We start from the raw sequence: 72,089 nt of genomic DNA, 5'->3' as shown, positions 1-72,089 counted from the left end.
TTATAACTTTTGAAAAAGCACTGCTTTGGAGAAAGTTTTCCAAGGTAGCCACTATTTTACTTACATGCACAAATTAAGTATTCATTTATTAAGCTACCCTCTTATTAATGAAGTTGTTGCCAATACAAGTTGAACAGAGAACTATTCAATTGTCTGACTAAACTCAATGGTATTGAATAGAATTATCTACATCTAAATGAGAGCAGCTAAATTTATTTGAGTACAAGTAAAGTCATACAAATCAGGTAGAAAAAATATACTTTAAATTTATAAAATTCCCAGCAATAGCATTACATGGCTACATCAGTTCATTTCCCACTTTATAAGAAAAACTATTTCACAAACTGTTTAATTTCTTCAAACTCCCATATTAAATCACCCAAATGCCTATCCCAACATGCTCAGGTCATGTCACTGCATTTTTATTGATTAAAATAAAAGTAATTGATCAAATTTTCTCATTTTCCTAAATTTACAACTAAAATCCTATATGAGCTGTTCATGTATTTTCAGTTTGTTTTCCATTTTAATGAAAGAACTTTCTCTTCTTATATCAAAGTTTACTCCCTTGGTGTGTGCTCTGCATTTCATCCTCTGTAATCTTCTCTGGAATGTTTTCTTCCACATTATCAATTAATTCTATTCCATTGAAACACTCCCATTAAGCACATATAAGAACAACAACAAAATCCTTAAACCAGTAAAAGTCTTAAAGCTAACACTGTGATCCTCTACTCCTCTCTTTGGAAAAGTAAAAAAGCCCATGTCTCCGTTTTTTCCTTTTTCATTCACTTCCTATCCATTCTTCTTTTCCTTTCTTTATTCTGAAAAAAAACTGAGACTTTTTTTTTTCCTCTTACCAATGTAAGTTCTATAAGTGCAGGGCTTAAAATGTATCTTGTATGCAGTATCCTCTTCAAGATATAGAGAAGTGCCAGGCATACAGTAAATTCATGCAATATATGTCGATCTAATACATGAATAAGTGCATGCCCTGAGATTATTTTAACCAAAATTAGTAGCTACAGAGAAAAAAATCGTGGTTGCCAGAGGGGAGAGGGGTATGCTGATGAAAGCAATAGATTAAGGAGATAAGAGTTACAAACTATATAATGTATAGGAAAATAGTTAATAATACCGTAGGAGTATATTGGTGATAGATGGTGACTAGTCATTATGATGATCATTTCAAAATATATAAAAACATTGAATAACTATATTTTATACCTGATTCTAACATAATGTTGCATGGTAATTATAATTCAATAAAAATAAAAATGTAACTGAAATGAATTCTATATATCCATTAGGTACTTTGTTTATTTTTCATGCTAATTTTCATTTTTTGTCTCTTTATCAAGATCTTAAATTTTCCTTAATAGTTTTAATTATGTCTGCAGATGTAGGTATATCAAAACCTGTTATATTTGTTTTACTGTTTTCAAGTTTGTGATTTGTATTTAGTTACATATACTGGAAATTAGGTAGTTTTACATTTAAGATACAAAATCTATTTTCTAATTTATCATTTTAAAAATTACTACTAAGTTTTAAAAGTATTCACACAGAAAAATTACACAGAAATCTTTCACTTTTCTATACACTAATAATAAAAGATCAGAAAGAGAAATTAGGGAAACAGTGCCATTTACCACTGCATCAAAAAGAATAAAATACCTAGGAAAAACCTAACTAAAGAGACAAAAGACCTATACTCTTAAAACTGTAAGATTCTGATGAAAGAAATCAAGGATGACAAAAACATATGGAAAAATATGCCATACTCTTGGATGAGAAGAATCAATATTGTCAACATGACTATACTACCCAAGGCAATCTACAGATTCACTGCAAGCCCTATGAAATTAACAATAGTATTTTTCACAGAATAAGAAAAAATTAAATTTGTGTGGACACAAAAGATCCTGAAAGCAATCCTGAGAAAGATAAATGGAGCTGGAGGAATCAGGCTCCCCAACTTCAGACTATACTACAAAGCTACAGTAATCAAAACAATATAGTACTGGCATGAAAACAGAAATATAGATCAATGGAATAGGATAGAAAGCCCAGAAGTAAATCAATGCACTTGTGGTAACTAATCTATGACAAAAGAAGCAAAAATATACATTGGACAAGAAACAGTCTATTCAACAATTGATGCTGGGAAAACTGGAGAGCTACATGTAAAAGAATGAAATAAGAACATTCTCTAACACCATACACAAAAACTCAACATGGATTAAAGTCCTAAATATAAGACTTGGATACTATACAACTCTTACAGAAAATATGGGCAGAACACCCTCTGGCATAAATTACAGCAAAAACTTTTCAGATCCACCCCCTAGAGTAATGAAAATAAAAACGCAATTAAACAAATGGGACCTGAATAAATATAAAAGTTTTTGCACAGCAAAGGAAACTATAAACAAAACAAAAATCCCACAGAATGGGAGAAATATTTGCAAATGAAGCAACTGACAAGGGATTAATCTCCAAAATATACAAACAACTCATGCAGTTCAACATTAAAAAAAAGAACATCCAATGGTAAAATGGCAGAAGATGGGATTAGTGTGAGGTACTCACATAGATATAGACATTCCTCATTTCTCCAAAGAAGATGTACAGATGGCCAAAAATCAAACAAAAACAGCAAATAAATAAATAAATAACCCTGAGAAGTTTTTCAACGTTGTTAATTGTTAGAGAAATGCAAATCAAAACAGCTATGTGGTACCACCTTATGACAGCCAAAATGGCCATCATCAAAAAGTCTACAAAAATGAGTTCCTGTGTGGCTCAATGGAAACGAATTCAACTAGTATCCATGAGGATGTGGGTTTGAACCCTGGCCTTGCTCAGTGGATTAGGATCCAGCATTGCTGTGAGCTGTGGTGTAGGTCGCAGACGTGGCTTGGATCTGGTGTTGCTCTGGCTGTGGTGTAGACCAGCAGCTACAGCTCTGATTGGACCTCTAGCCTGGGACCTTCCATATGCCTCAGATGTGGCCCTAAAAAGCAAGAAAGCAAAGAAAAAAAAGTCTACAAACAATGAATGCTGGAGAGGATGCAGAGAAAAGGGAACCCTCATACACTAAAGGTGGGAATGTAAATGGGTATATCCACTGTGGAAAACAGTGTGGAAGTTCCTCACAATACTAAAAGTGGAACTAACATGTGATCCAGCAATCCCACTTCTGGGCATCTATCTGGAGAACACCATAATTCAAAAAGATACATGCACCCCAATGTTCATTACAGCACCATTTACAGCAGCTAAGGTATAGAAGCAACATAACTGTCCAGTGACAGATGAATCGATAAAGAAGTGGTACATATATACAATAGAATATTAGCCCTAAAACAGAATGAAATAATGCTATTTGCAGCAACATGATAGACCTAGATATTAACATACTAAGTAAAGTTAGGCTGTGAAAGACAGAGTCATATATCACTTGTATGTGGAATCTTTAAAAAAAGGATACAAATGAACTTATTTGAAGAACAGAAAGAGACTCACAGCCTTTGTAAACAAATTTATGGTTACCAGAGGGGACAGGTGGTGGTGGGAAGGATGGACTAGAGATTTGTGATTGGCATGTACACACTGTGCTATATGACCAACGGAGACCTGCTGTATAGCACAGGGGACACTACACAATATTCCCTGATTATCTATATGGGAAAATAATATAAAAAAAATAGATGTGTGTATATGTATAATTGAACCACTCTGTTATATAGCAGAAATTATCACAACATTGTAAATCAACTATATTCCATAAAATTTAAAAAGGAAAAATGGATTAAATTAATTTATATTCTAACATTTTGTATTTGTTTAATTTCCTTATATTAAATTTTCAGTCATCTCTAATTTCAACTGAGCTATTTAGGCATTAGGAATTTAGTAGTTTAATCGAACCAATAGGTGCAAACATGCAATTATCATTCCTTAAACTTTAGGATTTTAGCTGATTGATTGACTATTTAAAAGGAATTTTCTCATATGCTGTGGCCACACACACACAAAAAAGTGATTTTCTCATTTAGAATTGGCTCTGCTTGTAAAATGTAAGGAGAACTACAAAATAAAAGGCATTTTTCCAGACATTGAAAGGAGATAGGTAACATTTTGAGGAAATGTGCCACCTTATAGAGTTAAGCATAGCATAAGAACCTAGGATCTATTTGCTTCTGTAATGCTCCATAATATTAAGGTTATTCTTTCCTTTTATTTTTGAACTCATGGACTTTTCTCTAAAGTTCTAACCCAGTAGCTGCAAGATCATGTTTAATTGAATGAAAGCAAAGGAGAGGACAGAGGGATAATATGATGAAGTAGAAGCTCTTTATATGCCCGTGTATTTGTAAATGACCCCAAAACAGAGTTTTTATAGCCGAGTAGTTAACAGATTTCTCAGATTCATCTACAGTTGACTTATTAATGGCATTTTAATGGCAGTTCATACAATTATTTAATAAGGAATCCACTGTTAGGGTGACAGAGAAAGTAAGCTTCAAAACAACTTGGAATTAGCATGTTCTTAGTCGTTAAAAATTAGATGAAATATAGTGAATTTGAATAAAAGAGCCAGAGAATGTGAAAAGTTCACCCCCTACTTATTTAGGGTTAGTAAACAGAGCAATGCATATTTTCTTATCTGTAATAAGAGAGTCTTACATTTTCTATCCTTGCCAGGAAGTGAATGCCAGCAATAGAATCTTTCTCATGGTAGGCCAATCATATCTGATTTTGTCATTGTCCTCATTGCATACACCTGTTATGAAAATTTAATATACTAAACAACATGCCTCATTTTTCCTGTTACTACCAATTGGATCTCATGCATTTGCATTTAACTCAGAAGGCTGTCACATTTTATTCAGTGATTTAGATTGAGCATAGTTTAATCACACATAGAGACAATTAAAAGAAAATTTTAATCATCTATTTTCTTAGTTTGACCTCATTTCATCATAAGCCTGTGCTCTGTCTTGCATTTCATTCTTACTAAATATTCTATATAGTGTTAACTTTTTTCTATTTAAAAGGATGGAACATTCTTTAGAAATACGTTAATATGATAGCAATAGAGAGGCAGTTACAAGAACGTTGAAATCATTCTCATTTTTTCTTTAGACTGTGCTATTTGTAACAACCCCTTTGACCCCACAAGACTCAACATTTTCCCTCAGGTACATTCCTTTTTTTCCTCACATTTCCAGAAAGCTAAATTGAGACCATTAACATTTGCTTAGAACAGATGCCCCTGAAGTTCTCCTACAAACATACAATTTCCCTCAAAGGCAAAAGTATAGGTATAATAAAGACATTTTTAATGTGGAATTTATTGTTTTCTCTTTTTTCTCCTGATGATACCATTTAAAAAAAATTCTTTCATATCATTACTGAGTTAGATACAATTTATACAATTGTTTTTAACTATGCAGTTATCAAAACTGAAGTTCAATGGAGTTCCCACCGTGGCTCAGTGGTTAACAAATCCAACTAGGAACCATGAGGTTGCGGGTTTGATCCCTGGCCTCGCTCAGTGGGTTAAGGATTTGGCGTTGCTGTGAGCTGTGGTGTAGGCTGGCAACTACAGCTCCAATTAGACCCCTAGCCTGGGAACCTCCATATGCCACAGATGCAGCCCTAGAAAAAGATATAAAACAAAACAAAACAAAAAAACTGAAGTTCAAGACAGTTTAGCTTTCATTAAATTAAACCCATTGGTAGTTTATCCATAGTTTCAAACAGCATTGAGTAAATTATGGTTTGTTTGTTTGTTTGGTGCAAAAGAAGATAAAAATAGTTCAGAGGAAATGTATAAATGAAAATTCATAAAAGATATTAAACTATAGTAGAAACAAAATCATTTAGAGAATGGATATGAGAATAAGATATACCTATTCCTAGTAAATTGCTAAATATTTAAGAGAAGGAAAGAGGGGAAAAAACCCTCTCCCACCCCTCCTTTGCATATTGGCTCTGTTCTAAGGCTCTTCGTCATCACTTGGCCAGGCCATTTTCACCTCTGCCATTGCCTTCACTCTTTGCTTACACTGTGCCTAGAGATCGCTCTGAGATTGAAATTTTAATGTCTTGTCAGATTTTTTTCTGAGTGATTGCCGAGGCATGCATGTGTCTCTAAACTACTCAATATACAGAGACACTTTTAAATGCCCTGATTTCCCAAAGAAATTCTCTGCCCAGATTTTCTTCCTAGGCTCTTTAGTGTTCTTTGCTTCAAGGATGTAATCTTTTGACTGAGGCTGCTGTGGATTGTTCATTTAGCTTCCAGTATTTTGGAGAAATGCAAATCACTCATCTTGTAGGTTCCTGGTTAGGCAAAACAAAGACAAGCACTTCACATAGATCCTTAAAGTAGTCCCCAGGCAGGTTAGAAATGATAAACAGTTCTTTGTAAAAAAACGTCTGCTCTGCTCTCTTCATAATAACTGCAGCACTGGAGTAGGGGTGGAGAATGTGTAGATCAAAACATCACAGAACATGGGATGAATCCCACTTGATCATGGTGTATGATCTTTTTTATATGTTGTTATATTCAGTTGGCTAAAATTTTAAGAATTTTTGCATCTATATTCATCAAAGAAGTTGGCTTATAATTTTCTTTTTTGGTAATATCTTTGGTTTTGGTATTAGTGTGATGGTGGCTTCATAGAATGTCTTTGAGAGTATTCCTTCTTCTTCAGCATTTTAGAAAAGTTTAAGAAGGATGGGTATAAGTTCTTCTTTGTATGTTTGTTAGAATTCCCCTTGAAGCCATCTGGTCCTGGACTTTTGTTTATAGGGAGTGTTTTTATGACATATTCAATTTCATTTCTAGTGATCAGTCTTTCAGTTGATCTATTTCTTCTTGATTCAGTTTTGACGGGCAGTAAGTCTCCAAAAAGTTGTCCATTTCTTCTACATTGTCAAATTTGTTGGCATATAATTTTTGATAATATTCTCTTATGGTTTTTTGGTATTTATGCAGATTTGAGATTTATCCTTTTTCATTTCTTATTTTATTTGGGTTTTTTCTCTCCTCTTCTTGACGAGTCTGGCCAGAGGTTTGTCAATTTTGTTTGCCTTTTCAAAGAACCATCTCCTGGTTTTAGTGATTTTTTTCTCTTATTTTTTGAATCTCTATTTTATTGATTTCTTCTCCAATCTTTATGTTTTCCTTCCTTCTATTGATGTATAACAAATGCTAGAGAAGGTGTGGAAAAAAGGGAACCCTCCTACACCATTGGTGGGAATGTAAATTGCTACAACCACTATGGAAAACAGTATGGAGGTATCTCAGGAAACTAAATATAGAACTACCATATGACCCAGCAATCCCACTCTTGGGCATGTGTCTGGATAAAACTTTTTCTTGAAAAAGACACATGCATCCATATATTCATTGCAGTACTGTTCATAATAGCCAAGACATGGAAACAGCCTAAAAGTCCATCAACAGATGAATGGATTAAGAAGACGTGGTATATATACACAATGGAATACTACTCAGCCATTAAAAATAACAAAATAATGCCATTTGCAGCAACATGGATGGAACTAGAGACTCTCATACTAAGTGAAGTAAGTCAGAAAGAGAAAGACAATTACCATGTGATATCACTTACATCTGGAATCTAATATATGGCACAAATGAAACTTTCCGCAGAAAAGAAAATCATGGACTTAGAAAACAGATTTGTGGTTTGCCCAGGGGGAGGGGGAGGGAGTGTGATGGACTGGGAATCAGGAGTTAATAGATGCAAACTATTGCCTTCGGAATGGATAAACAATGAGATCCAGCTGTATGGCATTGAGAACTATATATAGTCCCTTGTGATGGAGCATGATGGAGGATAATGTGAGAAAAAGAATGTATAATGTATGTGTGACTGGGTCACTTTGCTGTACAGTAGAAAATTTACAGAACACTGTAAACCTACAATAATGGAAAAAATAAAAATCATTTTAAAAATATCATAGAATTTCCTCACTCTTTAATTTGCTTTTCCTTGATTCAACATTTGCTTGGTTGCTATAAACCTTTGACTATTTTTCAGAATTCTCATGAAGTTGATTATGTCCGTTTTTGCTTGCTTGTTTAAAAGTTTCTGCAGAGGGACATGTGGCTTGGAGCTGCCTACTACATTTTCACTAATTTTACTTCCTACTTCTTTATATTTTACTACATTTTAGATTGCATGTTAAACCCTGTAAATGATCTGTTGTGTTGAGCTTTGTTCTGACAGAAGGGTATATTAGTGGAAAATTCTCTTGATCCTTTCAGTTTTTTATTTATTGTTTTCATTTTGTTTTTTGCTTTCTGTGATGATTTGATTTTGATTTTGTCTCCAGCTTTAGGTTATATACCCTAAAGCATAGTGATTCCTAAAGTGCTCTGTCTCTGGAGTTTCAACCAAATGTCTCAGGTACTCAGTGCTTTTACTTCTACTACTTCTAGAATCTCTGTTCAGCTATTTCTTCCCAGGCAGTGCCTCCATGTAAGCCTTTACAGAGTCCTTCTGTACACATTTGGGGCCCCTTTTTTGCACAGGGACTTAGAGAATTTCCCCACATAGTCTTCTGTGTTATTTCCACTTACCTACTATGAATCTTTCCAGTGTTCAATGTCCCTCCCTGAAAATTCTAGCCATTACAGTCACCCAAAACTTATCTCTTTCTCTTCAGCACAGAAAATACTGCTCTCCATTTGGGCACTGTCTCCCTGCATGGTAATCTGGAAAGTGCTTGCAAGTGGAAACCTATAATATTTGTTGCACTCACCTAATATATTGCCCGTCTCTCCATGATTCCGCCCATTGCTGTTATTCAATGCCTGGGAACAGGTGCTTTATAAATGTTGTATATTCTTATAGTCAGACACAAATGACTCTTTTTTAACAGAAAGTAAAAGTCAAAGATATTCATTCTTAAAATGTTTATGTTCTCTAACACGGTAATCTACTAGGATATTATTTATAGGAAATAGCCAGAAAATTTCATGATTTTGTGAGCTCAGGTTCATTCACTACAGTTGTTAATGTTCTAAAATAACTTAAAACAACATGTATTATAAATAAAAATGGCCCTTATTCCTTTAACTTCTTCTATTCAGTTACTTTCACTATAAATAATAGTGTAGAAAATATCCCCATTATATTACATTAAAAGATCAAAAATAGGATATGCAGTATGATCGAAATGTTATGTTATTAAAATGTTTGTGTTGGTGTGTGTATGTGTATTCACATGCATAAAATTTGTTCATATGTACCACCTTTATGTCATAATATATAATCAGATGAGTTCTTCAAGCATCATTCTTCCCTGTTACTTATAAAAATAACTGTCTAAATATATAAAGATATAAACTTTCCTTAGCATTCCAATCAGAGTCTCATTTTGTTTCTTCTTTGCTTCTGATTGTATCTCTTCAACCAAATTGGTCAGTTTTACTGTATACTTAATACTTTGCATGAGTATTTTTGTTACTCATGATTGAATTATCATCTAAAACTAAATCCTCAGAAATCTTGCCTATTCTTTAACTACTGTTTCAAAGCCACCTATATTGTAATCCCCATAACCAGATTTTTTTCTCCTGTTTGCTATACTTTCAAAGTATTTCAGGTATTTTGTTTGTGGCATTTACCACATTCTAACTTGCATTATAGCTGTTTGTATATATATTGTTTTATTTCTTTACTAGTTTGTATAGAAATGTGAGAAAGAAAACAATGTATTATTTTTTCCCAAGGTACCTACAATAATAGGCCACCAAATAAATATGTTTTATATCTGTTTATTTTACATTCTGAACCATCAGATCTATGGTCTCTTGACACCCCTCCTCTTTTTTTTTCCCTCCCTTGCAAATTATTGACCTTACAACACTGAAATCATTTATTATTTTTTCAAGAAATTTTCCTGAAACACCCAATAGTCTAATTTTTAATCATACTTTTATCATATTCTACAGGAATCTTTAACAAATTTATTTCATTTTATTTTTTAGGTTATAACCTCCTTTAGTGAAGGGGTTAAGTCTTATTTGATATAATCTCATAGTATAATCCTGATACATAGGAGATACAATTATTAATGGAAGAGAGAAAGTAGTGAGAAAAGAAAAATTTCTTTTTATACCAAAACTTTATTCTTAAAAATATTCATGAAGAATAAGAAAATAATTTCCCATCTGCATGCAGTTAGAAAAATATAGAGAAAACATGATCAAGAACTAATCCATTACTTTATCCAAACTTTATAAAACTATAAACTTTGGAAATGTAATATCAATCAAAATGGGGAAGGCAGGATCATGGATTTTGATTAAAAATAACATTTGTGCAAAAATGTTAATGTGCATATCTGTATAGTATATGAACCTGAATTTATCTTATATGGGTCATTTAGTTTATTATCTTTTTTGACATTTAGGTACATTTCTGCTGTTCATAACATAAATGTGTTACTTTTAAGGTTTTAACATTTTTATAATATTGAAAATATTCACTAGATTATCTTGAGTCCTATGATTATCAGTAGGATAGATTATAAAATGTTTTTATGAGTAGTGTAGTATAATTTACCATCCAATGATAATAATTTTCATACTTACAGATAACTAGTTCAATCTAAATTATTTTTAAAAGAAAAAATACAATAAAAAGTAGCTTAAATTTTTTTTTAAGTTGACTCTAGTTTAGACCTGTAAAATGTCTGTCTCTCTGTCCATTTAACATTTAATTGCCTGGACTATAGCGTTAAAGGAACAATATTTATAACTGAGAACAGAAAGAGGCTGAAAAGAAGTTAAAGTGATGTCCCTCACAGCTCTGCCACCATGTCTCGCTACTGTAATCTTCCACATATTTCTTAATATCATAAATAGCATTGCACCTGCAACTCATCACTGACTTAATTATCTTTCTGCTCTTATCTAGCCAAGCCAGGAATAAAATAAGAAAAATGACAATCTTTGTTGTTAATATTATTTAAGCAAATTTCCTAGATGACAGTTGCTCCTGAAGGAATGAAGTCATATTGAATTATTGGGGGCAGAGAGTGAAGCATACTATTTTCTACTGTCACATAAAGGATCTGAAAAAAACTTCTTAGATTTGAGCCTCATTTGTGTTCATGCAAATAATTACATCCCTTTTAGGGCTATGATGCTCAGTAGCATGCATATTTATTTCATATCTTTTTTAACCTGATGGTGGTAAGTCAACATAACAAACATTTCTTTTTAAACTTCACCAGTTAAGGAATACCATTTACCTAATACTGTAAGGTAGAGAGGTAGGGATCTAATGAGTGAAGGGAAAAAAGGCGAGGGACAGTCTTGAGAGAAAGTGAACAAGGAAGAAAGCTCAGTTTCCTTTTTCCAGTTATCCTCATAAAATACAACAAACATATTTCTACCTTCATCTATGAATGAGGAGCAAAGATTAAGCTTTGACTTGGCTAGTATGTTTGTTTATGTGTGTGTGTGTCTATATCAGTTGAGGAAAATAAAAACAATAAATCAGTGATTTTTTTAACCTTACTATGAAAAATGGTAAAACTAATGTTAAGTACACTGTAATTAAAACGTTAGAAATATTGAAAATAAAGTGTTTTATTTCTTTGTAAAAAACTGTCACAATACTCACATTCTTCATCTCATCATATAACTTATAATATGGGGTAAGAATTTTTTCTATGCCTTGGGAAATTGTCATACTCCTTTCTAAGTTTGAGTTAGCTCCAAGTATTTAATCCTTTGCATTTTCAATGTCATGAAATATCTTTGAGACTTTCTTTAATGCAAAGTATTTTTGCCAATGCTACTTCCTCTGCCATATTTTCTTCCTTTTTTGTTACAACTATCTTCCTCCTTTATGAGCACCCAATTAAAAAAATTCAGCAAATTAAGTGGAAGGCAATACTGTTTTGATATTTAAAGAATGAACAGATCTCATAACTAATTTATTGCAGGGATTAGAAGGAAAAAATTAAAGCTTACTTGGAGTCAAAAGAATAATAGAAAACGTTATAGCTGAGAAATTGGAACATATATCAAGTTGCTGTGGAAACCAAAATAGAAAGTAAATGTGTAAAACAAAAATTTTAAATAAAATAAATGTACTATAAGACTTTCTTGTGCAAGGCAATGAAGAGAAAAATTGACACTAAGGAAAACCAAGTCAGTAATTTTGATGAAAAATCTGAAATAAATCTCAAAGAATGAAAAGGAAATAGAGGAAATAATGAAAAATTACCTGATATAATTATTGGAATGAGAACAAGAAAGACAAAAGTGAAGACGATTTTCTAGAGCTGAGAAAGTCTGAAATATACAGATTGAAAGTTTACCATGTTATGGAAAAAAGCAGCACAAATAATAAACTCAAGAACATCAGCAAAATTTTAGAAACAAGGAAATTAATTCCATGAATTATGGAAATATATTTTTATCCTATTTAGAAAAAGAAATAAAATAGTAAAGGCATAATAAAGTATCATGTTATTTTCAATGAAACTAAAATTAACCTGTCCTCAGGTGCTCTGCAACGCTAAATGCCAGAATATAGTAAGTAACATAAATATTTGAGGGCAAAGATTATGCCATGATTTTTGACAATTATATTGACTTTCATGTTTGAAAACCAAGAGAATCTCATATATAAAACAAATATGATCATAAATTAATCTTTTTTAATTGCTTGAATTCATAATCTAGTGAATAAATAGATTAAACAAGTCACAAATTCAAAATTGATTATCTGTGATATGAGTATTGAGAAAGTTAGTTCCAAATTTTGTGGTCAATTGTGTTACAATTTGAATGGGTCATTTAGCTGACTAAGCATCATTTAGAGTCTAGTAATACTGTAGTGATATATTTAAGTTATTCACAAGAGTGCTTGAGCTTTGTCTTTCATATATTTAGCATGTGCTATATGACACTGAAAAAACATATAAAATAATGGTGACAATATATAATTTTAGTGTGACATAAATAATACCACTACATAAATAAGAATGGGTGATATGATAAATGCTCTCCTTCCCTATTTCCCTATTGCCAGAGCAAGAAGGTGATGTGCCAGAATGACTTGAACTTAAGGGAGTATCCATATTCTGGACCAGGGCTGGCTCAGTGTGTATGCCTATCTTCTTTTGTTCCATCCCCTCAGTATTGCCCCACAGCATCTCTTAAATATGTCCTATTTGATCAATCTATGCTACACTAATCTGAGGCCTCTTAATATGGACTTCAATAGCCAAACATTCATTAATCCATCTATTCTGGAATAAAAGATCCCACTTCCATTCTATTAAACCTCAATCTTCATACTGATATCAGTATGAACCTTTCAAAATGAAAATTTAATGGTTTATATCTGCTTTGCTTCTCCTTCATCATTTCTGGCAAACTGTAGGCTCCATGAAACAGATAAAGTACATTATAGCAGTTTTCTACTGATGTATGAGAAATTACCACAAGTGTAGTGACTTTAAAAGAAAAACGCAGATGTATTATTTCACGGTTTCTGCCAATCAGGAATCCAGCTCGGCATGGTTCTTCACTTTTCCCCACATTAAAATCAAGGTGCCAGTGGAACATGTCCTCATCTGGGGACAACTAAAGCCATTTTCCAGCTCTCTCAGTTTGTTGACAGAGTTTATTTATACATAATTGCATGACTCAGGTCCCTGTTTTTTTCCCTGTTGCTCAGGCACATCTCTCAGCTCCTAGATGCCACTCTCAAGTTCTTGTCTCCCTATATTGACCCTCTCATAGTTCCACTTGTTCTTGTGTTGATTGAACTCACATGTCCCTTCTCTAAAAGGCCCAATCACTTTTAGAGCTTTTCTGTTATATCATGCTCACTCAGGAAAATCTCCCTTTTTAAAAGCAAACTTGGCTGTGTAACCTAACCTAACCATGGAGATGATATCCATCATATTTACAGGTGCCACCCATACTCAAATGAGATATATACATTGGAGGACAAGAATCTTGATGGTCATTTTAGAATTTTGCCACCAACGTACATAGTATATCTCATCATTTTATTCCCAGCAACAACCACAGTGCCTGGTCTACAGTAGGTTTTTAATGCAGGTGTTCTACCTCAAATCTCATCACTGAGTTCCACCTTGTATACCCATCTGCCAACCTCACTTCTCCATGTGATGGCTTGTAGCCAAGTACAATTATTTTGACCAAAGCAGGATGCTTAATTTATGTCCCTTACTCCTCCAGGGCAGGAAAATGTATTATCATTCAACTGATTCTCAAGCCAAAACTTGGGCCTCCCTTGCATTTCATCTCATATCAATCCATCCACAAATCCATAAGCTTTCCTAAAATACATGCTAAATCTGATAGTTCATTATTTTCCCTTGTCTTCATCCTAGTCCACTCACATTGCTGTCATAACCACCAAATTGGTTTCACTGCTTCCATGCTCTGCCTCTCAACCTCCTTCCAGTATATTCTCTAGGGAGGTCTTTTAAAGTGAGGATGCAATCTTTTCTTTTTCCCCCTATCATCTCCTAGCCTTCTTTCCTATCTTCTCATGATCCAGCCTCAATGAGTTTCACTCTCTCTCAGATACCACATATATTTCTGCTTTTGAACGTATTTTTCTCTGAAATACCTCTTGTATGCTCAGCTTCTTTTACTGAAATTCCGGTTCAAGTGTAACTTTTGCAGAATTGCTTCCCTGACTTCCTAAGCTGAAGTTCTCCACAATTTTGTGATTCTCTATTAAATGACCCATTTAGTTTTTTAATCACCCATTGCTCTATGAAGTTCTCTTGGATATAGATGTGTTTATATATTGATTTTCTAACTTTAGTTATAACAGTGACTGATATATGATAGTTATGCAATCAAATATGATGAGCAAATTGATACTACCATGATAGAATTTAAATAGATTTTAAGGGCCTTCTGCTTATCATTCTTGATAGGCTTGAACTCTATAACATTAGACTAACACATATCGTAACTAACCATGGAGAAAGGGGAGAACAATCCCCTGGAGATGCAGGAAAATGTACCAACTGGTGTAGCATGCAGCCTGGCTGCTTGGTTTCCGTAGAATGGACTAATTCATAAAACAACCTACCCAATTACTGAAAAAAAACAGCATATGCAATTTTTGGTCAGTTTTGGGACTCATGACAACAGTAATTCCTGGAAAGTTCTCCGGTATCTAGACCATCCTGGATAAAGGAAACATATAATATAAGCATAAATGCCATCCTGATATAAGAGCAATAATGTACTTCATATGCAAAGGTTTTGGGAAAGTGACTAGCAATTATTACAGCTGGCCACGTTATACACATTATTTCATGTATAAGGTAGTATTATTTTCCTCATTTTGCTGTAGAGAAAATCAAGTCAGAAAAGGGGTAAAAGACTTGCCCAAGGCCCTACAACTATTACTAGTGGAGCTGGTATTTGAACCCAGGAATTGGAACTCCAGAGTCAGAGAACTTCATAATAGTACACTGTGTATGGAAAGAGTAGGAAGTAAACTTTTTTTTTCCCCCTAGAGAAAGTCCCATTAGTATGATAGCATGCTTAATTGGGAGATGCAGTTAAACCAGAATTTCCCAAAATATGTTCCATAAAACACTAATAACTCTAGAGAGTCTGTGAGGTGGAAATATTCTAAAGTAATATCATTTTAAGAAAACAATATAATTATAATCCCTTTCTTAGGAAATCCTGTTTCCTGTCAGCCTTATGAGAGCTCCTCTAGCACTGAAACACTCCAAAGTATTCAAACAGAACATCCCCACACTATTTTTACAATAGAATAACTTCTCCCTACCCCCTTTTTTACTTTATATTTATTGATATCTCAAGAGATAGAACACACTTTTGGGAGCCCATTTTAAAATGAATTCTTAGGACACTCCAAACATTTGTTAGAACTGACAGCTGAATATCAAAAAAGAGAATGGAGCATTGCACATCCAATTAAAGGCTATCAGGATTAGTTAACTGAAAATGCTTATTCCCCACTTCACTGTTAGGCTATTAATGTACAAAGAAATAGATCTACTTGTGGTATGCTCATATGAAGTAAGTCAGCAACACTTAGGAACACAGATCTCTGTGTGGGTGTGCATATGGGCTGTGAGGAAGGAGAAGCAGGGCAGCTGAAAGGAAAAAAGAAGCTTAGTTACATACATATTTAAAAGTCAAGAGGATATGGTGCTTACTTTTTTTTCTTGGACTCATTACTTCTCTAATCCTTGACTTTGTTACCTTTAATTTTGCTGATTAAAAGGTATTATGTGGGTGGCTTAGGCAGTGATGTGGTATTACTGAACAGCAAGTAGACAGTAGCTACAGTCCTTTGCTGAAATAGGACAATTAAAAATGTAATCAGCTTTAAAAAGTGGAAGGCAAAAAGAAATACCATGAATAGGCATAGATCTAAATAATTGCGAGCTAGCAGACAGTCATGCACATCTCCAGGATTTGGATAAATTTTTTTTTTTAATTTGGAGAAGATTCAGAGTAGTAAAGAGATAATTTTTCTGATAGATCATTGCATACAAAAAGCCTTGACGTATGCATTTTGAAACAGAACACAATGTAAAAGCTGAAAAATAAACCATAAAATACAGTACTGAAAATTTCCATATCACAGCTGCCCAGAGTGCATAACAAGGAGAATATTAGTAATGTCCAGATGCACATAAGTCTACAGGGATGCCTCTTGCCAACAGCAAAATGAAAGGAATGACAATGTCAATCACATCCAATAGACTATGTTAATGTTTTTCAAACAGTTCTTTCACACTCAGAAATAGTGCTCATTAATAATGGATAGTACTGTGTGAAGGAGCAGGAATGTTGCCTACAAAACTGATGGAATTCATTGTTCATTGCTCATCTCTTCTCAACAATGAACTGCCTTTCTGCAGGATGACTTTTTTCTTGTCTTTAAAACTATGCCAGAGAGTTTCAAACCTTTTAGGCTAATTGATCTCTTTCTTTTCTGAGCATTTCAAATGTGGCACTAATGCACTGCCCATTCTTAAGTTTCCCTCTTCATCCCTTCCTGTCCCCATTTCAGATCACCCCTTTTTTAATCATAGTTTTTGACTAATATTGTTGAAATATGTAAGAAAGTTCTCAAGCTTTCAAAACTGTCTTGAAATCCTGATGATAAAAATCAAGATTGGAGTTCCCGTCGTGGCTCAGTGGTTAACAAACCCGACTAGGAACCATGAGGTTGCCCGTTCGATCCCTGGCCTTTCTCAGTGGGTTAAGGATCCAGTGTTGCCGTGAGCTGTGGTGGAGGTCACAAACACGGCTTGGATCAGGCATTGCTGTGGCTCTGGTGTAGGCTAGAAGCTACAGCTCCTATTAGACCCCTAGCCTGGGAACCTCCATATGCCACAGGAGCAGCCCTAGAAAAGGCAAAAAAAAAAAGGCAAAAAAAAAGAAAAAAATCAAGATTGAGGGTTTTGTTTTGTTTTGTTTTAAATTCTGTTGTTTCTCTTCCTCTGATAGTCTGTTCAAGAAGCTGTCAGTGGGGCCTATGGGTTTGCTGATATATTTGGAGGTTTCTAGATTATGTAATCAAATAATAAGTACTTAAAAATCACTGAAATTCAGAAAGGTTACAAATTCCATGGAGATTAATCTCCTAATATACCACTTTCTTCAGGGAAGCACCTAATTATCTCTCTTTGACTAAGAAGCCTTTTGGAGTCAATTTAGTATAATGGTCCCCTTTTTTAAAAAACATTTTTAAGCAAATGCTTTTTTGAAATAGCTTTGAGTATCAGACCAACTGCCTATTACTCTGTTCACATTAAAAGCTACCTTTTAGCAATATATTGGAAAATCCATCTATATAAATAGTCACAGGATACAAATTAGAGCTATAGAAAAATTATATTTATACTGAACTCTAATGATAATGCCCTTTATGTAAAACAGTGAGTGCCAGCTGAAAATGACAATTTATGTTAAGATACATAGCAATGGAAAGATAAATTCTATCTTTGGACATAGATCTAACTGCCAATTATTTGACAAATTCAGGTTTTTCCATCTGTAAAATGTAATCACAGAAGTGATTTCCTGTCAATTGAGATTATTATTATTATTTTCTCATTCTTATCAAGGAATGAAAAGAAGCTCAAGAATTTGGGTTATTCCAAACCCAAATAATTAGGAACAAATATGGATAGGCAAAATAGTTACCAAACATCCTTCCTGGCCAAGGCCAAAGTTGTCAAAATCCAAATCTCCATCACCTGTGACTGTGCTGTATTACATAAAAAAGGGAAATTAAGGATGCAGATGCAATAATGTTTGCTAATCAGCTGCCCTTAAAATAAAAAAAAATATACTGGATTGTCCGATTGGTTCCATGAATTTATAAGAGGCTTAAAAATGGAAGAGAGAAGCAGAAGAATAGGAGTCATGCCTTGTAAGAAGGACTTCACACACCAGTGCTCACTTAGAAGATAAGGAAGGGTCCCAGGAGCCAAGGAATGCAGTGAACCACAGAGGCTGGAAAAGTAAGGAAAGGCTCCTCTAGAGCCTCCAGAAAAGAACTGATTTTTGTTGTTACCTTAATTTCAGCAGAATTGTGTTGTACTTTCAATATACAGAACCATAAAGTAATAAATTTGTGTTGTTTTAAGTCATTAAGTTTTTAGTAATTTGTTACAGCACATGCAAACTAGGATCATATATCTGGATTTTGGGGATGTAGTCATGCCTTTTAAAATGAAACAAATTACAAACCATAAAAGAAGTCTCCTCCAGATTTCCATTCAAAAATTTTGACCTCAGCAAATTGGAATTGAAGGGAGAAAAAGGCAAGAAGGATAGGAAAGTACTTACTTCACTGTTAATTCTGTGACCCAGCCTCCAGTTTTCTGATTCTGGCAGGTGTTTAAAACTTATTCATAGATATTTTCTATGTAATCTTTGATGTCTCCTCTGCTAAGTACTTCTGAGCGGTTCTCCTTATATGTATCAAGGTTCACACAAAGGAAAAGAACCAGCAGGAGATAAATGGATATATGGATTATTACAAGGAGTTGGCTTATCCAATTATGGGATCTGACTAAACAAATCTGAAGATTACAGGGCAGGCAGTCAAGAAGGGAAGATCACCAGTAGATTGAAACCCCATTAATAAGGGCCAATGCCTGTTGCTCACTAAGGCCTCTCTCTTTCTCTCATGGCGGGTTTATGTCCTCTTTTAAAGGGCTACCGACTTATTGAGTCAGGTCTCCCTAAGATAAATTATTAAAGTTAACTGATTAAGAACTGTAATTACATTTGCAAGATCCCTTCAGAGCAACAGCTGAAGGTGCTTCATGTTTGATTTGTGTTTGATGAAACAACTGGGAGAAGCTCTGTGTGTATGTGTACACTGTTACTTTCATTCTTTAAACCACTGCAAGAGAATATATTTTGAACTGTCCTTTAACCCCCACCCAGGCACATACTAGAAAGAGAATTCTTGGGATACAGTTTAGCCTGGAGAAATTGATACACCACAAAGTCATTACCAATGCTTAATTTAGGATAAGTCTCTCCTTTTCATCCTGCAACTTTCAGTCTCCCTTCAGCTTCTATTTCTAAAGGGATATGTAGACTCTTACTATCAAATATGTTTTGCTCCTTCCAGAAAGCAGAGGTAGCAGAAATATCACAAATCTGAAGGATAACAAGTGGTCAGAGATGCTATGGAGTATACTATGCATATTTCCCAATAAATAAACAAAAGAACATTTAATTTTGAATGGGATCTTATATCTTACCTCTCTAAATTTATCCCCTGCATTGCTTCTTGCTTACTGCCCATTTTGTTGCCAAACTGAAAGCACTTGTCTGTCTTATTACCTGAGGAAGTGGCCTTTGCCCATTCCATTCCCCTGGCCCAGGACTCTATCTGCAGAATTTCACAGGGTTTTCTCCGTTGGTTCAATCAGATCTGATCCATTATCACTTTCATGTTGGTCACTCTTTATACCTTTATACTACCTAATTTTTATTCCTAGAACTAATTACTGCCTTAAATTTTATTACATGTTTGCCTACTTTATTATTTTCTGCTCTACTTCTAGAATTAAAACTTCTTGAAAGCAAGAGCTGTCTCTCTTTCGTTCAACATTGTATGTCTAGTGACAAGAACAGTACTTAGCACTGTCAGTAAACTGTGTTTCATTCTAAGGTTTAGCTTAAGTGAAGGAATGATTGAAAGTTCTTAAACATTAATGGGGAAATTCCTAGGAATTTATATATATATTAATATGGAATAAGTAACTTAAAATTTTTCAATGAATAAATATTTCACCAGTGCTCATAAGACAACCAAAGGTAAGTTTTTTTAATATTAAAAAGATAAGCTTCATGGGCAATTATATTTTGAAAGGTTTTTAAATTATAGAAGGATTATTTGCTTATTATTAGGAATTTTCAATATGCTCAATAATAACTCTGACTTGGACAAATTCAGAGAGGCCCTAGCTAGATAAAATTTCCAACATGTCTCACCTATCTGACTGTGAACAAAATGTCTCAGTTTTTATTGTCTTTTAAGTGGGGATAATATTCTACAAACAGATTTTAATGAGGAGTACATGAGGTCCATATCCACTAAATCCTCAGTGAATGTTATCTATGTTTTCATTTCTCTTCTATTGTAATATAGAGAGATTTTTTCCCATAGGAGTTACATATAAGCTCATTAAATAATCAGTATTTAGCACTGGCTGTCTGTAAAACGTGGATAATCACATCTCTCATTGCATTAAACATTTAACTTTAACTGATATACCTAATTTTACTTTATTGAAAAATATTTTTAATGGCACAAACACAAAAACGACTAAATCAAAAGAGATGTCAAACAAAGAAAAGAGTAATGTCATTGCCAAATGACAGGAATATGAAGCTAACTAGATATTTACCCCGAGGCCATACTGCTGTGATACCCCAGGGCTACACCTATTGTTATAGTATAACCCATTGTTATAGTATAAACATCTCATTTCATTCTCAAAAGTTATTGGTTCTGGTAATGAGTTTTATTGTTGACCTGATTGAAATGAACCATATGATGAATGGGAAGAGAGACTGACTTACACATATTTCAGAGATTTAAAAAAAAGACTAAAAATGATATTATTGACAACTGCATATCTGTGTCTTAGAGAACTTCGATGAATAGATATATTCATTTAAAAGCAATGTATTAAAACTGACAACTCAATACACATAAAACTTAATAAATGTTAAAACTATATCTTTAATGTATATGTACTATATAAATAATTTGAATAGCCCTAAAAATCATTAGAGAGCTTCAGTGTGTTAAACATCTTCTCACAAGGAAAACACCTGACTGAGAAGGTAACATCCAAGAATAAATAATCTGATTTCAAAATAATCCTCATGGAAGATCCGATTGCGGCTCAGCAGGTTAAGAACAGGACATAGTGTCTGGGAGGATGTTGGTTTGATCCCTGGCCTCTCTCAGTGGGTTGAGGATCTGCATTGCTGCAAGCTGCGGTGTAGGTCACAGATGCGGCTCCTATCTGGCTTTGCCATGGCTGTGGCATAGGCCAGCAGCCACAGCTCCAATTTGACCCCTAGCCTGGGAACTTCCATATCCTGCAGATGCAGCCCTAAAAAGAAAAGGATTAAAAAAGATAATCCTCACAAAGAGAGTAAAAGAAATACTCTCTCAATCTTCATGAGGCAAACATAATTTTAAAAATAACATTAGATAAAGGTAATACTAAACAAAAAAAGAGAAAGTACTCTTGTTAGGTATAAAATCCTAAACAAAATATTGACAAGGCAAATATAAATATTTTTCATCATTAAAAAATACAAAGATGTGATCTAATGGACACATATAACACAAAACACCCCTAAAAGAGAAGAATACACAATCTAAGCCTTTCCCTTTAAAGTCCACACATTAAACTCTATGAGAGATCTGATTAGATAAATCCAGAGGCTCACCAAATTCAGAAGTTACAGAACTGCATTTATCAAATGATATGTAGTAGATCTTTCTCACATCATTTTTTTCCCTATATTAACCAGTTCACCAAGCAAGAACACTTGGAATCATCATAAACTAGTTCTATCCCTTAGCCAGAGGCTTCCAACTGGTTACTAGGTCCTACTGGTTCTATTGTTGACATGACTCTAAGAGCAGCCTCTTGCTTTCTATCTCCAGTGGTAATACTTCACTAAAACCCTTGTTATTACCATTTAGACTAAATGGTGGTAGCCTTTGATGTCATCATCCCCTTAGTTATTTCACCCAATCTTGAGACTACTATGGATTTCTCTCTTTAATATGTGAGTCTGAACATTGCTGTCTACTTGAAATCTTTTTTTGTTTTTCTATCCCCTTCAGTATAAAAATCTAATGTCAACATAATATATAGTGAGTTTCTGGCCCCTGATATCTATGTGCATTGCCATATTTCTTTATACTATGCTGTATCAATACTAAATTACTTCCAACACCTAAAAAACAACATATTAGTTTCTTTGCTTTTGCAAATGTTTCTTTTGCTTGTAATATTGTTTTTCCCTTCTTAAATGGTTGATCCATATTTTCTTCAAAGAAGGCAGTCACAGGAATCATCTGCTTTGAGATTCTTCCCAACTATTTTTTTTTTTTTTTTACTTTTCTCATAAGTTCCCCCTCCCTCCTTTTTGGTTACTACTGTACTTGTCGCACTATAGTTTTTCCTTTTTCTTTATTTTTTTCCTATATAGACTGCATGTTCCTAGAAAGAAGGGGTCATGGCTTGATCTGTGTGTTCACAGTGCCTAGCATATGCACTCAGTGAAGGTTTGTTGAATAAGTGACAAATGAATATGAAGAGGTAGAATATGAAAGCATATGTATTGGTATACATATGCACACTCAAAATTTTGAATGTGATTCTTCCTGTTTTTTTTTTTTTTTTTGTCTTTTTGCTATTTCTTTGGGCCGCTCCTGCGGCATATGGAGGTTCCCAGGCTAGGGGTCGAATCGGAGCTGTAGCCACCAGCCTACGCCAGAGCCACAGCAATTCTTCCTGTTTTGACTATAAGATAGTTTTTCCTTTTAGTACCCTTATTAGTTTATATTTTGAGAAATGTTTACGTATGTACTTCTCAAGGTAGACAAATTATTAATATGGAAATTCACTGTTGAATGAGGTAAAAGTATATGTTTGGACTTCTTGTGTTCCTTCTCGAGTTACTAAAAAACTTTAATATTAATTTGAACACTTGAAAGAAAAAGAGTAATCAGTAGAAACTTCAATAGTTTTTGGCATGTGGTATGCATTTGCTGAAGCAGAAGCCCGCCATATGCCATACATGATATGCCACCCAACTTTGCCATCATGTCAGTGAATGCATTGTACCCTGCAGCCAAGCCACATGGGTATGACATGCCTTCCACTTTGGCATTTCTATGAACATTTTTCCACTTAATTCTGTCACACATGGTATCCATAATCTGTTAGGAGGAGTTCTGCCCATTTTGTCACCTTTAACATCTGAAAGCTCTTATGATGGTGCCAAATTGATTGTTCTTCTGATTTGAATCAGATGTGAGTCATTCTGTATGAAATTTCTCAAAGGATTTCCAGTAGTCACTTTTCCATAAAAATTGAAACAATAATGGGTAATGATACATACAAGAATTCACGTGGAGTGTAGTTAATTGCATATGCAATTATTTTTTTACTCAACACATTCATGCATTGACCAAATATTTATTAAACTCTCATGAGGTGCCAAGCACTTTACTATAGCTCTATGCTGAGGAAGGGGGAAAAAACGGAGTACTAAACCAGGATTCTCCTCCCAAAGAAGGCTGGGGGAAAATTGATTTTTTTTTTAATTTCATTCGCTTCATGTTATCTTGTTATTTTAAGAAGATTTTTTTCAAATTTTTGCCGACGAAATATTTTTCTTGCCATTTCAAAAAAAAATGTAGCCCCTGAATAAAGTTTTTTTTTTTTTTTTTCAAGACAGAATTCCATATAACAATTTGGAATTATAGAGAAGAATCAGGTAGTTTGCCACATTGATTCTTTCTTTCATGAATGATTTCTCTGTGGCATGCTTTTGCTCTTTGATAGCATTTTACCCAAAGTAGAACTTTCAAAATTAGAGCTAATCCTCTTAAAACCTGCTTTGCTTTATTGACTAAGTTTATATAATATTTTATGTCTTTTGTTATAATTTTAAAACCTTCAAAGTATCTTCATGGGAATAGATTACATTTCAGCAAACCACTTTCTTTGCTCTCCCACAAGAAGCAACACTTTCACCATTATAACAGGTGACTTAGTCACATCTTCCTGATCTATATCTAATTCTAGTTCTCTTGCTACTTCCACCACATTTGCAGTTACTTTCTCCAATGAAGTCTTGGAGTCACCCTCAAAGTCACCCACTGGGGTTGGAATCAGCTTCCTCTAAACTCCTAAGAATGTTGATACTTTGATCTCTTCTCATGAATCATGAATGTTCTTCATGGATTCTAGAATAGTGAGTCCTTTCCAGAAGATTTTTAATTTAATTTTTCTGGGTACCTCAGAGGAATCATTATCTTTAGTAGCTATGGCCTTACAAAATATATTTCTTTAATAAAACTTAAAATTTTAAGTGACCTTTTGATCTCTGAACTGCAATATGGATGTTTATTAAAAGCAGGCATGAAAACAGCATTAATCTCATTGTACATCTCCATCAGAGCTCTTGGGTGACCAGGTACATTGTCAATGAGTGGTAGTATTTCGAAAGGGATCTTTTTATCTGAGCAGTTGATTTCAACAATGGTCTTAAAATATTTAGTAAACCATGCTATAAACAAGTGTGCTGTCATGCAGGCTTTTATGTTTAATTTGTAGAACACAGACATAATAGATTTAGCATAATTCTTAGGGGCCCTATTATCTTCACAGTAGTAAATGAGTGTTAGCTTCAGCTTAAAGTCACTAGCTGCATTATTAGCCCCCTAAGGAGACAGTCAGCTAGTCCTTTGAAGTTTTGAAGCTAAGCATTGACTTCTCCTCTCTGCCTATAAAAGTCCTAATTGACATCTTATTCCAAGACATTGTTTTGTTTACATGGAAAATCTATTTTTTAGTGTAGCCACTTTCATGAACAGTTAGATAGATCTTCCAGATTATTTGCGGCTTTAACTTGTGCTTTTATGTTATAGAGACAGCTTCTTTGATTAAACTACATGTACCAACTTCTGCTACTTTAAAATTTTTTTTCTGCATGTTACTTACCTCTCTCAGCCTTCATAAAATTGAGGAGATTTAGGGTCTTGCTCTAGGTTAGGCTTTGGTTTAAGGGTATGTTGTGGCTAGTTTGCTCTTGTACCCAGACCACCAAAAGTTTCTTAATGTCAGCAATAAGTTTGTTTTACCTTCTTTCAGGTATTCACTGGAGTAGCTCCTCCAATTTCTTTCAAGAACTTTTCTTTTGCATTTACAACTTGACTAACAGTTTCACACACGAGGCCTAGCTTTCAGCATATCTATGCTTTTGACATGTCTTCCTCACTAAACTAATCATTTTACTTTTGAAATAAAGTGAGTTTTGCCACTCTTCCTTTCACTTGAACACATAGAGGCCACTGAAGGATTATTAGATAGCCTAATTGTGATATTGTTGTGTCATAGGAAATAGGTCAGAGGAGAGGGAGAGAGATGGTAGAATGGCAAGTTGGTGATGCAGTCAGAACACTCACATTTACTTTCTTATATAGGTAGAGTTCGTGGTACTCCAAAACAATTACAATATTAACATCAAAGATCACTGATTACACATAACCATAATAAATATAATAATGATGAAAATTTTGAAATATTGCAAGAATTATCAAAATATTACAGAGACATGAAGTGAGAAAATGTTGAGAAAATGTTGGGAAAATGGCACCAATGGACTTGCTTGATGCAGGGTTACCGCAAACTTGCAATTTATAAAAAAACATTATCTGAGAAGTGCTATAAAGCAAAGTACTATAGTACAATAAAGCAAATTATATGCTTTTGTTAACTGACATGAAAGAAACAAATAGATCAACATTACACAATATGTTCTATCCCCTAAATTTTGATCAGTCCTTTAAAGTTCTTTAGACTCTAAGTTCTTATTGCTTTTAAAGGAATACTAAGTTAGTTGTGGTTTGTTTATTCTCTGAGTGAGACTTCAAGATATAGTCTTAAAAGATACAAGAAAGTTGCAAAATTCATCAAATTCCATTCTCAAATTATTTTAGATATTGTCTTGTGAATTTAGATTCTCTACTATCAAAGAAGAATATCTACTTTAGCTTGTACAAAAATCCTCATGCATAATTTGCCAGTTTGAAATCACTTGTTAGTGGGTCCCTGGTTTACTTTTTAAACAGAGGTGACATTTCTAGATGTTTGCATATTATATATGTATGTACATATATATATATATACACACACATACATATATTCACACATAAACTTTTTAATATATTTTATTGCTAATTACAAATTTCATTACCCATTTTGATTATATATAGGCATTCAGAGTATACTTTCTTACGTTTACTTGTGCATTAAACCTGAAAGATCTAAATTTAACTATTGCTAACAACCCTGCCTTCAGTGTTAATGTAAAGAAAAAAAAATCACACATTTAGAGTTGTCTTTTTGTTAATGAATCAGTGTTTGCATCTTCAAAAATCATAATTTGGTTCAGAAGGGAAAAAATTAAATTATATGGAAACACATTATTGTTACGTAGCTAAATAGTAACTTTAGAATTCTTAGGTAAACATCTTCTGATAGTTTTATAATTGTTACCCCACACAGAGAATTGATTAATTAATTATTTTAACCACTGTAAATGTTACAGCTGTTTTAATAGCCCTTCAATTTATATTTTAAAAAAATAAAATCAAGATTTCATTTTATCCAAATAAAAAATATAAATAACTCAGTGAGACCAATGCAATGTACTCTGCTTTTCTTAAGGAATAACTTTGTCAGAATGACATGAGCCAAATATCAGACTAAGGTCTCTTGAAAATTCTACCATAGAAACAATGAGAACACAGGCAAAAATGATAAGAATCGTACCACCTCACACCAGTCAGAGTGGCCATCATTAATAAATCCACAAATAACAAGTGTTGGAGGGGCTGTGGAGAAAAGGGAACACTCCTGCACTGTTGGTGGGAATGTAAACTGGTACAGCCACTATGGAGAACAGTTTGGAGATACCTTAGAAATCTATACATAGAACTTCCATATGACCCCACAATCCCACTCTTGGACATATATCTGGACAAAACTCTATTTAAAAGAGACACATGCACCCACATGTTCATTGCACCACTATTCACAATAGCCAGGACATGGAAACAACCCAAAAGTCCATCAACAGATGATTGGATTTGGAAGAAGTGGTATATATATACACAATGGAATACTACTCACCCATAAAAAAGAATGACATAATGCCATTTGCAGCAACATGGATGGAACTAGAGAATCTCATACTGAGTAAAATGAGCCAGAAAGACAAAGACAAATACCATATGATATCACTTATAACTGGAATGTAATATCCAGCACAAATGAACATCTCCACAGAAAAGAAAATCATGGACTTGGAAAACAGACTTGTGGCTGCCTGATGGGAGAGGGAGGAAGTGGGAGGGATCAGGAGCTTGGGCTTATCAGACACAACTTAGAATAGATTTGTAAGGAGATCCTGCTGAATAGCATTGAGAACTATGTCTAGATACTCATATTGCAACAGAACAAAGGGTGGGGAAAAAAATGTAATTGTAATGTATACATGTAAGGATAACTTGATCCCCTTGTTGTACAGTGGGAAAATAAAAACAAACAAAAACAAAAAACAAAAAAAATAAAATTGATTAGACAATTTTGCTTTTTCTCCAAAAATAAAAATAAATAAATAAGAATGGGCCTTTTATAACTTCAAATTAACCAAAGACTTTCACCAATCAAGGAAATATTTATTCAAGAAAAAAAGCTGAATCTCATTAATGGAACTAGCTTCATGGCATTTTAACATGACCTAATCCAATCCTCCTCTCCCCAGCCTTAGATTAGATTCAGTAGCCTTGAAAATCAACAACACAATTACAGTCAAAATCAGCAATTTGGCAGAAATGAGAGGCAATATTAACTGCATGAAATGAAATCTACATATGTAGCTTTATAAGTTCCACCATGTTCCAAGGAATCTAAAAGACCATATACATGTATAGGGATGTGCATATTCCTAAAATGATACATATTCTCTGGAAATATGTGACAGCCCCTAAAGCCTCAACTCTCAGGCTAACTCTCAGACTCTGTCCAAGATATAAAGACTAAGATACAGTTGTAAACTTTTGGGCTGAGAGTTAGAAGTTAACCTTAACAGTCATATAGAGAGGCCCCTGACTGAAAGTAGGAGACTTACTCGTTGAGGCAGCTAAAGAAATTTCTGTCCAATAATTATCTGGACATTCAGCTAACCAAGCAGAGACTTAAGTGGTCATAGACACAAAAATTCTTTAAGACTCAGTTCAGAAAACTCAATAAACAAGCAAAAACATAACTAAACAAAGTGAGAAGAAGGAGAACTTGATTATTAGAGTTGCCATATTATTTTTTAAATTATTTTAAAATTTTTATTATTTTTTTTACTAGTGATTTACCCAACACTACTACTGTACAGCATGGTGACCCAGTTACACATACATGTATACATTCTATTTTTTGCACATTACCATGCTCCATCATAAGTAACTAGACAGAGTTCCAAGTGCTACACAGAAGGATCTCATTGCTAATCCATTCCAAAGGCAATAGTTTGTATCTATTAACCGCAAGCTCCCCAACCACCCTACTCACCTCCATCTTGGCAACCACAAGTCTATTCTCCAAGTTGATGATTTTCTTTTTTGTGGAAATGTTCATTTGTGCCTTATATTAGATTCCAAATATAAGTGATGTATGGTATTTGTCTTTCTCTTTCTGACTTACTTCACTCAGGATGAGAGTATCTAGCTCCATCCATGTTGTTGCAAATGGCATTATTTCATTCTTTTTATGGCTGAGTAGTATTCCAGTGTGTATATATTCCACATCTTACTAATCCATTCTGTCGATGGAAATATGGGTTGTTTCTGAGTTGCCATTTATTTTAAATACCCAGTTTTGCCATATTATTTTAAATACCCAGTTTTTCACACACATACACAAAATAAATTTTGACAAAAAAAGCATGTCTTAGACATAAAAAAGGCAGTCAGTAGGCACTGTCTCTGATGAAGTTCAGATGCTGAAATTGCTAGATAAAACTTTGTCAGCTATTCAAAATATGTTCAAAGAACCTAAGGAAGCTATGTTTAAAGAATGGAAGGAAAGTATGAGAACAATGTCTCATCAAATAGAGAATATTGGTTTATTCATAAATTATCTTTTAAAGAACCAAATAGAAATACTGAAGATGAAAATTACAATAACATCAAAAATTTTACTAGAGGGTCTGTGCACTATATTTGAACTGGCAGAAGAAAGATTCAGAAAATTTGAAGGGCAGTCAATTGAGATTTTTATGGTCCAAGGAAAAGTAGAAGAAAATGAATAAAAGCAAAGATCAGGAGTTCCATCATGGTGCAGCAGAAACAAATCTGACTAGGAACTATGAGGTTGCCAGTTCTATCTCTGGCCTTGCTCAGTGGGTTAAGGATCTGGTGTTGCCATGAGCTGTAGTGTAGCTCACAGATGCAGCTCAGATCTGGCGTTGCTATGGCTCTGATGTAGGCTTGCAGCAACAGCTCTGATTAGACCCCTAGCCTGGGAACCTACATATGCCACAGGTGTGGCCCTAAAAAAACAAAAGACAAAAAAAAAAAGAAGAAGAAAGAAAGAAAAGAGCAAATGTCTCAGAGATCCATGGGACAGCATCAAGCATACCAAAAAGCACATAAGTGCAATCTCAGAATGAGAGCAGACAGAAAAGGACAGAAAAAAATACTTGAAGAAATGATGGCTACAAATTTTCTAAATTTGATAAAATACGGTAATATAAATGGCCAATAGGATAAAAACAAAGAAACTCACACCTAGATGTATCATAAGCAAACAGTTGAAAGACAATGAAAAAAAAATCTTGAAAGTAGGAACAGAAAAGCATTTATTTAATATAGGCGGTACTTAATAAGATTAAGAACTGCTTTCTTGTCAGAAACCATGGAGGCCGGAGGCAGTGGGGTGACATAGTCAAAGTAGTGAAAGAAAAAGATTGTCAGTGAAACCTACAAGAGCTTAATCTCTAAAATATACAAATGACTTACACAACTCAAGAGCAAAAAAAAAAAAAAAAAAAAAGACAAGTGAAAAATGGACAAAATACCTGAATAGACATTTCTCCAAAGAAGTTATACAGATGGCTAACAGGCACATGAAAAAGTGCTCAACATCACTAATTATTAGAGAAATGCAAATCAAAACTACAATGAGGTAACATCTTACACTAGTAGAATGGCCATCATTAGCAAGTAACCAAATAACAAATGCTAGAGAGTGTGTGGAGAAAAGGGTACCTTACTTAGCTATTGGTGGAAATGTATATTTGTACAACCACTAGGGAAAATAGTATGGAGGTACCTCAGAAAACTAAATATAGAACTACCATATGGCCCAGCAATCCCATTCCTGGGCACATATCCAGAAAAAAACTTTCATTAGAAACATACATTCACCCTGTGTTCATTGCAGCACTATCCTCAATAACCAAAACATGAGAACAACCTAAATGTCTATCAACAGATGACTGAATTAAGAAGATGTAGTATATATACACAATACTTCCCAGCCATAAAAAAAAAACAAAATAATACCAATTGCAGCAACATGGATACAACTAGATATTCTCATACTAAGTGAAGTAGGTCAGAAAGAAAAAAGACAAATACATATGATATCCCTTATATGTGGAATCTAAAATATGGCACAAACAAACCTACCTACAGAAAAGAAACAAAGTCATGGACATGGAGAACAGATTTGTGGTTGTCAGGGGGAGGGGGAGAAAGTGGGATCGATTGGGATGTTGGGGTTAGTAGATGGAAACTATGGCATTTGGAGTGGATAAGCAGTGAGGTCCTGCTGAATAGCACACTAGTCACATGTGATGGAACATGATGGAGGATAATATGAGAAGAAGAATGTTTATATATGTATGAATGGGTCACATTGCTGTACAGCAGAAATTGGCAGAACATTGAAAATCAACTATAATAAGAAAAAAAATTAATAATTTCAATTTTTTTCCATCATAGCTAGTTTACAGTGTTCTGTCAATTTTCTACTGTACAACAAGGTGACCCAGTCATACATACATATATACATTCTTTTTCTCACATTATCATGCTCCATCATAAGTGACTAGATATAGTTCCCAGTGCTATACAGCAGGATCTCATTGCTTATCCACTCCAAATGCAATAGTTTGCATCTATTAACTCTAGATTCTCAGTCCACCCTTCTCCCTCCCCCTCCTCTTTGGCAACCAAAAATCTATTTTCCAAGTCCATGATTTTCTTTTCTGTGGAAAGCTTCATTTGTGCCATATATTATATTCCAGATATGTGATATCATATGGTATTTGTCTTTCTCTTTCTGACTTACTTCACTTAGTATGAGAGTCTCTAGTTTCATCCATATTGCTGAAAGTAACATTACTTTGTCCTTTTTATGGCTGAATGGTATTCCATTGAGTACATATACCATTCTCTTAATTAATTCATCTGTTGATAGACATTTAGGTTGTTTCCATGTCCTGGGTATTGCGAATAGTGCTGCGATGAATATATGGGTTCATGTATCCTTTTAAAGAAACTTTTGTCTGGATATACGTGCAAGAATAGGATTGCTGGGTCATATGGTAGTTCTATATATAGATTTTTGAGGCACCTCCATACAGTTTTCCATAGTGGTTGTACCAATTTACATTCCCACCAACAGTGTAGGAGGGTTCCCTTTTCTCCACACCCTCTCTAGCATTTGTTATTTGCAGACTTACTAATAATGGCCATTCTGACTGGTGTGAGGTGGTAACTCATAGGAGTTTTGATTTGCATTTCTCTAATAACTAGTGATGTTGAGCATTTTTTCATATACTTATTGGCCATCTGTATAACTTCTTTGGAGAAATGTCTATTTAGGTCTTCTGCCCATTTTTCAATTGGGTTGTTGGCTTTTTTGCTGTTGAGTTGTATAAGTCTTTTATATATTTTAGATATTAAGCCCTTGCCTTGTCAGTTACATCATTTGAAACTATTTTCTCCCATTCTCTAAGTTGTTTTTTTTTTTAATGGTTTCCTTTGCTGTGCAAAAGCTTTTAAGTTTGATTAGATCCCATTGGTTTATTTTTGCTTTTATTTCTGTTGCTTTGGGAGACTGACCTAAGAAAACATTTCTAAGGTTGATGTCAGAGAACATTTTGCCTATGTTCTCTTCTAGGAGTTTGACAGGTTATTGTCTTATTTTTCAGTTTTTAAGCCATTTTGAGTTTATTTTTTTCAAAGTTTTTTTTTTTTGGTCTTTTTGTCTTTTTAGGGCCACACCCACATCATATGGAGGTTCCCAGGCTAGGGATCGAACTGGAGCTGTAACTGCCAGCCTACACCACAGCCACAACAGCTTGGGATCCAAGCCATGTCTGCAACCTACACCTCAGCTCATGGCAATGCTGGATCCTTAACCCACTGAGTGAGGCCATGGATCAAACCTGTGTCCTCATGGATGCTAATTGGGTTCACTCTGCTGAGCCACAATGGGAATTCCATTTTGTGTTTATTTTTGTGCATGGTGTGAGGGTGTGTTCCAGTTTCATTGATTGACATGCAGCTGTCCAGTTTTCCCAGTACCACTTGATGAAAAGTCTGTCTTTTTACAATTTTATATTCTTGCCCCACTTGGTCATGGTGTATGTTCTTTTTTTTTATGTTGTAGGATTCATTGACTAAAAAATTTTAACAAGAATTCTATAATCAGAAAAAAATATCCTTCAAAAATGAAGGAAATACCAAATATTCCTAGATAACCAAAAACTGAGCCATTGATAGCAAATATGCCCTATGAGAAATACTAAATTGTTTTCCTCAGACTGAAATGGAATGACACATATAGAAATAAACAGCATTGGTAGTTGCATAGATAGAAACAAATGACCATGTAAATGTAATTTTTATTTGAAACTCTTTTTTGTCCTATCTGATTTGAAAGACTTTGAATAGGAAATGATTTGTGTTAATGAGCATAAAATTAATATCGATATACTTTGTATGAGAAAGTGATAGTGTATCCATGGAGGATGAAGCTGTGTAACAGCAAGATTTTTGTATATGATTTTATTTTTGATAGTATCATTACAGATTAATTTATTATAAACTAAGACATTGTCATTCACACAGTATCCCTTTGAGGATAACTAAAAACGTACTAAAATAAATGACAAGGTACTTCATTGGGATAATAGAAAAGATCCATTTAACATCAAAGAAGATAGTGTTGGAAGAATAGTGGAATAAAAAATACATTAAGACATACAGGGGGAAAAAAGAGTGTAAATGAGTGGAAATAAATGAAAAAGAATAGAAAAGCACTAGAAAAAAATCAATAGAAAGTTGGTTATTTGAAAAAAGCAACAGAATTGACAAATCATCAGGTAGAGTGAAGGAGAAAAAGATATGAATCAGTTTACTAAAATTAATAATGAAAGAGGAAATCTCTACCAAACTAAGAGAAAAAAAAAAAGATATTTTAGGGAAATACTATGAACAGTTGTTTGAGTACTAATTAGATAACATAAATGAAATGAACAAACTCCTAGAATGGCATAAACTAGTGAAACTGTCTCAAGAGGAAATAGAAAATATTAACAGTTTTTTAACAGCTCAAGGGAAAGTAAAATAGTAAAAAAGTTCTCCATAAAGAAAATACCTAGACCAGAAGGCTTTACTGGTAAAGTCTACCAAATAAGAATTATAAGAATTATCACCTTTTCTTCTCAAACTCTTCCTAAAAATAGATGAGGTTGAAAGAGTTGCAAATTCATTTTATGAAACCTATATTATACTGGTGCCAAGCACAGCCAAATATATCATAAGAAAAGAGAACTACAAACAAATATAATTTATGAGAATAAACAAAAAAATCTTCAATAAAACTAGCAAGCTGAATCGAGTAAGGTGTAAAGAGGAGTATACACCAGAACCAAACTGTATTTATCCTAGGAAATGGAAGTTTATTTCAAATTACAAAAGTCAACCAATGGCATACACTCATTAACAGAATAAAGCATAATAACCACATGATCATCTCATGTGTACAAAAATTATATTTAACAAAACCCAACATATTTTCATAATAGAAAATACTATATAAACTATAAATAGAAGGGAACTTAGCCTGACAAAAGACATCTGGAAACAACTCACAGCTAACTTAATGGTAAAAGATGAATGCTTTCCTACTAAGATTAGGAACAACACAAGGATGTTCCCTCTCACCAGTACTGTTAAACATTTTACTGTAAATTCTGATCAGGCTAGTTAAGAAAGATTAGAAAGGAATACTTAAAAATACCTATTTAAGGAATTCCCATTGTGGCACAACAGAAACAAATTCAACTAGTATCCATGAAGACGCGGGTTTGATCCTGGCCTTGCCCAGTGGTTTGAGGATGCTGTGTTGCTGTGAGCTGTGGTGTACGTCACAGAGGCAGCTTGGATCCCATGTTGTTGTAGATGTGGTGTAGGCCAGCAGCTGTATCTCTGATTCAACCCATAGCCTGGGAATTTTAGTATGCTGCAGGTACTGCCCTAAAAATTCAAAAATATATGATCTTGCTAGGTATAGCAAATATCTTTTGTCTACTATTTTCCAATGTACAAATGCCATTATCTTGTTTTTTTTTTAATTTTATTGAAATGTAATTGATTTATAATATGTTAGTTTCATTCCCCTTGTGGCACAGTGGAAACAAATCTGAATAATCTCATGAGGATGTTGGTTTGATCCCCGGCCTCACTCAGTGGGTCAAGGATCCAGCACTGATTTGACCTCTAGCCTGGGAACTTACATATGCCTCACCTGAAGCCCTAAAAAGAAAAAAGATAGTATGTTCATTTCAAATGTACAGCAAAGTGATTCAGTTATAGACACATATAGATGTATGTATAATTGTACATAGTGTATATGTGTGTATATATATATGTACATGTATACATATATGTTTATTTTTATGTTCTTTTCTATTCTAGGTTATTATAAAATATTAAGTATAGTTCCTGGTGTTATCCAGTAGATCCTTGTTGATTATCTGTTTTATAAATGGCTGTGTGTATATTTTAATCCCAGATTCCTAATTTATTCCCCCCTATTCTTTTTTGGTAAACATAAGTTTGTTGTCTATGTCTGTGAGTCTGTTTCCTTTTTGTAAATAAGTTCATTTGTATCATTTTTTAGATTCCACACATTAGTAACATCATATGATATTTATCTTTCTCTGGTCTGACTTACCTCAGTTAGTATGATAATCTCTACATTCATCCATATTGCAGCAAATGGCATTAATTCATTCTTTTTGAAGGCTGAGAGTTACTCCTTCCTGTTTATGTACCATATCTTCTTTATGCATTAATCTGTATATAGACATTAGTTTGCTTCCATGTTGTGACTATTGTACATAGTGCTGCTGTGAACACTAGGATGCATGTATCTTTTTGAATTATACTGTTTCCTAGATATATGCCTAGGAATGAGAACACTGGATCATATTGGAACTCTATTTTTATTTTTTTAAGGAACCTCCATACTGTTCTGCATAGTGGCTGCACCAATTGACTGATGGCATTTTTCTTAGAACCAGAACAATAAATTTTAAAATGTGTATGGAAATATGGAAGACCTCGAATAGCCAAAGCAATCTTAAGAAAGAAGAATGGAGCTGGAGGAGTTAGGCTCCCTAACTTCAGACTATACTACAGATTTTAAGTCATCAAAATAGTTTAGTACTGGCACAAAACCAGAAATATAGATCAATGGAATAGGCTATAAAGCCCAGAAATAAACCCATGCACCTATGGTCAGTTATTCTATGACAAAGAAATCAAGGATATAAAATGGAGAAAAAAAACATTCTCTTCAAATATTGGTGCTGGGAAAACCGGACAACTACAGGTAAAAGAGTGAAATTAAAACATTCTCTAATACCATACACAAAAATAAATTCAAAATGGTTTAAAGACCTAAATGGAACACTGGATGTCAAAAAATCTTGGAGGAAAATATAGGCAGGACATTCATTGACATATATTGTCATGATCTATGTGTCGAAAGTCTTAAGATTTCACAGAGCTATTAGAGCTAATAAATTGGTCCAGTAAGATTGTAGGATACTACTCAATATACACAAAAAATAATTTTATTCTATACATTAGAAATCAGAAATTCTGAAAATAAAATGATGAAGACAATCCCATTCACAGTAGCATGAAATAGAATGAAATGCTTAGGAATAACATCAACAAAATAAGTATAAAACATGTACACTGAAAACCACGTCACTGAAAAAATTTAAACAACCAAATAAAAGGAAAGAAATCCTTTGCATATTAGAAGACTTAGTTTTGTTATAATGTGGTATTCTCAGAATTGATCTACAGATTTAACACAATCCCAGTCAAAATCCCAGTTGCTTTTTTTCTTCACTAGTACACAAGCTGATCCTAAATTTATCACAGAAATGCAAGGTACTCAGTTAAGCTAAAACTATTTGGAAAAGGCAAAACAAAGTTGAAGGACTCACACTTCCTGATTTTGAAACTTACTACTAAACTATAATAATCAAGGATGTGTACCACTGACATAAAAATAGATATATAAATCAATACAATAGAAGCAAGACTTTATAAATAAATCCATGCTTTATGGCCACCAAGATAATTCAGTGGAGAAAGAATAGTCTTTTAAACATAGGATGCTAAGACAAATGGATATACACATACAAAAAATAAAGACAGGCCCCTACCTCTCATCATATATAACCAATAATTTAGAGATCAAATATATAAATGTTGGAGCTAAACTATAAAACACTTAAAAGAAGCCACAGACCTTGAGTTAAGCAAAGGCTTCTTAAATATAACAACTAAAGCACAACTAGGAGTTCCCATTATGGCTCAGTGGTTAACTTATCCCACTAGGAACCATGAGGTTGCGGGTTTGATCCCTGGACTTTCTTAGTGGTTTAAGGATCTGGCGTGGCCATGAGCCACAGACAAGGCTTGTATCCCACATTGCTGTGGCTGTGGCTGTGGTATAGGCCAGTGACTACAGCTCGTATTGGATCCCTGGCCTGGAAACCTCCATATGCTGTGGGAGTGGGCCTAGAAAAGGCGAAAAGACAAAAACAAATAAAAAAATAAAGCACAACCAACCTAAGAAAACAAAGATAATTGAACTCCATTAAAATTAATTTTTTTGCTTCAAAAATGTATAACTATGTGAATAGATTCTCAGTGAATTTATACCACATAGACATGCATATCAAAAGCACAATAAAATAAAAATTTTATACCCAGTAGAGTATGTATAATAAAAAATATAAACAATAGTAGGTATTGATGAAGATATGGAAAAATTGGAAAATTCATACCTTGCTGGTAGGTGTTTAAAATGGAGTCACTGCTTTGGAAAACCTTTGGCATTTCATCACAGTCAAGAGAACTGAAAGCTTTTGCCCACACAACAACTTGTACACAAATATTTAGAACAGTGTTGTTTGTAATAAACAAAATATAAAAGCAACTCAAATATCCATCAGCAAATTAATGGATAAAGAAAAACAGTATATCTACAAAGTGGAATATTACTCAGCATTGAAAAGGAATGAAGCAGTCATTCATGGTACAACATGGATGAGATTTTAAAACATTGTGTTAAATGAAAGAAACTAGACAGAAAAGGAACCATATTACATGATTTCATTGATACAAAGTATCCAGAACAGGCAATTCCATAGATACTGTAAACAGATTATTGCCAGGGTCTAAGGGAACAGAGGAATGAAAAGTTTTACTAATGAGTATGGCAATGGAATTTTTCTGAAATTAGATAGAGGTACTTGTTCAACTCTGAATATATTCAAAACCACTGAAGTTTACCCTAAAAGGATACATTTTATGGTGTGAAATGTGTCTCAATAAAAAAAGAAGTGAACCTGACCTTCTGTAATCAGCTACTTGTCTTATAATGGCATTTTGTAACAAAAATAATACAGAGCATATAAGATACATAAATATTATAAGGATCAAGTCAGTTGTATATCATCTCTTTGAAACTGGCAAAAATTGTGTCCATAACTTGAAAATATTCTTACTATATATCTTACATTTTCTCAGTTATATTTTCTGTTCATTTGGGGTATTTTTTGTTTTTGTTTTTTGAATGAATTTTATCAGGGAAACATCAGAAAAATTTTTTAGAGTATTGTAAATTTTATTTGATTGTATGAACAAGGAACTCCATGCATCTTGACTCCCTTTGCAGTGGCTGCAGATGGATCAGTCCTGTGCCCTAAACTTTGTTATAGGGGAATGATTGGCCATCCTTGTGAAAATAGCATTTTTTAAAGAATGTGAATCTGGAATTTATGCGAATGTTAGTTTTACAGTTCGTGTGAAGTTTCATGGCTCCTCAGATCATTCAGTATTAGGCACAATCTATTTACATTTATAGAATATTTTAAGTCTGTTATGTGATGTAGATGAATTCATTTCTCAATTAATCTGTATTACTCTCAGCCTCATCCTGAAAGAGGAAGAGTGTCTTCTTCTCTCCAAGATTACCTCCGCTTTCCTCTTTTATTCTTTAAGTTTTCATTTGTTTTGATTTCTAACCTTCCAAAAATATCTTGGGCTCTCTAGATAGATAGATAGACCATTGTAACTACTTAAATACTTTTTAAAATAATTATGTATAGAAATTCTAGGGTGAGATTCAATGAGTGAGAAAGTGGTTGGTTTTTTCAGATTGAAAGACAGAAGTTTATTTTAAATTAGCAAAAAACTAAAAATTTGAGAACAAAAATGAGTTTATGTCCCCATGATTACTTTTTTCCTTAATTGGAACTTAGATATGTACAATTGAATTGATCATGATCTTTGATTCATGGCATTTATCCTTGTGGGTATATCCATAGCCTTTTTATGATCTATTTTATGTTATTTTATTCCTATATTTTATGATGTATTAAATCTCCCTGCACATACTATCCAACCTTAAAACTAGTCATATTCTGTATTACTTAATAGCTAAAAAATATAAACTTTCCCTAATTCATCCCTGAGTCTTGCCTTCAGAAGAAACTACTATTACAATCATTTCCTCATTTTTTCACATATAAAATTTATTAATAAAAATTTATGGTTCATTTTTGTTTGTTTTCAATCTATATAAAAAATATAGCACTTATGTACTACTAGGAGTTTCTCTTCCAACACAAATATGTTAATAAAGTTAATCATTGTTGAATATACCCACTGTTCATTTATTTTTTTCTTTTTTCCTATTTTTAAAAGTTTTATTGAAGTATAGTTGATTTATAATATTGTGGCAATTTCTGCTCTACATGAAAATTTTTCAATTAAAAATATGCACACATCCATTCTTTTTCTGATTCCTTTCCCATATAGATTATCACAGAACATAGGGTAGAGTTCCCTGTGCTATACAGCAGGTTGACCTGTCATTCCATATACCTCAGTGTGCATATGCCAATCTCAAAACCCCAGTCCACCCACCCCACAACCTGTCCCCTTTGGTAATCAAAATTTGTTTTCAAAGTCTGTGAATCTGCTTCTGTTCTGAGTTAAGTTCATTTGTATCTTTTTTTAGATTACATGTGTAAGTGATATCATTTGATATTTGTTTTTCACTGTCTAACTTCACTTAGTATGATAATCTCTAGATTCATCTATGTTGCTGCAAGTGGCATTATTTTATTTCTTTATGGCTCAGTAATATTCCATTCTATATATGTAACCTATATTCTTTATACAGAATATAGATGGGTCTTGTTTTTGTATCCATTCAGCCAGAAAATGTTTTGGTTGGAGCATTTAGTCCATTTATACTTAAGATAATGATTGGTATGTAAATTCTTATTGCCATTTTGTTAATTGTTTTGGATTTGCTTTTGTTGGTCTTCTTTATTCCCTTCTTCTTTTGTTCTCTTCTTGTTTGATGTCTATCTTTAATGTTGTGTTTGAATTGCTTTTTCTTATTTATGTGTGTATCTATCTTAGACTTTTAGTTTGTGGTTACCATTGGGTTTTTACATAGGACTCTATATATACAAGATTGTTTTAAGTTGCTACTATCTTAATTGTAAATGCATTTCCAGGATCCTGCATTTGTACCATCCTCTTCCAAAGATTGCTAGATTTATTATCATGTGGATGATTTCCTACCTTTACTATTAGTTTGCCTTTACCAGTGAGCCTTCTAATTTGTAATTTTATTGTTTCTAGTTATGGCCCTTTTTCTTCCACCTAGAGAAATTCCTACAGTATTTGTTGTAAAGCTGGTTTGGTGGTGCAGAATTCACTTAGTTTTTATTTGTAAAGCTTTTGATTTCTCCTTCAAATCTGAATGAGAGCCTTGCCAGTAGAGTATTCTTGGTTTTCCTTTCATCTCTCTAAATGTATCTTGCCACTCTCTTCTGGCCTGCAGAGTTTCTGTTGAAAAGTCAGCTGACAATATTATCATTGTTCCCTTGTATGTTATTTATTGCTTTTCCCTAGCTGCTTTCAATGTTTTCTCTGTAATAATTTCAGTTAGTTTGACTAATATATGTCTTGGGGTATTCCTCCTTAGGTTGATTCCATATGGAATTTGTTGTGCTTCCTGGATTTCAGGGAGTGATTCCTTTCCTGTATTTGAGAAGTTTTCATCTATTATCTCTTCACATATTTTCTCCTGTTATTTTTGTCTCTCTTCTCCTTCTAGCACCCGTATAATGTGAATATTGCTGCAATTAAAGTTGTCCGAGAATCCTCTTAGACTGTCCTCAGTTGTTTTCGTTCTTTTTTCTTTATTTTGTTTCATGTCAGTGATTTCCACCAGTATGTATTCCATCTCACTTTCCACCAGTATGTATTCCATCTCACTTTTTTGTTCTTCTGCCTCTGTCATATACTTACCATAGATTTCTTCTAGCAAATTTTTTATTTGTCATTGTGTTCTTCATCTCTGCTTGTCTATTCTATAAATCGTCTATTTGTCAAATATTTCTTATAATTTATTGATCTTTTTTTCTAGTTTTTTTTGTTTGCTTGTTTGTTTGTCTTTTTAGGGCCACACCTGCAGCATATGGAGGTTCCCAGGCTAGGAGTCAAATCAGAGCTGTAGCTGCTGGCCCATACCACAGCCACAGCAATGCTGGATCCTTAACCCACTAAGCAAGGCCAGGGATCGAACCTGCATCCTCATGAATGCTAGTCAGGTTTCTACTGAACCACAATGGGAACTCCAGCCTCTAGTTTTTTGTTTGATTGTTTCTGAGATCTTGGATCATCTTTACTAGTATTATTCAAGTCATTTTCATATTGTTGCTTATCTCCACCTCACTTAGCTGTTCTTCTAGGGTTTTGTCTTTTTCCTTCATCCTGCTCATATTTCTCTGACTTTTTGTTTGGTCTCCTTTTTTTTCAGGGTACAGAGCTATAGCCTTTCTTGTTTTGTTGTCTGCCCCCTTGTTAGGGAAGTTGATACAGGGGCTTGTTGCAGGCTTCCTGATGGCAGGGTCTGGTACCTGTCTACTGGTAAATGGACCTGAGTCTTGTCCCTCTTATGGGTGGGGCTTTGTCTTTGGGTGTGTGTAGAGGCAGCCATGTGCCTAGGAGGATTTTAGGCAGCCAGTTTGCTTATGGTTAGGCCTGTGTTACTACCCTGTTTGTTGTTTGGCCTGAGACTTCTTAGCCCTCCCAGGTAGGGCCATATTTTTCCAAAATGGCAGTCTCTAGGGGAGCTCACACTGATGATTATTCCCAGGACCTTCACTCCCAATATCCAGCCACTACAGTGAGCCACAGCCATCCCCCACATTCCCAGAAGACCGTCCAAAACCTGTAGGTCTGATCCAGATTCTTATGGAGTCCCTGCTTTTTCCTGGGACTCATTGCACATGAAAACCTGTGTGTGCCTTCCAAATGTGGAGTCTCTGTTTCCCCCAGTCCTGTGGAGTTCCTTTTCTCAGACTTCACTGGCCTTCAGTGCCAAATGTTCCAGAGGCTCCTCCTCCCAGTGCCAGACTTCCAGGCTGGGAAACCTAACATGGGGCTCAGAACTCTCACTCCTGTGGGAGAGCTTCTGTGATATAGTTATTTTCCAGTCTGTGCATCACCAGTGGTGTATGGGAATGCTTATATTATGAAAGCACCCCTCCGAACATCTTGATGTGACTTCTTTGTCTTTGGGTGTAGAATATCATTTTCGGTAGCCTTCGGTCTCTTGTTGATGGTTGTTCAGCAATTAGTTGTAATTTTGGGTTTTAGGTTTTTTCATGATATAAGGTGGGCTCAAGTCCTTCGACTCCACCATCTTGTCTCTATCAAAACAGTCTTTTCAATAGTGGTGCTGAGAAAACTGGACAGCTCAAAGAGATTTTGTATTAATAGGGTGATGCATTTAGATTCATCTCCAAATGCTGTACAAGCAGTTGGGGTTGATCACAAATAGCACCAAGGCCCACATCTCCCCTCCCTCAGCCTGTCACACACCCACCACATCCCTACCCCACCCTCCTCCAGCCCACACATTTACAGTGCCCTTGGCCCTAGGTCCCTCAGGACTGCAGGTGTGGGAATCCCCAACCCCAAGCATCTCCCTCCTGGTGCCCTGCACCCTCCTTCTTTCCTCTCTCGGATGTGTTCATTTATTTTTACTGTTGTATTTTATTGAATCAGTATGCTTTATTTTTTATCCATTTTCAGTCCATGAGAACTTCAGTTTTTCCAGGTTTTCTAGTAATGTAAAGATCACTGCTATACAAAATTTTATTCATTTTTTAAATACATGGCCTAATGTTGTTGCTTTATGAGTTCCAACCTTATAAAATATTGCCAAATTGTTTTAGGAAAAATGGTTTAAGACTCTCATTGGCAATACTTTAGCAATACAGATTGTGTACAGATCTTCAAACGCTTGATATAGTCAGTCCTTTTAAGTTGCTACATTCAAATTTTCTAAACTGGTATCTTTTTAATGTTTTGCTTTTCTTTGGTTAATCATAAGGTTGAACATCTCTTAATAAGCTGTGAATCATAAATATTGTGTAATATACATTCATGATGTATGACCTATTGATTCACTAATCTTTTTTTTTTTTCTTGCTTTTTAGGGCCACCTACAGCATGTGGAATTTCCCGGGCTAGGGAGTCAAATCAGAGTTGCAGCTGCCAGCCTGCACCACTGCCAGAGCAACATGGGATCCAAGCCACATCTGTGACCTACACCACAGCTCACTGCAATGCCACATCCTTAACCCACTGAGCAAGGCCAGGGATCAAACCTGCATCCTCAGGTTAATGGTCAGGCTTGTTACTGCTGAACCACAATTCCCTCACTAATTTTTTTTAAAGTAATATGTAGAATTTTTTAAAATTATACTTTATTGCTGATACATGTTCTTTCCAAATATCTTCTCTTTTATAACATATCTTTCTTTAGATGAATTTGGTGAATTGATTTAATATTAATGTAGTTTATTATTTTTTCTTTTTTGATTAATTATTTTTGTACTTATTTAAATATCTTTCCCAAGGTCAGAAAGCTTCATACTGTATTTTTTCTAAATGCTTGATTTTTTAAAATTTTCACCTTTAAATTTTTAATTCAGTTAGAGTTTGTTTTTTGTATATGTGATGAGTTAGAGATGCTTTTTCCAACTCCATTAATTAAATAATTTATTACTTTTTACTTGTGATATTGTATCATATTAATGATCTTTTATTTTATTAGTGATCTTTTATTTTCTTATTTTATTAGTGATCTTTCATTCCACCTGTATCATTTCTCAGAGTTTTAAGTAAATGTGCATCTGCAGTCCAGGCTCTCATTCAGCTACATGATCAATTTAGTCTATTCCTTAACAATACCACTCCATCTCAGTTATAATATTTTACAATAAATTATGTGGTATGTACTTTCTTATTCTTTTTGGTTTTGTTGTTGTTAGTGGCTCTTCATGGCACATTACTCCTCCATATATGATTTAGGTTATCCTTTTTTTAATTTAGGGAAATTATTTTCTTTGTTTTTTTTTTAGTAATTCTTTTTGACTTATTTTTCCAGACAGTTTGTTTTATCTGAATGTTGTGTATCTATTTTATATTCCTTAGTGCTTAAATTTTACATTTTCTCTTTCTTTATCTCTCCTGGTTTCCTTCTGAGACAGTTACTTAATCTGATCAAGTGAACAAATTGATGCTAACTAACTTCCATATAATGTCTCCATTTATCTTTTCCTTATTATATTTTTACATCTAATATTTTCACCTGGCTATTTTAAAAGTTTTTCATTTTTATTTAAAATTTCAATATGCTAATATAACTCATACTTATTTATTAGATTTTTTTGTCTGACTCTTCTAATATTTTTGCTTCAAATGGTTTTTAATGTTCAGACTTTTTTTTTTTTTCTTTTGGAAGGGAAGAGTTCTCTTTAAGTTTAGGTTTTTTTTTTTTTCTTAGTATAGGAGTTATTTTCCTGAGTCTATCACGAACTCTTTTGTAATATGATTGAACCCACAGATGGAGACTACCAGGCCCATCAAACTGTTGTTAATTCCATGTATTTGTTATTTCCATAGATTAGTTTTAGGAAGTCACCTTAACATCCTAAAGAAGAGCAGTATTGGGTGAAGGAAATGTTCTTAGAATAGCAATAGAGAAATGAGAAAACCAATCACTTCTCACCTATGTCCTTCAGCACCTCACTAAAAAGCTTTTGTGATGCTCTGTATTAACCATTGACCTCAGCAGAAGAATGGCTAATGACCTGTGCAAGGTGATGGTAATGGGATGGAGTGTGGAGTATGAGCAGAAATAACAATCTCCAATTAGTTTTTTATCTGTTTCATCACTCTTTCACCACCAAAGCTAGCCTAATAGTCTCTCCAGTCGCAACCACCCACCATCCATACAACTTTTTCAAAACCATCTTCTGTTTCACTGGTCTCCTAGCTTTTGATATTGTTGCTATATTATATACCTCTCTTCTTTCTCCAGGGTAGGTTTTGACAGAATATGCCAGAAAAAGAGGTTAATTCTAGTTATGTCAGGAATCACAGTTGTTCTTTCCTTTTTGCTTAGATATGTATTTATATGTTTTCTTTATTTCAGAAAATAATATCATAGGCTAGTTAAGTATTTTTAAGTGTACTTCTTTGGTCCCTTCTCTATTTGCATTAGACAAAACAAACTCCTTTAGAACAGAGTTTGATTATCTCATCACAAAAACTGTTCCTTCCCTAAAGAAATGTGTCATTGTTTTTACTATGACAGAGACAGAAAGAAAATTGACAGTCTGTGCATATGGTTTCTATGAAATTACTCTGTGTACTAGAAAGCACTTGAATTTTTCAACAGCTATGATATCTTAAACTTAAACCTCAGCAATAATGAATTCTTTCCTTAAGTTCACCAAAGCTAAGTTAACCAATCCATAATTATACTTCTACACTTTTTCTTCTGCTCCAATTATATTACTAATGGAAATACAAAAAAAGAAAGGGGAAAAAAAAAGCCATGAAACCCAAAACCTTTTAATCTGTGATGAGAGGTTAATTCTTCTACTTTGCCTATTCGAGGTTCGGAGAATTCTCTTGAGTCTTTTTGTCCCTGGTGAATTTCTTACCAAACTAATTTCAATAATTGTCTCAGTCAATACCTGTTCATTTATTTCCTATCAAAAAAATATGACCTCCTGCAGCTCAACACCAAAAAAAAAAAACCCATAAAAATGGGCAGAAGATTTAAACATACAGTTCTCCAAAGAAGACATACAGATGGCCAAAAAAACACATGAAAAAATGCTGAAAATCCCTAATTATTATAGAAATGTAAATCAAAACTACTGTGAGGTACCACCTTATACCAGCCAGAATGGCCATAATCAAAAAGTCTACAAACAATAATGCTGAAGAGGGTGTGGAGAAAAGGGAACCCTCTTTCTTACACTGTTGATGGGAATGTAAATTTGTTGCAACCACTATAGAAAACCGTATGGAGATTCCTCAAATAACTAAAAACAGAATTACTGTATGATTCATCAGTCCCATTCCTGGGCATCTCTCTGGAGAAAAACATGACTCAAAAATATACATGTACCCCAGTGTTCATTGACGCACTATTCACAAGAGCCAAGACATGGAAGCAACCTAAATGTCCATTGACAGAGGAGTGGATACAATAGATGTGATACATATACACAATAGAATATTATTCAGCCATAAAAATGAATGAAATAATGGCATTTTCAGCAACGTGGATGGAACTATAAATTATCATTCTATGTGAAGTTAGTCAGTGAGACACAGACATCATATGCAATAACTTATATGTGGAATCTAAAAAAAGGATACAATGAACTTATTTGCATAACAGAAATAGACTCACAGACTTTGAAAAACTTATGGTTACCAAGGGGACAGGTTGGGGGTGGGGGGTGAGACAAACCAGTATTCTGGGAGGGAAATGTTCTAAAATTAGGTTCTGTTGATGGTTGTACAAATACAAATATAATAAAATTCATTGAATTAATAAAACAAATATGTTATAGATGTTTGTTTTAATAATACTCTGTGATAAAAATTATCGTAAAGTTGCCCTTCTGCCATTGTTTTACAGAAAACAATATTGCTTTCTCCAATTCTCTCTCTCTTTGTCTCTCTATCTCTCTCACACACACAACCCGCAATCTACAGTTTCAATTATCATCTGAAAGATAGTTGAGGTGAACTTTTTGTGATCCTCTGAAATAAGCTCTTCTGGTAAGTTTTTCCGCAAAGGGCATGTTGATGAGAGGGATCCGGCTAGCACTTGGCAGCTATTCTTCTGTTCTCATGAACTAAATAAGTTAATTGGGTAATTCTGGGTGGAAACTAACTTTGGCTTCATTAGCAACAGTGTCTGTAGACATGGTAGGGAAATATCATGTAACTATATGAAGATCAAGAGTGAACACTTTTGGAGTCCCCATTGTAGCTCAGTGGGTTAAGAACCCCACCTAGTGTCCGTGAGGATGTGGGTTTGACCCCTGGCCTTGTTCAGTGGATTAAGGACCTGGCATTACTGTGAAAAAGGTCACAGATAAGGCTCGGATCCAGTTTTGGCCTTGGCTGTGGTATAGACTGCATCTGCAGCTATGATTCAACCTCTAGCCCAGAACTTCCATATGCTGCAGGTGCGGCTTTAAAGAAAAAAAAAAAAAAAAAAAAAGACTGAACATTTTCATCAATTCTAAGTGATTGTTCTCTATACATGCTCTGAAGTAGCAGAAACAGAAATAAATGTCATGCATTTTATTTTTAAATCTATGGTTAAATTTAAAGTATATGCTAACCTAAATTTAATATATATACATACAGATGTGTATATATGTATTCACATATATGTGTATACATATAAATATTCAAAAATGAATCATACATTTGAAACGGTGAGGATAGCAAGATTAATCAGATAGGCTAAAGCATGCATATCAAGAAACATTAATCATCATTCAACACAATAATCATAAATGTATTCATCAATAATTCAAAAAATATGATTAGTTTCAGAATACCTCATATTTTTTTAGTGAAATATTGATTTCACTAAAAATGTCTGCTTAACAATATAGCTACACATTATTTTCTTCATATATAACTGTATGTGTACTTCAAATCAAAACTGTTGTATACTGTATATTTTAATACAAAAATTATTTTCAGCCCTTAAAAATTTGAATAGAAAGGGACTGCTTGATAGCTTATCATTTCCATTTATTAAGTTTTATTGTTTTTGCTTTGTTTTTGTTTAGTTTTGTCCATGCCAACACCATGTGGAAGATCCCAGGCCAGGAAGTGAAACTGCCTCATGCAATGACCCAAGCCACAACAGTGACAATGCTGGATTCTTAACCCGCTAGGTCACTAAGAAACTCCTATATATTAGGGTTTTTTTCTTCTCTTTACCCCAGTCATCTGAAATTGATGCATTAATTAAGATCTACCACCCATATTAAGGCATGGGAGGTGAAACATATTTTGTCATCACAAGATATATAATATTTTGGGATGATTCAATCAGATTTGTGAGAAAGTATTTATTAAATCTAGCTCTTTTCTGAGTTAACTTAGAGTATCTGTTGAGTGATATTCCTTATACGCTACTTTCAATTAATATATCAGAAGTGCACAATATCATGTTTGAAACATAATGTTTAAATTTTTAAGAGAACACTTTACAAATTGGAAAAATATTTTAATAAGGAAATTTAACATTTATAGAGTAACAATTATATTTCAGTTTTCACTTAATGTTTGATGGAAAAGTACTTTTTTTTACCAGCCAACATCCACCTCTTTCCCCCTTCTTTTCACTGTGCCTCTCCTCTTCTACTCCTTTATGTAATGGTCATTGGCTTCTCTTTGTGGAACTACCCATCATTTATTCTCTACAGCTCAAGTATGGTTGACCCCACCACATCTTTGGATATGGATTAGATCTCAGCACTAAATTGAGCATTTTATTTTCCTGGATATAGTGATTCATTCAGAGATGGGCATGTGACCCATGCAAGGCTAGTAAGGGCAGGGAAATGAAATCCTGGGATTTATGCTTAAACAGTTGGGCAAAGGGGAAATTTAGCCTCTGACAACAGCGGTCTAGCTTACTTTGCACCTGAGAACAATTGAAATATCCGGAAGGTTAATATGAAGCATCTGTATGAAGGGGTTGGGAATTGAAATTGAGAAGGTGAATTTGACATTTGACATCACATTCTTCTCCGATATTTGTTATGTAGAAGCAGAGAATGGGAAGAACATCTGAGCACAAGGAGGTAGTTGAGAGGCTAAGATAGAGAGTAAAGCTTTCATCAGTTTTATAAGTCTGATGGCTCAAAGTAGGTGAAGTTTTTATAAATACCTAGGATTTTCATTTGAGAAAATAAAGGTTGAAAACCTAAGAGTGAGGTTATACAAGAAAATACTTTATCACAAGGACTAAACCAGCTTTAAATTAACTCAGCTTCTAATTGGATAAGGCAGTAGTTGTTAAGGAGGGTCATTACCACAGTTACTTCTCAGAGGACATTTGGCCATGAATGGAAACAATTTTGATTGCCAAAACGTGGGAGAATGCTACTGGTCTTTAGTGAGCAGAGGCAAGGGGCGTAGCTGTGAAGCATCTTACAATGCACAGCACATCTTTGCAAAACAAAGAATTATCCTGGTCCAAAATATGAATAGTGCTGAAGTTTAGAAACCCTTGTTTAAGCTGTTTTGCACTAACTTGATAGCTGGAAGGAAAACCTGTAGGAATCTATTCCTTCAAATTATCTCTATAATTTTTATACAAAAATTTCTCAATCAAAAATCCAATCAAAATAACTTACAATAAAAAAGCAAGAAATAACTAAAAGCAAACAGATACAATAGTAATTTAGAAATTGGAGTATTCACACCCTGATTTTAAAAGAATACTGAGTAAGTATCTCAAGAGTTTTAGGGATAGTAAATGTTGACAGAAACCTAGAAGCTATAAAAAATAGTCAAATGGATTCTAGAAATAAAAATTAATACACCTCTTAAATTACAGATTGGTATACAGTAAAAATATGAGGAAGAATATAGAAGATTACACAGTGATCTACTTTTAGAACTTAATTGGCATGTATGTAAAACACTTCATAGCAGAATACTCATTTGTTTCAGTTGTTTCTGGTATATTTATAAAAAGTAACCATATGCTGCTACACAAAGCAAGTAAACTTCAACAAGTTTGTAGAAATTGATAATATGCATAGTATTGCTCACAGTGGAATTAGGCTAAAATAAATACCAAAAGATAACTAGAAAGTACTAATATATTTGAATATTATTACTCTTAAAGAACTAATATTTCATAAGAAAATGCTTATTACATGTTTTATGCAATGCTCGGCATACAGTGTAAGATTTTGAAATTTGTTATTTGTAGAATACAACCCTGTGTTTTGTACTCTAAGTTTAAATAAAATAACATATTCCTTAGGTCTATATCAGTGTTGCCTTATTCTCTACACTTTTTAGTTCTTATTTCCATTAGTTGGATTCATTCTCAAGAAGTTTTCTGCTTTGTGTAACATAATGGTTGCCTAGAACCGCATTTTGCCCTCTGACCTCTCAGCAACCCAAGTTAACACATTTTTATTCCTTAACAATTTAGTTTGCTTTTCAAATGAACTTTAAAAAAAATGAAATATAACTCAGTACAGAAAACTTCAAGCATAGGTAAACCTGTCTGTGTGCAGACCAAAGTATAGTGGGTATAGACCATTTAACCACTACCCTGGTCAAGAAATAGAATATGGCCAGCATCTAGAAGCCCTTTTTTGCTCCAGTGGATCAAAGGAGTGATCAAGGTGGAAATTAATAGAATACTGAATGTACATAAATCAAAATTTGTAGTATGCTGTTAAACCACATGACTGGAAGGCAAACAATTTTGGACATAGACTGGACACTCTTCTAGTGGAATTTTATCCAATATTTTGAGCTGGTTAATTGCATGATATTTAAAGAAACTTAAATAGGCAGTTGTACAATGTGACCAATGGAGTCACGAAACTGAAGTCAGTAAATTCAAATATGATTATTGCACTAACTCATAAGTGAGGCTTTTATATACAGATAGATGATCATAGTTAGAATTAGAAATTGGATGGGAGAGAAAAGATACATAGTAAGGAATCATTGAATGTAATGTGTCAATTACTTGGCTGATGATGAAGGTGAGGAGGAGTGAAGGGTAGAATTGATGACTTTATTCCTAAGTGACAGTGACACTTAGGAGAAATAAGGAGCCAGAAAAATAAATTTAGATGGATGGGCATTACTTATTTTGGTCTCAGCTACTTGGTTATGATCATTTACTTTTATCATTACAGCACAAACAAAAATAGATTTGTGACTGTTAGTAAATTAGCATCTTATGGCAGTCTTAAAAATATATTTTTAAAAAGTGGTTTGGTCATTCTTCACAAAGAGGAAAATCTCTAATATGTACTGGCTGACTATGTCTACCTCAACTTAATTAGAATGTAAAGTGTACAGTTTACACAAATATCAGAAATGCTTAATAATATTTGAAACTTGTTATGACAATTGATAGAGATAATTCTTAACTGGAATCACATTCACATTTACTCTATTTCCCTATGTATTTGTAAACTGAAATGCAAACCTGAGAAAAGATGAGTGGCAATTTTCAGAGAGGCTTTAAAGATATGTGGGCCACAGGAATTGTTCAAATCTAATTCGAATCTCCTTTTAAGCTACTGTTTGAGACAAGAGAGTGATGGTATCATTTCCCCAGATGTTAATGTCCAGCAAACTTGTCACTGTACTGGGAAAAGCATCTGAAGATTACATTAGGAGAAAATGTGGGGAGGGCATGTTGCATGCATGCTGTTTCTGAGCAGAATCAAAGATCAGGTTTTGCCGCTTTTGAAAAGAAGGGTCAGTTGTCCCATTGATGGAATATGCTTAGTTTTCTGAATGCTTAAGATTACTTTCTTCTACTTAACATGGAGCTCCTATTTGGTATTAACCTTGATTTCATTATTTGGATATTCTCCTTTTATTTTTTTTCTTATCCGTTATAACACATTTCTAATTCTATTTTTAAAGTCATATACAATTTCCTCTTTCAGCATCATGGGTACGCAGAGATCTTATATGTATGAAAAAACGTGGCTTGGGTACATAAGAAAGAAGATTTGATGACTGAAATTTATAGTCTTTTAACTCTGATACTTTTTCTCCAAAATAAGAAAATGTCTTATTTTAATTAAATTTAGCTAAGCTAACCAAATTTAGATACAGTGATAAAAACGATTTTAAAGTAATGATTTATGAAAATGTCCCTAAATTGCTTTGAGTGCCTAGAAAGTGCTTTTATTTCCATGAAATTATATAAAGGAAACTTTCTAAAATGTATAATGTTAATATAACATAATTGGTATAAAACGGATAATCTTTAGAGATAATAAGAAAGAGTACAGATCTTGGTCTGTGTTATCACAAAGTTCAAATTAATAAACATTTAGTTCATGAGTTCTTACTATGTAATTTTTTAAAAGATAAAACTTGAATTTTGAGAAACTTCACTTTAAACAGTGACCAAAGGGTGACTCTGTACTCCAGTTTTATCACACAGTAGTTTAATATGCTCAGCCTTGTAGAAGACACTCTTAAGAACAGTGAGGTCACCACGTGTGAAGGTGTGTTGCTGCTACTGAATCAGTCAGAAGGTAAGATCTCCATCAAGCAAGTCACTAGCAGATGTATCATAGTCTTTCCTACCTGCAACTTTCTCTGTGCCACTTGTGAGCACGTCCACCACTATGTCTGTTACAGCTCAGCATTTATTCCCCCTGATATATCGACACTAGAGTGAAACATGGTGTCCTGGCACAAAGAGATTTGGTGTTCTCACTGTGAAGCACCCCACGCAGTCTACTACTCATAAGCGCTGCCACAAATCATGGATAGCTGGCTGGATACTCTGTCCTAATTTGTTTTTTAAATTTTCATTCAGACAGTGTTATTTCATTACATCCCTGCAAGCAAGACCCCAGGCATTGTGTGAGAGAGATTTACAACCAAGTAAGGCAGCCGTTTCAGACTGCAGAAAACTCCCTCTAGTTGCACAGTATCTGTACTTTTCCTCTTAGTTTGGAGAAATAGATTTCATATGACTTTTTTTTTTTTTAAGACACACAAATTTTTTTTTCTCCATATGACTGATTAAGGGAATTTGCTGCTGGATTGTTAAGAAGCAGCTAGCATTCATTATTATCTCTAGTCACAGTTTCAATGAAAATTAATATATAAAAACTCTATTTAATATCCTTTACCATTATTCTTTTAAACACAGTTTTCCTTTTTTCGTTAGATGGTAAAAATAAAATTCAGCAGATTGACTTCAGGTGAGGATATACATTCTGACAAAGGACTAGAAATATGATGGAGAGAGAATGTATCGTGTCAAACACCTTCAGCCATACTGTTGACAAACCAAATCTTGTCAAGTATTGGACAGCCTCTTTCCCACCACACTGCCTCTCCTGCTTACACTACAGCATTAAAACGTGTCAGATAACTTTTAACACTGACAGAAATGTTGTTGCCTACTATTGCTTAGAAAGTAAACAGTTCAACTGAACTATTAAGAAACTTTGACACCCATAAACAATTTATAAAAACTTCAGTTCGGCACAATGAAAACAACTCAACTGAAAAGATTTTGAGCAGGAACATATTGTAAAGAAAACCTATTTCCTATAAAAGGACAACAGAGGAGTTATTTAAAAAGCACATGATTTACTGTTTGTAGGTAATCAAAATATCCTACCCTTTCTTTTTCCATTGGAGTTTCTTTAACAGTAAAGAATGTCTAGATTAAGAACTAATTCATTTTTCTGCGCTACTGATGTAATTATGTGGTAGAAATTTTATAGAATTTTATTCTGCTTTTATTTCTAGAAAAATTATATTCTGAAACATTAATGAGATTTGGTCTTAAGCTGAAATAGAGTAAGAGATAAGCTGAGTAAGGCCTGCCCAGTAGTAAATATAGTAATGTATAAAAGTAATGAATATTCAATTGTATATTTTAAAATCATTCAGAGTTTAATGTAGGGTGACATATGTATTTATTCTCATGTGTTTCTTATTTCTGTGAGGAAAATACTTTTTCTGCATTGAAACTGGACTTCAGTTTCAGGCTAGAAGGGTGAATCTAAATATAATGCAAAAAAAACCTGTTTTTTTATAAGCTCTGAATGCTTCATTCATATACCTCTCAAAAACTTGCCAACAATGTGAGAAGTAAAGTGTTTAATTCTCAACTTGTAGCTCAGCAATTCTGGGTGGCATCAGGAGATATGCTGGTGGCAGTTATATGGGCAGCATCTGCCCTGCAGGCCCTCAGCCTGTGATGTACCCAGGAGTGGTGAACTTTGACTGTCTTTAGTATTGTTTTTTTATTGATGCAATAAATCCAAGCCATGTCAATTTGAGATGTTGTTGGCAACATGTTTTTACATTCCCAGGAGTGAGAGGCATTGTGTTATCTCTCATACAGAACAAACAAAAATATTAAAGTGGAAAACAAAGTATGAGAGAAAAATCAGTATTTTTGTTAACTGTTTGAGCCAAGCCAATTTTTTTTCTAATAAAGTTAGAATAATGAATATGCCGTTATTAATTTGGGGTTATTGCACATATTCATTTTGAAAACCATGCCTTTGAAGTTTATTCATTAGAATGTTGACTATCCTATTAAAATATTTAAACTTATTTATGTTTTTGTTAAAATTAATAACAAGACATGTTAATTAATATAGACAGTTTCTAGAGACAGCGATAAAAAGCTAGATTACATTAAGAAAAATGACACAAATTTCTTTATAGTAGGATATGTACATGTTCTCTCTTTCTGCCTTTTTTTCAGTGCATTAAAGGGTAGTGCAGTCATCTGAAGGTGCTCTGTTTTCTCCCAAAGAGTAAATGCATTTATTTCCTTCTTCGATAGCATGGAGTATAACCAAATGCTTCAGAGAAAACACAAACCTTATGATTGTCTGAATTTTAACTGGATACTGTGTTTAGATTTTCAATTTTCCTTCCTTTCTCTCTGCCAGTTTTGAAGAGAGTGTTCATATGCCTCACAATATGCTGAGCCCAAGATGATCAGCCAAGTCTTGGCTTCTTTGAGAGCTTAAACCCTTTAAACTCAGTGCTCTTTCCAGCTGGCAGGTCAGCAGCACTGAGCAGACACTGCAGGTTTCTGCTTAGTTAAGTTTCCACAAATGTGCCTCTGCTTATTCTTGGTGAGAAAGGGGAAAGAGTGTCTTCCCTGTGAACAATTCTATCTTCCTTTTTTTAGCTCACTGTGTCTAATCTGTTTGGCATTGAAGCCTTTTTCTTTCCTTTTTTTTTAATTCCCAAGTTTTTGATTGACAGATATTATTAAAAACAAACATGCAGACAAACTGTAGATGTTAATGTTTTTCACTCCTAAAGGCATATATTTACTTCTTTTGAAACCTACAAATGTTTCACTCATTTTCCCTTATTACATTAATAGACCTGTTTGGCAAATAGTACTCCATAGATTTACTCTTCAGATGTTAGCTTTTATATAGAGGTTAAGTTCTTAAAAAGCAACACATACTTTCTTTAATCTTATTTCATTCTTCAAGTCTAAACTCTAATTTAGACATTTCCTACTTAATGTTTCAACTCTTGTTCAAATACTGACAGTTTTCTTAGGGTCACAAAGTTTACAAAAACCAGTTAAACAAAGTGAATATCTGTTTATTCTGGATATTTTATTAGGTTATTACTAAAACCTTAACATAAAAATAAGTGGATTTAAGGTAGCATTTAAATAAAAAATGTGACTTGTGAATGAAAAAATTTCAGAATGAGTGAAGTAACCTTAAATATATTACAATTAGGATGCAGTCATTGCATTGCAACATGTTCTTGATTTTTGTATATATTTGTAGATGAAATTACTGGTTTGTTCTGGTTTTGGTTTGATTAGTTATTTAGCTTTCCTCTGGTAGAATTGGTTGAACTAAAAGAACCATGCAATAATACTATTCATTATGTAATTATTGGCCTTAGTTGTAGTCCAAATAATAATAAACACTGATTTTGACCATGCATGTAAGAACAGGCTTATGTATAAATAAATACACTTTCTTTAAACTTATTATTCTGAAATTTAAATTCCTCCTTCAGCTGTTATTTTATTTATTGTTAGTTTTAGCTGACATATTTTATATTTGTTTTTCTAAACTTTAAGGGGAAACTATATCTTTTCCATGACCTCGTAAATATTTTGGTCATCTGACTTATATAGTTTGCCGTACTTATCTTAATTAGGTACATCTGACCCAAGGGTTTTTAAATGTCTTCAGACAAAAAAAAAAGTGATCTACATCTGTGCAATTATTCTATAATTCAATTTTTATTTAGTTGCATGGCAAAATGTTAGGGGTGGGGAGAGGAGTACTAGAAAGTTATTGCTGAGATGGAAAACTAGGCTTAAAGAATATGATATGAGTCACAGCTCTTGGGAAACTTCTATTTAAAGCCAAATAAATAATGATAAGGATGATAACAGTGTGTTTATCTTTTAAATTATGAAAAATTATCAAAACTTATTTTGCCTAAACTCATCTATCAAGCTTAAAACTGCTCTTTGATATCCATTGTTCTGCTCTGTGTCTGTTAAACCCTGAAATCACAATGTAGAAAATATTTTATTTTTGACATCTTCAACAAGAATCTGACATCTGAAAATCTGAAATGCAAAACTTAGGTGCTGGAGAGTCAGCTCCCCGGATTTTGTAAAAAATTGATTTTGAGCAAAAATTTTAAGGAGAAAAATAACCCAACCTGGTTATCATTTAGACTCCAGGAAGGAAACACATGGAACACTCCAAAGAGATGATTCAAGAGATTAACGTTGGAGTTACTTTTTTACAAAGTTATTGGTGTAGTTAAGAAAAAAAGAACAGGAGATAGTGAAGAATCATATTATTTTAGCAGAAACACCTCAATATGTGAAGGGACAAGGGGAAAAGTTGATAGAATTCTGATAACACCTATAGCTATAAGAAAGGGCTGCCTAATCTTTAAAGAGCTCTCCACAATGGTCAACTCACAGCCAGGCAATGAGGGATCTAGCCTTATAAATATCTTGACTTTTTTAATTAACCACTTACACACTGCTAGTAGTCAAACCAACCAATGAGTATTGGCCAAACCAACTGGAAACCAGAAAGCAAGAGATTCTCATTGATGTAGTTCGTAAAGGATCAGCTTTCTGGGGCACAGAATGAAGTAGATTAGATAGCAGATCTGGAGGAGTAAGCAAAGAATATCCACTATGGCTAACAAACTAAAATGTACAAAATATTGGAGCCATTGGTTAATGATACATTTCCAGGTAAAGGGATAGTTATGTACTTAAGAATGTAAAATGTTGTACATTGTAAGAAATCATCCATCTCCACTGAGAATGAAAAGTGTCTCATTCCCATTTCACTAAATCATCAGAAAAGGTTATTTTCCATTCTATATTAATGATTGGGTTTTAAATTAGTTTACAGAAAAGAGGTGATACCTTTCTAAACAGAAAAGTCTAATAACTTGAAAATGCTAATAACTGTTAGTAGCAATCAAATGTTTACAATAATATAAGGGAATAATAGCATTGTTTGTTCTGATAACCCTATAAAAATTATCCAATCAAGTGGTAATTGGCTATCAAAGAGTAGCTGGTTTGTGAGTAAAGAATCTATATTGTGTAGATGCATAAAAATAATTTAATTTGATGAGATATAGAAACAAAAGGGACTGAGGGGATAAAACAATTGGTTGCCAATGTTCTATTCAATTAAGATTCAACAGTTATGGTATCAAATGCCTCAACTTCATTTAAAAACTGACTGAAACTTCCTTATGTCTGTCAGTGATGCTGCCGTGTTTTTAAGACTTTTAGATCATTCAATAAACCATGTTTTTCTCCTTCCCTATCTTTTTTTTTTTTTTGGTCTGGGCTATGTGCATGTGCATTTTTTTTAAAATCATGCTTTTAACAGACATTCTTACAGCAAATACACACACACAAATAGAACCACACATGGGTACACATATGTGCACATGTGGGCACACAGGTGCTTTGAAGAGGAAAATGCATACTATGATGTTTGTGAATCTAAATTTAATTTCAAATAGAATAAAAGATTCAGAGTGAGTCTATTGCAGACAAAATTGTATAGTTATTGAAGCCAATATGGCCCAAAATTACAGAGCAGAAAGCAGCACTCTTTAGCATAGATAGGAAATAGGAATATAGTTAAGGATGAAAATGAAATTAGATTTTATTCTACATGTTAAATCTAGAAAGAAAGATAGTTATTACTCAAAGAATAACTAATGCTGCTTGCTGGTGATTAAAATAAGCTTCCTTGTGTTATCCCTTTACATAAATTGTTAATTCCTCTCAAAGTTACCAGGGGGTATTTTAGTCCAGAACCTAAACCTCTTGATGATATATAATACACTTTCTCAACAAAAAATAAGGAACCCAGCCATATAACTTCAGATATACTGGTCTTAGGATTCTTCACTTACAGAGTTTAATTCATACAGAAAGATTATCTTGGCTTTTCAAAGATGTGGGTGTGTTAGGAAAGGACCAAGATGTGTTTCACCGAAGGAAAACAGTATGATTTAATTGATTGTCTTGTAATGTGGTTAAGTCATAAGGTGCTTTTTAAGTTCTTTCTTGTGTTGCAGAATAGAACAGGAAGCAAGTCCTTTTTGAGTCATGCTTCTACTTAAGCTTTTCAGTTGTGTTGTGTATTATTTTATACAAACAGATCACCAGAAAAAAAATGATACTTTCCCACCTAAAAATATTCTGTAAATACCAGTGTATGTTTGTGCCAAATAATAACTCAGGAAAATTCCCTAAAGAGTGTTTCTTTTTCCTTTTGCTTATTACTCAGGTTGTGTTGTAGGAATTTGTGTGTTGATATAGATTTTCTAAAATTTGCTTTGCTTCCTGGTTTCCTCCAATTCTTTAAACAATCTATAATAGAGTTTGATAAGGGTTAAAGATCAAAAGTTTCATTTCAAAGAATTACCACCAATCTTGCATTTATCTATAAGTGCTTTTTGAAATTTCAGTGGGTACAGTGGGCTCAGTAATTAGAATACTTGCTGTTCCAAATTTTGTCAAGTGCAAAATACATTTTGTCAGATCAAAAAACATGGGATCAATTTGTTGCTTCTTCTTTCAAGATATGTCTTCAAAGTTTTTCCCTGAATATTGGCTTTGTCGTGAGAGGAATACTGTCAGAAATATTCTTAACAAAGCCATCAGAATTGCAGCAATGACAACAGCAGTAAGAACAGCAAACGTATTTAAATGACTACAAGCTTTCAAACACAGGGCTAAGCATCTTAGATGGAATTTCTCATTAATTTTTACAGCATCTTCTTTTTAGCAGAATTTTTAGTTTCATCTTATGTAAATGGTACACGTTCTAGTCAAAAGAAGATGCTGTAAGAATTATTGTTGTTGTCATTGTTGTATGGAGAAATTATTTTTGTATCAGTCTCACACAACAACAACAGAAATGCCCTGGACTGGACTCAGGTACTAATAGGGATGGAAAAAATCCTTACTGAATAATCATGCACAGGAGCCTAAGAAATGAGAGAAAGTCAAATTAGCAGGCTTGAGTGTTTGCAAAGTATATTTATCAATAGTTATTACAGAGCCTCCATAAACAGGAGGCTCCAGGAATGGTTTGTTTGAATGATAATAAAGAATGTATTGAATGGTAATAAAGAAAATTTATTGAATGGTATTGAATGGTAATAAAGAAAACGTATCCCATAATTTAGAATTTTAGTATTTCCTTCCTATAAAGCTACAATAGGGGATCCCTCTGTATGCCTGACAACATATGTTTAATGTTTATTTTCTTTTACAGTGATACTCTTTAAGAAAAGTAAATAATTAAATTTTATTCAAACCTAGATACTCTCACATTATTAGCACATGGTAAATGATATAAAAATAAAGACATCTTTAATATTACCATAGAAGAAGAATGGCCCTTCTGTTGTTTTTTTTTTTTACACTAATTTATTTATACTTGGTCTTTGTCAGAGTGTTAGATTTATACAGTGTATTATTAAGATAATTAGGAATTATACAAATCATGTAATGAATTTATTATATTATTCACCAATTTGTAAAAAAAATGAGATATTTACTTATTAATATTCCAAAAGAAAAAAATTATGTTTTTGGAGATTTAATATAAATCTAAAATTTCTCCTCTTAGATTTTTCTGGAGACTGATTATGATGTCATATAAGAAGGTACAGTTTGAACAAATTAACATAGGTTTTGTTGTTTGCATGCTATCCATAAATAAAACAATATGCTTAGAAACTAAAGAAAGAATACCTGTAGAGGTGATATCATAGCTCTCTTTATTTTTATCACCAAAAATAAAACAACTATGCTTAGAAACTAAAGAAAGAATACCGATAGAGGTGATATCATAGCTCTCTCCTTGTTGGTCGATAGCCCATCTTAACTCTGTGTGATTGCTCTAGGCTACATCTCTTTCTAAAAAGAGAATTTAGCAACCGGCAGTAGTTTATATCTCTGACTGATCTTCAAGTGAGTGAACATATTTGCAAAGAATACCTTAAGGACAGAACTTGGAAAAGTACTGTTTCTAAACCTGGTGCATCAGTAGTCTAGGCAACTTAACTGTCTTTTAATAATCTACAAATTATAAAAATATATATTTGATAATAAAGCAAATTATTTTACACGACATATCTATTTTTAATAAATTTTATTGGAGTATAGTTGAGTTACAAAGTTATGTTAGTCTCAGATATACAGCAAAGTCAATCAGTTAATACATACAAAACATATTTAATCTAAATGGATCGTCTACATTTCATAATATCTACATTTTTAATTTTCGCTCAGCTAATGATAAAATTTCTCTAAGTTATAGGTTACATAATTGAGATATAGAATAAGAAAAGTTTCGTATTGGCATACTCCATATTGCTTAATGGAAAACATTTTATAGCATATGATTGAGGAATATATGTTTTTCTTTTAAGCATCTATTCCACATTTGTTATGTATGTCAAGAAACTTGCTTGGTTCTTTAACTTACTGTGCGACCTTACTGTTTTCTGAGTCTGTATCTCATGATAAATGAAATAATTGAAATAGGTGAAGTACAAGACACTTATTTGCAGGTGGATATTTTGTGAATTTAGTAGGAGTGAATATATATGACTATGATGTCATTTTAAGTTATCATTGCTAGGACCCAGACCAGCAATTGAACTTTTGATGTCTCAAAAAGTTCTTATTATAAGAATTCTTATTACTTTGCTATAAAATAGCAAAATAGTTCTCTGGTGAGGTTCAGAGAAATATAAGCTGATTTTAAGCAATATACTTTGTGTTCTCTTCTTCCCTAGAGGAGGACCAGCATAGGAGGCCAAATAGATCAATGAGGAACTCTAGTTATATATAAGGGTTTATATATTTTTAATGTTTGGAAGGGAAATTACCAGTGTCCACAAAGAGGGTTAAGTGAACAGTGACCTTAAGACTAGGTGTGTTTGTTTGAGCTTTTTAAAGATAGAGCCCCTATGTAATTATCTCTAGATCTTAAGAAATGCTAGTCATGGGAGTAATGCATGAGTCCACTAGATACTATCAATGATTCGGTATAAGGATATTCCAGTCTATTTTTTGGCTTTCTCATTGATTTAATCACATAGCCACATATCAATATGAAGTATTGGACTTCAGTAAGGATTTTTAACTTGTACAAAATACCATAAATAATAGCTTCAATAACTTACATCTGTTTACTTTCAGTCATGCACCCACACTCCAATCAATATAATCTCAACCAGAATGCAGTGGAGTATATTACTGTTTTTGTTTTAATTGCTCAATGAATTTATTACATTTATACTTGTACAATGATCATCACAATCCAATTTTACAGGATTTCCACCCCACAACCCCAGCACATCCCCCCACTCCCCAAACTGTCTCCTTTGGAAACATAAGGTTTTCAAAGTCTGTGAGTCAGTGTCTCTACTGCAAAGAAGTTCATTGTGTCCTTTTTTCAGATTCCACATGTCAGTAAAAGCATTTGATGTTGGTGTCTTATTGACTGACTTCACTTAGGATGATAATTTCTAGGTCCATCCATGTTGCTACAAATGCCATTATTTCATTCCTTTTAATGGCTGAGTCATATTCCATTGTGTATATGTACCACCCCTTCTTGATCCACTCCTCTGTCGATGGACATTTAGGTTGTTTCCATGTCTTGGCTATTGCAAATATTGCTGCAAGGAACATCGGAGTACATGTGTCTTTGCGAGTCATGGTTTTCTCTGGATAGATGCCCAGGAGTGGGATTGCTGGGTCAAATGATAGTTCTATTTTTAGTTTTCTGAGGAATCTCCATACTGTTTTCCACAGTGGTTGCACCAATTGACATTCCCACCAACAGCACTTTTTGATGATGGCCATTCTGGCTGGTGTAAGGTGGTACCCCATCGTGGTTTTGATTTGCATCTCTCTAATAATGAGTGATGCTGAACATCTTTTCATGTGTGTTTTGGCTATCTGTATGTCTTCTTTGGAGAAATGTCTGTTTCGATCTTCTACTCTTTTTTTGATGGGGTTGTTTGTTTTTTTTTTGGTATTGAGCTGTAGGAGGTGTTTATAAATTTTGGAGATTAATCCATTGTCAATTGATTCATTTGCAAATATTTTCTCGCATTTTCTGGATTGTCTTTTTATTTTGTTTAGGGTTTCCTTTGCTGTGCAGAAACTTTTAAGTTTAATTAAGTCCCATTTGTTTATTTTTGTTTTTACTGTCAATACTCTAAGAGGTGGATCTGAGAAGATGTTGCTGTCATTTATGTCAGAGAGTGTTTGACCTATGTTTCCCTCTAAGAGTTTCATAGTGTCTGGTATTATACCTAGGTCTTTAATCCATTTTGAGTTTATTTTTGTGATGGTGTTAGGGAGTGTGCTAATTTCATCCTTTTCCATGTGGTTGTCCAGTTTTCCCAGCACCATTTATTGAACAAGCTGTCCTTTCTCCATTGTATATTCTTGCCTCCTTTGTCATAGAGTCATTTGCTGTAGGTGCATGGGTTTAATTCTGGGCTTTCTATCCTGTTCCACTGATCTACATTTCTGTCTTTGTGCCAGTACCATATGGTTTTGATGATTGTTGCTTTGTAGTATAGTCTGAAGTCAGAGAACCTGATTCCTCCAGCTCCATTTTTCTTCTTCAGGATGCCTTGTGCAATTCTGGGTCTTTTGTGCTTCCAAACAAACTTTAAAATATTTTGTTCAAGTTCTGTAAAAAAATGTCTTTGGTAATTTGATAGGGATTGCATTGTATCTGTAGATTGCCTTGGGCAGTATTGTCATTTTGGTAATATTGAGTCTTCCAATCCAAGAGCATGATATGTCTTTCCATCTCTTTGTGTCATCTTTGATTTCTTTCATGAGTTTCTCATAGTTTTCAGAGTACAGATCTTTTGTCTCTTTAGGTAGGTTTACTCCTAGGTATTTTATTCTTTTGGATGTGATGGTAAACAGGATTGCTTCCCTAATTTCTCTTCTTGATCTTTCATTTTTAGAATATATAAATGCAGTCAATTTTGTGTATTAATTTTGTATGCTGCAACATCGCCAATTTCATTGATAAGCTCTAATAGTTTTTGGGTAGAGTCTTTGGGATTCTCTAGGTATAGTATTATGTTATCTGCAAATAGTGATAGTTTTACTTCTTCCTTTCCAATTTGGATTCCTTTTATTTCTTTTTCTTATTTGATTGCTGTGTTAGGACTTCCAAAATCATGTTGAATAGTAGTGGTGAGACAGACATCCTTGTCTTGTTCCTGGTCTCAGTGGGAATTCTTTCAGATTTTCACCATTGAGAATGATGTTAGCTGTGGGTTTATCATATATGGCCTTTATGATGTTGAGGTGGGTTCCCTCTATGCCAACTTTCTGAAGTGGTTTATCAGAAATGGGTGTTGGATTTTGTCAAAGGCTTTTTCTGCATCTATTGAGAGGATCATAGGGGTTTTATTCTTCAGTTTGTTACTGTGGTGTATCACACTGATCTATTTGCGAATATTGAAGAACCCTTGCATCCCTGGGATAAATCCCCCTTGATCATGGTGTAAAATCCTTTTAATGTATTGTTGGATGCAGTTTGCTAATATTTTGTTGGGTATTTTGCATCTATGTTCATCAGTGAAATTGGCCTGTAGTTTTCTTTTTTTGTGGTATCTTTGTCTGGTTTTGGTATCAGGGTGATGGTGGCCTCATAGAATGAATTTGGAAGTGTCCCTTCCTCTGTGACTTTTTTGGAAAATTTTCATATGGATAGATATTAGCTCTTCTCTAAATGTTTGCTAGAATTCGCCTGTGAAGCCATCTGGTCCTGGACTTTTGTTTGTTGGAAGTTTTTTAATCACAGTTTCAATTTCAGTTCTTGTGACTGGTCCATTCATCTGTTCTTTTTTTTCTTCCTTTTCTTTTATTTTTTCCCACTGTACAGCATGGGGATCAAGTTATTCTTACATGTATACATTTTTCCCCCACCCTTTGTTCTGTTGCAAAATGAGTATCTAGACATAGTTCTCAGTGGTACTCAGCAGGATCTCCTTGTAAATCTATTCTAAGTTGTATCTGATAACCCCAAGCTCTTTTATATTTCATCTTCGTTTAGTTTTGGAAGAATTGTACTTTTCTAAGAATTTGTCAATTTCTTCTAAGTTTTCTGTTTCATTGGCATATAGTTGCATATACTAGTCTCTTATGATCCTTTGTATTTCTGTGATGTCCATTGTTTCTTCTCCTTTTTCATTTCTAATTTTATTGATTTGTGTCCTCTTTTTTTCTTGATAAGTCTGGCTAAGGGTTTCTCAATTTTGTTGATCTTTTCAAAGAACCAGCTTTTCATTTCGTTGATCTTGTCTATGGTTTTCTTCATTTCTATTTCATTGATTTCTGCTCTGATCTTTATGATTTTGTTCCTTCTACTAACTTTAGGTCTTGTCTGTTCTTCTCTCTCGAGCTGCTTTAGATGTAAAGTTAGCTTGTTTATTTGAGCTTTTTCTTGTTTCCTGAGGTGGGCTTGTATTGCGATGAACTTTCCCCTTAGAACAGCTTTTGCTGCATCCCATAGGTTTTGGAATGTCATATCTTTGTTGTCATTTGCTTCTAGGTATTTTTTAATTTCCTCTTTGATTTCCTCAGTGATCCATTGGTTGTTTAGTAGCATGTTGTTTAGTCTCCACGTGTTTGTGGTTTTTGCAGTTTTTTTCCTTGTTAATTTCCATTCATATAGCATTGTGGTCAGAAAAGATGCTTGATATGATTTCAATTATCTTAAAGTTACCAAGGTTGGATTGTAGCCCAGGATGTGATCAATCTTAGTGTTTTTGCAACTGTAGTACTATATATTTTTTTCTTTTTATCCTTAAGTAACAATACAAAGATTTAAATTTTCCTACTTCTGCCATCACTTCATTCGATCATCCCCCTGTTTACAAGTGGTCACCACAGTGCTTGTTGATTTTCCAAATAAGGCCTGTATGATATAATGGATGTTGTTATTCACAGTTTAGAGCTTCCTTTAACACAGAAAAGTCCTAGTCCCTGATGCTAGAAGTGCTTCCAGCTGGTAGCCCTCTTAGGAAATTGTGCTCAGCTGGAATCATTTCACCCTTGGTCTTGACCTTTCAAACCCCTGTCACTAGTGGATGCACAAGTATAGGCCCAATCCTTTGACAATAAAGAAGAATGCTCCTGAGGAGTCTTCCCAGATGCTATATTGCATGCAGTTCAGCAGATGCTTTTAAGACTGAATTACATCCCAACTTTTTCTCTTGTCAGTTGATTATTTTTTCCTTTCTTCTGATGCTAATCCTGCACACTCTTCTCCATTATAGAGTCTGCTTCCCATGGATCTAACCTGAAAAGTTATCAAAATTGCTTATCATCTTTAAAGATTTTTTTTCATTTTATACATATGATTTTAGAATCTGTATTCCTTAAACAAGAAAGATAATGTATTTACTTGTTATAAATAATTGCAAATAAAATATTATTTTTCCAATAAAATATAGCTAATATTCAATTTTTAGCATTCATTCATTACAGTTTAGTTGCTTGTACTTTTCACTAATTTAAATTGGATTATAACTCCTTTTGATTTTGGGTACAATATAACAGTGGATGAATTATTTCCCTGGGTTTTTCTATAAGTCATAGAAAAAAAGAATTACATTGACATAAACCAGACTCCTGATTTCAAGAATTTTTTCTTCTTTCATTTATAATTATTTTTAAAAGATTTGATCTCATATTTCATTTTCCATTTTCCCTCTCTGTATCATACTCAATTGTTCCCATATCTTCAACTTTTATTGTCACATTATCCTAACTATTCTTATATCTTGCCACCTGTGGAAAACACACATAGAGATATTAGAAAAATGTAATAAAGCATAAGCTGGTTTTAGTAGAATCAGGTATTAAACTCCCTCCAAGTAAGTTTAGTTCATGGAATAAAGAAAGAATTTTAACCCAAGGTGGTATAAAACACATGAGATCTATTAAAATTCAGAATAATAGGATAGACATTCAATATGGGAACTGACATAGAACAATGCTAATTGTCTAATTAAATTTTCTTTCTGGTTCTGATTAGATGTGTCATATCTGTTAGGTTTTGCACATGATGTCCAAAAATTCCTAATATGACTGATTACATTGAAGGTTCTATGTCAGTCACCAGCTGTGTATTTACATTTCATTTGTTTCTCTTAATTTAAATGAAAAATATTAAATTAAGTAGTTATCTTCTTCAGTGTTATGGGACAAGGTAGAATGCTTATTGGGCCTAATTTATTAAAAATTGTTGTTAAATATTTTAATATATTCATGCATGAACTATCCAATAAACAGATGCACACATTCTGTTCATCTGAGCAGAAGAGTCAACTATAAGTGTTAAAATTTAAAAAAAAATTTCAAGTTCCCATTGTGGCTCGGTGATAATGAACCTGACTAGTATCCATGAGGATGTAGGTTCAGTCCCTGGCATTGTTCAGTGGTTTAAGGATCCAGCATTGCCGTGAGCTGTGGTGTAGGTCTCAGACATGGTTCAGATCTCTTGTTGTTCTGGCTGTGGTGTAGGCCAGCACCTGCAGCTCTGATTCAGCCCCTAGCCTGGGAACCTCCATACGCCACAGGTGCAGTCCTAAAAAGCAAAAAAAAAAGTAAAAAATAAAAAAATATTCAAGACAAACACATACGCATTATTTTATGAAAACTACCACATAACCTTCCAACACATGAATTCCAATGCAACATGATACCCAAAACTTGAAGCTGTTTGTGTCAATTTTTGCACTTGCTGCCAGTCTAAGGAAATATGTGTTAGCATTAGGTAGATACTTACCTCAAGAAACAGGTTGAGACCATCATACAGACCAATAACATCACATCCCTGTCAGCAGCGTATCCCAGCTCTTTACCATAATCAGAAGTGCAGACTGATAAGGAATATACCATAGGATTGTCAGATTTAACAAATATAAGTATAGGAAACCTAATACAGTTTAAATTTCAAATAGATGAAGGATAATTTCTTAGTATAAGTGTGTATCAAATTTTGTATACTGCATTTTACCTGGCATCTCTATATAATAAGCTTCCAAAAACAGATTATATGAATATATTCATAGTTCAGTAAAGAAAACAGAACTATTTCAAACAGAGAGAATTTAATACAGAGAATTGGTTGCATGGATGTTGGAAGGCCTAAGAGAGCAAAAGGGAAATAGGTAACTCAGACACTAGTAACTTCAGGAAAGAGCCATGATCTACAGGGCTTATTTACCTGGAGCCTGCAATGTAGAGGAGAAGCTGCATGGCTGGATGAGACCTTGGCAAGGGACCCCACCCTTGGCACCACAACATAGAGGAGGTACTACCCAAGTAAGTGGGAACCCCAGAAAAAGTATCAATGTGGATAACAAAACCACCAGGATCACAGTTTTCAGACTTCTGACTGCGGGAAAAATGCCTTTTCTGGAATAGGTGTTAGCTGTTCCTGGACTAATGCTGATGTCCATCCTTTACCAACAGTTGGTAGAGCCCAACCAGAAACCAGCTGGCAAGGGACTCTGAGAAATATAGTTTACCACCCCTTAGAATACAGAGAGGAGCACAGAAACATGTGAATAGGAGCTAATAGCAAATCCTCACGGAAAGAATGCCTATTTGAAAATCTAACAGAATAAAATTCAGAAAGAAATGAGAAAAGAATAGTAATTAAGTTTCAGAATGAATTTAAAAAGTAATAGCTAAGGTGATAAAATTGCCGAGAAAAACGAAGATTTTATGTAGGTATCAATAATTTCATCAGGGTGGTAGGATACTCTTCCTCTTATAAAAAAGCAACAATTAGAATTCCTATAAACTGCAAATAAACTCACCAAGGTAAAATCAAAATCATTTTAAATAATGGGAGAGAAAAATGGTCAGTGTTGGAGATCAGATTATTCAAATGGAATCCCAGAGGTTTTCTTAGACTATATAAATACGTAAAGAAATAGAAAGAATTAGAGAAAGTAATGAGACAATCGTGGAGAATAAATCTTGATCTTCTAAAGTCAATCAAATGTTTCAGAAATAAAGAAAACAGAAAAAAATAGATACACAATAAAAAAATACTTCTTAAAACTGAAGATTTCAGACTTTCAGGACACACCTAGTGGCAAGCAAATGAATGGAATAACTAGGACATATTGTTGAAATTTCAGAATCCCCAGAATAACTGAAATGTAATTCCAAAAAGCTTCCATAGCCGTATAGCCAATAAACTAGTTCCTTACAAAAGAACAAATATCGGACATTTCATTAGCAACTCTGGCTGCCAGAGACAATAGAACAATATTTTTAAAGTAATCAAGAAACACTTTCAATTGATAACAAAATACCCAACAAAAGTGACATTCAGAATTAAGGAACAGTAAAGCCAAAGAAAATTTTGGTGAATTTATTTCCAATAAAACTTTGAAGGAAATAAAGATCTTTCATCAAGGTGATAAGGAAACAAACAGATACAATTAAAAACTAGAAAAAGTTTATGAACAAAGAAACTAGTAAAACATGGTAAAAAAAAAACCAGTTAAGCACACATCAGCTAACACAGAAGGAACTTTCCAAGTATAAATTTATAGACAATTAAAAGGAATCATAGAGAAAAGATATGATATTCTGAACAAAATAAAATGGTAGAACATGTACATGAATATAATAAGAATTCTAAATGGGTAAAATAATGATATTTTGTTTACTTTATGAACTCTGACATAAAAACAGAAATAGTAATTGAAACAGCAGAGAAACCACATGCAAGCAACACCTTCAACAAAACTAGTTTACAAGTCCTCCTCTCTCCCAATGTCCAGAACATAAATGCGGTAGCAGGACATTCAGAACCCTGGTGGGTTTAACACCTGTACAAAAGTAGCTGGGAGAAGAAAAAGAGAATTATAATAGATCTGAAATTTTCAGAATCCAGAAATTACCAGCATATATTTCCCCTACACATTAAGAAAATTGATAAAAACAGGAAAAAGAATGTACAGGCTGAATTTGTGGGTTAGAGCTTAAAAATATTCACCAAGCCAAACAATTGGCAACATGAAGAGGGTTTTGATGTGGTTACTCTCTGAAGAGCTGAACTCTGAAATATGGTAGACACTTCACATATGGCTGTTAAACTAGTCTGGATTGCAGTTTACTGAAAATAAAAGATACTGGGTTTGGCAACTTAGTGCCCCACCCCCCAAAAAAAAGCAAAAAGCAAAAGAAAATAATATATACTATCTGTTTTTATATTTACTTAAATTTGAAGTGGTATTACTTATGATAAACTAGATTACATAAAATAAAATACACTGTTAAAATTAATTGAACCTGTTTCTTAAAAACTGAAAGTTTTTGTGATGTGGCCAATTCAAAAGTAAAAACTGCTTGTGTGATGCATATTCCTACTAGGCAATGCTGCTTTAGAGGTTCAGAGATATCTCAAAAATCTTTCTTATGAACTGACAGAGACTTCCATTAAAGAAAATACTTAGAGTAGAATTAAAATTGAGTGGAAAAGAAACACTGAAATTTAAAAATAATTCAGATAAATGGGGTAAGAAGATTCCATAAGGGGTAATCAAATCCAGAATGTGGGGCTTTACTGTAGGAAAAGTGACTCTGTCCTTCTGACCAATCAATGAGATGAAAAAGGGAGAGGGAATTTTATAAAATTTTGTTTGTTCAGACCAACAAATATTACCAACAAATGCAATATTGAGCTCCTGTTTGCCTCTTCATTTGAACAGAACAAGTGTAAAAAAGCATCGTAAGACCACCGAGTGTTACAAGGAATTAAAAGTTATTAGTTTCATTAGATGTTAAAACGGCACTGTGGTTATGAAAATGTAAAAGGTCTTTTGATTAGAGTTGCATAATTTCTGAAGCTTTACAAACTTTCAGCAAAACATACAAACAAAAACATAAAAAATTACTGGTGGTGGGGTATGGAAAAAACTGACAAAATGTTGGTAACTGATGAAATTTGATAATAGGTGCATAAGGATTAAATACATTTTTCTCTTCTCCTTTGTTTATGCTTGAAAATTCTATATTAAAAAGCTAAAAATAAATGTGGGTAAAATAACTGTACACTATAAAATAATGACTCTAAAATAGGCTAAGAGTGTTCTAAACAGATAGGAGAAATAATTCTAGTCATGTAAATAATCCAATTATGTAACTTACTGGTTAAAAGACAATCGTATTGAACATCAAACAGAATACTAAATAACCCCAAATCCAGCTATCTGCTAATTACAAGAGACACACCAATATAAAGATAAAGAAATATTGAAAATTAAAAGATGGGGGAAAGATATGTCAAGCAAAGGATAATCAAATGGATGCTGGCATAGCTATGTTAATATTAAACAAATAATTTTAAAGATAAAAGCCCAGTTACAGATGTGTGCATAATTAGAAATTTGAAATATGAAAGACAGCATTTATTAATGAATGATACTTGGTCAAATTCTTATCTATGAAGAAAAATCAAATCAGTTTCATGTATTGTAGTGAAAAAAATAAAATCAACACACACACATGACTACTGGATGCTGTAATACAATTAAATGAAGTTCTAGTCACTTGTTTTTTTCTACACTTTAATTTGGATAGTTTCTACTCACTGTCTTCAAATTCGTTCTCTCTCCATTCTGTATTATCAAATCTATATTAAGACCTATATTTTAAATTTTTTATTTTAGATGTTAAGTTTTCCAATTCTAAAACTTCTATTTGATTCTTTGGTTTTGCATTTTCAATTTCTCTGCCTTGAATCCTTATTCATTAACCCATGATGTTGATATTTTCTTTATACACTTGAACATGTCTATAGTGGGTATTTTAAACTCTGCTAATAACAAAATCTTTGTCATCTCTTGGTAATCACTTTTTTTCTTCAGGTTATGGGACACATTCTCCCTCTTCCTAAATGTCTAGTTTTCTTATTATTATTACTGTTATTATTACTATTGTGATACTATGTTGCTGAGTGTCTTGATTTTGTTTTCTTCCTTTAAAGGGTATTGATTTTAATTTTGAAAGTAGTTTAATTACTGTCATTTAGCAGGCCTCATTCATTTTTGGTTTAGGTTTTTTTAAGATAGATCTACTATAACCTCTAGTGTGAGACTAGCATAGCCCTTGTCCTAGGTATGACCATCTTTTTTCTCAACCAAATTCCTGGTGTTTTCAACAAGGCATATCCACTCTGGTTAATGGGTGCTTTAGTATCTCTCAGCACTGTGTGACTAATGAAATCTCAATTCAGGTTTTAGTTTCTCAGTGGCTATTCTCCTTCAAGCCTCGCAAAGTGTTAGCCTGCATATGTGTTCAGGATTTTGCCAGAA

This window comes from Phacochoerus africanus, chromosome 2 (assembly GCF_016906955.1).
Source record: "Phacochoerus africanus isolate WHEZ1 chromosome 2, ROS_Pafr_v1, whole genome shotgun sequence".
Classification (NCBI taxonomy): domain Eukaryota; kingdom Metazoa; phylum Chordata; class Mammalia; order Artiodactyla; family Suidae; genus Phacochoerus; species Phacochoerus africanus.
The sequence above is the reverse complement of the archived record's forward strand: the minus strand, read 5'-3'. Positions refer to the sequence as shown.